This window comes from Salmo trutta, chromosome 40 (assembly GCF_901001165.1).
Source record: "Salmo trutta chromosome 40, fSalTru1.1, whole genome shotgun sequence".
Taxonomy (NCBI): Eukaryota; Metazoa; Chordata; class Actinopteri; order Salmoniformes; family Salmonidae; genus Salmo; species Salmo trutta.
The window spans coordinates 24,390,239-24,462,327 of NC_042996.1; the positions used below are offsets into that span (position 1 = coordinate 24,390,239).

At 42.3% G+C, this 72,089-nt stretch overlaps 3 protein-coding genes across 3 annotated transcripts; 2 read left to right on the top strand and 1 right to left on the bottom strand.

Annotated features, from left to right (window-relative positions):
* Positions 1-3,263: 3,263 nt before the first annotated feature.
* On the top strand, positions 3,264-9,917 carry zbed4 (zinc finger, BED-type containing 4). The gene is made up of 2 exons (XM_029742310.1): positions 3,264-3,606; positions 5,161-9,917. Exon 2 carries the CDS (start codon positions 5,352-5,354, stop codon positions 9,174-9,176), a length of 3,825 nt encoding a protein of 1,274 aa, XP_029598170.1. The 5' UTR covers positions 3,264-3,606; positions 5,161-5,351; the 3' UTR covers positions 9,177-9,917.
* Positions 9,918-10,157: 240 nt separating this feature from the next.
* On the bottom strand, positions 10,158-14,840 carry alg12 (ALG12 alpha-1,6-mannosyltransferase). Its single transcript, XM_029742311.1, has 9 exons — positions 14,658-14,840; positions 14,047-14,179; positions 13,671-13,844; positions 12,537-12,731; positions 12,215-12,318; positions 11,751-11,974; positions 11,360-11,529; positions 11,018-11,093; positions 10,158-10,926 (listed from the first exon to the last, which is right to left on the bottom strand). Exons 1-9 carry the CDS (start codon positions 14,814-14,816, stop codon positions 10,686-10,688), a joined length of 1,476 nt encoding a protein of 491 aa, XP_029598171.1. The 5' UTR covers positions 14,817-14,840; the 3' UTR covers positions 10,158-10,685.
* Positions 14,841-15,004: 164 nt separating this feature from the next.
* creld2 (CRELD disulfide isomerase 2) lies at positions 15,005-21,236 on the top strand. Its single transcript, XM_029742312.1, has 11 exons — positions 15,005-15,357; positions 15,781-15,863; positions 16,073-16,183; positions 16,403-16,494; positions 16,583-16,759; positions 16,919-17,017; positions 17,131-17,214; positions 17,388-17,483; positions 20,133-20,273; positions 20,543-20,614; positions 20,807-21,236. The coding sequence occupies exons 1-11, from the start codon at positions 15,226-15,228 to the stop codon at positions 20,863-20,865; spliced, it is 1,146 nt and encodes a 381-aa protein (XP_029598172.1). The 5' UTR covers positions 15,005-15,225; the 3' UTR covers positions 20,866-21,236.
* Positions 21,237-72,089: the final 50,853 nt, after the last annotated feature.

The window sequence follows — 72,089 nt, forward strand, 5'->3', positions numbered from 1 at the left end:
TGGTCTCTGTCAAGCTGGATGACGCAAGTGCTGCAAAAATAAAAACTATCCCTCTGTCCAATGACACTGTCGCCAGACGTATAAATGACATTGCTAACGATATTAAAGAACAGCTGGTAGATAAACTCAAAGACAAACGTTTTGCCTTACAGTTCGATGAAGCAACTGACAGCAACAAAGACTGTTTGTTTATCGCTTATGTACGTTTTGACATGACTGCTTCCTGACTGAGAATTGGCTAAAGTGGGAGAACTGCATTGGTGTTTGCAGTGATGGTGCACAGACCATGGCAGGGATGAGAAAAGGACTTTGGGCACTCATCAAGAAGGCCTCACCTAATGCTGAGTGGACACACTGTGTTATACACAGAGAAGCACTGGCATCAAGGCACCTTTCCTCTGAATTAAGTGAGGTTATGACTGACATTGTAGGTGTTGTAGTCAATTGTATAAAGACCAGACCACTAAAAACAAGAGTCTTCTCTGCTATCTGTGAGGAGATGGGAGCTGAACATCAAGCTGTGCTGTTTCACAGTGAAGCAAGGTGGCTGTCACGAGGAAAAGTCTTGTCCCGAGTTTTTGAGCTCAGAGAGCAGATAAGAATGTTATTGGAGCAGGAGCACAAGTATGACATCACAGAAAAATTTAGTGATGAGAACTTCCTGGCAAAACTGGCCTACCTGAGTGACATATTTGGAAAGCTAAATTAACTAAATCTACAGCTTCAAGGGAAAGATAAACACCTCCCTCAGGTCACAGACAAGATCAGCTCTTTCACTCGAAAGCTTGCAATGTGGGGCAGGCGACTTGATGAAGGAAATACTGATTCATTCCAGAACCTGCATGAATTTGTTGACACTACTGACTATGATGCCACCTCAGTGATTCCATATATTAAGGAGCATATTTCATCACTGATGGGATTCTTTAAAAAGTACTTCCCTGAAAACAGTTCCCAATATGACTGGGTGAGAGATCCTTTCAATGCACCAGCTCCAACTGGTTTCAGCTCTGCAGAGGAGGACCAGTTCATTGATATGACGTCTGACTCCACATTGAGACTGAGGTTCACATCACAGACACTGAGTGAATTCTGAATTCTGAGTGTAGAGAGGCAGTATCCACTCTTAGGGCAGAGGGCCATGGGCATTCTTCTTCCTTTTGCAACATCTTATCTTTGTGAGACTGGCTTCTCTGCTGTTGCTGCACTGAAGACCAAGTACAGGTCCCAGCTAAACATTGAGCAGGAGCTGAGAGTTGCAGTATGATGCTTCAAACCCCGCTTGGAAAAGCTGTGCTCTGCAAAACGTGCTCATTGTAGCCATTAATCCTGACTTCCTCATTTTGATTAAAAAAAAATCAGCACAAATTGTTTTATTCATTTTTGTTTTATAGGTCAAAATGTTTCATATATTGTGCTCCTGAGTTAATGTTGCTGATCAATTTGAATTTATTATTATTTATTGATTATATTTAATTTTATTTTTCAGTATCAAATGGTCAAAAAATGTTTACAGTTTAAATAAGGGTTTAATTTTGTTTTAAATTTCAGGCAAATTGATGCACTTGAAGTCTTTTCTGTTACAAACTAAAAAAAACAATGTTAATAAAGTTATTCTTTGTTGTAAGTTGATCTATATTTCTTTCTTTTTTATTTTTATTTAATGTTAATAAGCATACAATGTTATGCAGAGGTGTACTTATAACAATTTTATAGACAAATGATACAATTTACAGTCGCGGCGGAGAGTTGGGGGGGCGCGAAATGTTTACTTCTTCCTAGGGGGGGCGTAACAGGAAATAATTGAGAAGCACTGGGTTAGATTAACGAGAGTCTTGTCTTTAAAAGGGTGTAAAATAGTCATATTGCTCATATTGCTCAAATGAACAGCAAACCTGGTTTAAAAAAAGATGAAGAAACACCTCACGGCCCACGCCTCTTCCCTATTTTACCTAGATATTTTGTGTGTACGTATTAATATGTAGGCTGCCGTTTTTAAATGTATGTAGTTCTGTCCTTGAGCTGTTTTTGTCTATTAATGTTCTGTAATATGTCATGTTTAATGTTTTGTGTGAACCCCAGGAAAAGTAGCTGCTGCCTTCGCAACAGCTAATGGGGATCATAATAAAAACAAAAATACCTCTGAGCCAGCTGTTGCCTCTCTTGCGTGAGCATGACAGATATTATGGAGGAACCATGAGCTCACGTGGGAAAGCATGCTCACGCGAGAGAGGGAAAGCCCACTTACACAGACAGGAACCTTTCAAAAATGTTCAATGGTAAACAAACGGCCACACTCTAAGAATGAGGGGTTCAACAAGGGTTCTTCTAAGATCCTCAAAGTTCTTCAAAGAACCTTCTTCAAAGAACCTTCTTGGCACTGAAAATTGTCCCCAAAAGGTTCTTCCAAGAACCCATTGGAGGTGCGGTTCATTGAGGAACCTCATTAGTTCTTGCAGGAACCTAACTGCCCAACTGAAACATTTGGATTTTAATTTTAAAGGACAGCAGGTGCAGGCACTGAAAAATGTAAAGGTCTCCTCAATTTAAGTTATGGTTTGTCCCTGGTATCTAAATTCCTATTGTTTTACGATGATACCCTCTATCTTTTCATATTTGTGCAAATCTTCCTAAAACAGAAAATGGACACAATTCAATGGATATCAATCAACAGAGGTAAGAATATGTAGGCTATAAGAATATGTTGAAGGCTAGCTGTACTGAGTGCAGATGACTGAACTGCTCACTTTTGTGTCTGTAGGTATACAGATGAGGAGGCATACAAAGGTATGTCTATTGGTATTGGAATGTTATGCAGATCACGTTTAGTAAACTATCCACCATCTTTTATCCCATCTGCCCCCTGTCCTGTGAAGCCTCAAAGCATGCATGAGGATTTACATACATGTAGACTAGTAATTTGTTCAAAGTTCGGTCTGTGTTAAAATTCAAATTCACATTTGAGTTTCATGCTGGCTGAGACAGTGTCTAAATTTAGACTCACTCCACACATAGTAACATTTAGATTTCACATTGTTCTCAGACTATTATACAGCAAGCCTTTCATAACAATTTGTTTTGCCTGTGCTTATAGAAGTCACATGTGTTCATATGCACAAGTGTCGAGTTTTGTGTGTAAATCATTTGCCCAACGTGATGGTTTCAGTGCCCCTGTGAGAGACCCTTCAGGTCAAGAAACCCCGTTGGTAAGGTTAAAATGTAAGAGCAGTGATAACAGGAGGAAAACAAACAACACCGTTGGTCAAATTGATTAGTGTCTGTGTATTGGCGATGCATATGCACACAATGTTAATAATGCACCATGATGTCTATGATGTCTATCAAGAAGTAATACGTTTTGATCTATTAAGAAGTGTTGCTTTATCGACGAATATTTCGCCTTTTATTGTCCCTGCCGCCATATTGGAAAACCCTTCAACCCAGTGACATCATAAAGCGTGTTCCTTCCGTCCGATGCTGTGTAGACCTGATTCAACTGAATGTGAACTGCTAGGAGACAAAGCAATGAAGTAATCCCCCCCCCGGATCAATCAAATGTGTCGTATTTAACTGTTTAGTAACTGAAACATAAACCACGATTTCAAGGTATGTATACTATCTTGATCTAATATGATTTCTAGGGGTCTCCTTTTCTCTCTCCAAATAACGTCGTGAGTAATGTTCTGGGCTGATTCCGTTGGTCCTTCTGTTCCATTACCAGGGCACGATCTGGTTCTGTCTCACCAGGCAGGTTATGCCCTGTGTGGTTTAGCTAGCTGGCACGACCAGGGTCCGTACTGTATCGGACACTGTCCCCAATTAATAAATAGGCTGCTTCATATATGTAGTTGAAAGGCTAGTCGGTTTGGGAAATTATGGTTTCAGATTTCTGTTTTAGAAACCCGTGTGTGTGGTATATGTTTGTTTTTGTGTAGCTAGGTTTAATGTGATACCTAGTTAGCCTCTGACACTGACATTGTTATTAACTTGGCTGGCTAGCTAGGTTAGGATTAGCATTACCTAAATGGGCTCTAAATTATGAGTTGAGTTTGAAATAGCTAATAGCAAATAAATGTCACCTTAATCCTGGATGTTGCTCGTTAGCTAACTACCCGGAAAAGTAGTAGCCAGCTAGCTAACGTTGGATCAGGAAATAAGGCTACTGTAGCTACCTAGCTTTCACGCTAACTAGCAAGTTAGCAGTTGGATAACGTTCAAGCTAGAAAATGAGTATGATACTGCGGTAGCTATTTTGTCTAGATTCCAAACATAAATATGGTCCGATCACCTGTGAGATCGGATTATGTTTGTGGTTGCTACAATCTTGGCGAAACATTTGTGGTTTGCGGGTGGCTGCATGCATGAATAACGATTAATTCTCCATTTGTCTCTTGTTCTGGGTTAGTTAATCTTAATGAACACTCAATGTGCCTGTAATAAGCAGTTTTATTTGTAGACTAATTAAAGGCATTGTTGCTAATAAAATAAGGTTTACTTACTGGCAACCATGAAACCGATTATTAATTTGATAGCCTAAATCACAATACATTGTTATTGGTTATTTTTCAATCATACATTGGGAAATTATACTGATGATATCACATTAAATTATCATCATACCTACTTTGAATATTAATAAAATGTCACAAATTAATGTCAGACTATACATTTTGTCATAGATGGGGCTTAAAGGACCCCAAAGTTAAATTAATTGTTGGAAGCAATGCACACCAACATTGAAACCCATTTAAATTCAAATGTTTTGGGTGGGGTACCACCTACATAATGGTAGGCTAGTATCACTCTACACTCCTCAAACCCAACTCTGGACCTCAAAGCCCATTCCACTGCATTTTTGATTTTCCTCTCTAATCAGGGACTGATTTAGACTTGGGACACCAGGTGGGTGCAATTAATTATCAGGTAGAACAGAACCAGCAGGCTTCGGACCTCGTAGGGTAAGAGTTGAATACCCCTGCTCTACACTGTCGTACTGCTAAGCATGGCTAATATATAATATAACCTAACACATCTGTTTTAAGGGTAATGTGAGGTCCGTTGGGTTTGCTGCCTGACATGTAAACAGTTTCTAGTCTGTCAATTTGGTTTTATCTGCTATTTGCTGAAATATCAATGTTTATTGAATTTCTCTCATTCCAGATCCTACTAGAAAAGGTGGAAACTTCGACACATTCGTAAATGGAGAAAATGGACTACAAGCTTGCTCCTTCTGATCTGGACAAACAGACTGAAACGTTGATGTGAGAAATGCTCTCACACCCATGACTCATTAACTTTTGTCAAGCTGCATCAGATAATTTGATTTTCTCGCAGAACTTTGGTGAGCTAACATGGATGGAGAGGAAGACTTCTCTCTTAAGAGTGAAGAAGATGTAGTAGACTCAGAAACTAATGGCACAGAAAACAAGAAAAGAGAGGCAAAAGGAACATGTCTTAAAATTGAGGGGCAAGATGGCTACGTGTTTAAATCATACAGCATTACCCCCCATGACACTGCAGATGCAAAAACCTCCTGTCCATCTAAAACACTGGCTAAAGACTCTTCCCCCGTGGCTTCAATTCACGAGGAGGAACCAGACAATTTATGTATTTCTCAGGTTGTTGGACAATTTAAAATGAATGGGTCTGTCAATGAAACAGGTGAGGCATGTGACAAAGAGAACAATCTTAGGCCTACTTCTCCAGCCATTTCAAACAAAAGCCTAAATCTAAACACTGAGGTCAAGATAGAAAATGACACATCTGAACATATTGAGGAAGAGGATCCAAACAGTATGGAGGAGGGGACCCAAGAGGATGAAAGGTTATCATATGATAGTTCTGTAGGCCCCTTTGTTACAAGAGACAATACAGATGATTACAGTAGTATGCTTAGTGGGTACACAAGCACTCTTTATGATGTTGCGATGGATGCTGTCACTCAAAGCCTATTGTCATCCATGAGAAGTCCCGCTAATGCTAATCCCAGGAAGAAATCCCCTGCCTGGAACCATTTCTGCATATCTCCACGCGATAGTACCAAAGCAATCTGTATGTACTGTATGAAAGAGTTCAGTCGAGGTAAGAACGAGAAGGACCTCAGTACAAGTTGTTTAATGAGGCACGTACGAAGGGCTCACCCCACTGTGCTTTTACAAGATGGTGACCTCTCCTCAAACACTCTAACTGCTTCTGCTGCCTCATTGGTAATATCCCCCTCAAATTCCTCAAATAACGGAAGCCTGGCAGCTAGCATTACTACTCCCGCCGCACGAAAGAACTCCTCACCGTCCACCTCTTCAGCAGAGGGCTCTGACATATCATCATCCAAAGAAGTGTTACCAAAACTCGAACCAAAATTAGAAAAGGGTGCAAAAAACGACACTGGCACAGTCTCATCCTCACATTCCAACAACAACCATGAAGAAGCGGTGGATGGAGGTGGGTCTGAGCGCCTCGCTGCAACTCCTAAAAACTCAAGTTCTCGTAGAAGATCAGCTGTGTGGAAGCATTTCTACCTGTCACCTGCTGACAGTTCCAAAGCAGTATGCATACACTGCATGAATGAATTTAGCAGGGGTAAAAATGGAAAGGATTTGGGCACTAGCTGTCTGATTCGCCATATGTGGAGAGCCCACAGAGAAATTGTCATTGAAGAAAATGGACAGGGCTCCAACATCCCACCACCATATACAAACCCACCAACGCTATTGTCTCGCGCTCAGCTTCATCAGGACTCAGTAGTGGATGTTAAAAAAGAATCACTCTTCGCTCCATCCTCCCCAGAAACAATATCTGACGAAGTGCCCCATAACGAAGATGAAAGCATGGATGTGAAGGAGGAGTCTGACACAAACCAATTGGAACAGGATTCCTCCCTCAATCTCTGCTTTGGATTTCAAGATGAGGATGTTCCTTTACCTTCCTCACCATGCGATCTGTCCCTAGAGGGCTCAGGCCTGAAAGAGGATCCGGTGAGTTCAATCTTCCAACAAAACAAAAAAATCATGAAACGGGTGAAATCCGAAGTGTGGCACCATTTCATCGTCTCTCCAGGGGATCAGCTTAAAGCCCTCTGTCGATACTGCCCCTGTGTCATCAGCCGGGGGAAACGGGGCGACTTCGGAACCAGCTGTTTGATGAGGCATCTAATGAGAAGGCACCCTGATGTCCTCAAAAACCAAAAAAGTACAAACGATAAGGACTCCTCACCTCATCCCTACGCTATTCTCTCTGCCGCTGAGGCTGTTCCAGCCAAACTGACTAACAGCCCTGCCAAAGAGAAAAAGCCACATAACTCTGTGTTCAGTAAAAAGACATCAAAGTTGTGGAATCATTTTTCTATTTCCCCTTCCGATCCCACTAAGGTGGTTTGTTTGCACTGTAGCCGCACAATAAGTCGGGGGAAAAAGACGACAAACCTCGGAACTAGTTGTTTATTCAGGCACATGCAGAGATTTCATGGACATGTTCTTGAAAGTAACAGTACTATCTCAGGTGATGTGCCGTCTGCTGAAATTCACGTTAAACATGAACTCATGGACACATCTGTGTATGACGAAAACTGTGAAAGATTTGATGACTACCATCCGGTTGCCAAAAGAATCACCAAACTCGTTGCCGAAATGCTTGCACTGGATCTTCAGCCATCAGCCCTAGTAGAGAACACTGGTTTGAACCGATTACTGGAGTACCTTCAACCTCAATATTCTCTACCCTCCTCTTCATATTTCACCAGCATTGCCATACCAGACATGTATGAGAGGGTGAAGGAGGTTGTTGTCACACACCTGAAAGAGGCTGAGAGTGGTATCGTCCATTTCACAACAAGCATCTGGGTCACTAGCCAGACTCGGGAATTTCTGACTCTTACTGCCCACTGGGTTTCATACGAATCATGTGTTAGACCTCAGGGCGAGGACTTTCACTGCTCTGCTCTCCTCAGTGTGTCACAGATAGACTGTGACCATGACATGCTCAATATACAGAAGCAGCTCGAATACTTCTGGGACACCTGGATCAGCTCCTTAGGGCTGAAGAAAGGATTCACTGTAACCGACAACAATGCCATTGCAAACGTCCTGGAGGACAACGACCATGTCATCGTGCAGTGCTTTGGACACACCATAGACCTAATTGTGAGTGAAGCCATAAAGAGTCAGAGGATGGTTCAGAACCTTCTAAGCATCGCTCGGAAGATCTGTGAGCGCGTGTATCGCTCAGACAAAGCAAAGGAGAAGTTGGCAGAACTGCAGAAGGTTTACCAGTTACCTGAAAATTGCCTCATCCAGGACGTTCCCTCAAAATGGAGGACATCCTTCTTCATGCTTGAACGTCTGGTGGAACAAAAGAAAGCGGTCGACGAGATGTCGATAGAGTGCAACTTCAGGGAAATGATCAGTTGCGACCAATGGGAAGTGATGCTGTCGGTGTGCAATGCGTTGAAGCCCTTCGAAGTGGCCTGCAGGGAGATGAGCAATCGCACTGCCACTCTGGGTCAAGTCATACCACTGATACACATCCTCAACCGGAAGATAGACATGCTCTTCGACGAGACGATGGGCATCGACAACATGCTCAAGTCTCTGAAGGAAGCGATGGTGAGTAAGATGTCATCAACCCTACGCAACCCCAGGTACACGTGGGCGACTATGTTGGACCCGCGGTACAAGGCTTCCTTGTTCACGGAGGAAGAGGCGGAACAATGCAAACAAGACCTCATCAGTGAACTTCAGGTGTCCCTTTCTACCTCAATTGAGACACAGCCTTCACTATCCAACGGATGTGGTGGGGAGGTCCCAACGTCATCAAATAGCTCTCCCTCAAACAACAAGGACAACCTCTGGGCACTCATGGATGACATCAGACACAAGATAAAACAGGAGGACAAGCCAAAATCATCAGAGCTGGCAGTGCTGGAATACTTGGAGGAGGACATACTTGATCAAAGCTGTGATCCACTGGACTATTGGAACCTGAAGAAGTTACTGTGGCCTGACCTTGCCAAAGTCGCTGTCCGCTACGTGGGCTGCCCTCCCAGCATTGTCCCAGCAGAGATTCTGTTCAGCACAGCCAGTGTGAACTGTGCTCTGAATCAGCCCATGCCATTACTAGAAAACATGGAGGGGCTTCTCTTTCTAAAGGTCAACCTACCGTTAATTTATTATCAGCACTGATTAAAACCATTGCTTATGAGGAGCTCCTTATCAAGGTCCAATTCATAGAACTGTGAAATGACCCTTTTAGATTCAGGGGTAACTAAAGGAGAATAGATATGAGGTTCATTTTCAAAACATGAATGCATTTGGAATTGTTAATTGCATTTTTGTGTACTACTGTTGAAACACTTTAGAACTTGCATCAGTCAGCAACGTGTCAGGGAGGGAGGGGTGTATTTAGCAGTAGGGGTTGTGAATATTTGTTCTTGTCTTTTTTTCAATGTCAAAGTTGTCTTCTCTCTCCTTGTGCCTTATCTAAAACTAATTCAGGTCAAAATGCTGTAAATACTTGTGCAAATCAAGTCTCTCAATTTAAATGGCTTAATTTTAGAAACAATGCTGGGTTTTTTTTCTAAATGAACACATGGCCCAAAAATAAATGCTGTGACTGAAAGATGTTAAGTTTTGTTATTTAATTATTTCATTGTGAATTTGTGGCTCATGGTACTGTTGATTTAGAGATTGCTTTAACTTGCTGAAATATTTAATATTATGCAAGATATTGCTGTTTCAGAAGCAATTTGTTGGAAAATGTCTTTAGCACAATTTTAAGCTTATTTAAGGGATTAAATTATGGGTTGTCAAGTAATGTACATATGTATAAATAATGATTTCTGAACTTAATTTGATAAACGTGGAAGCTTCCAGACTGGAGCCATGCAATTTGTTGTCATTTGTAAATAAAGATTTCTTATGTAATCCTTTGTTCCTGGTTTGTTTTGTATACAAAAATTGGACCTGTTCGGTAGTGGACATTGTAGCAAAAAAAAAATCTTACTAGAAAAGTTCAGGCACCACCTGCCAGTTTCACTTAGTATTCTCCCTACAAAACATCACACTGTCATGGAACAGTCACCAGGGAATGTTTAAATGTAACCTCTTGAAACATCTAATAGTGCCTCAAGTACTTCCTTGTAAGTCAACACACAGGACAATGTATTTCACGTTTCCTCAGTTTTATTCCAAAGCTCACGACGAGCAGTTTTGTTCATATAGGAAACTATAAACACATTAAAATGGATCAATAGCATAATGAGTTCTTTGAACTTATTTCAGAAAAAGAAATGCACTGTTTTGAAGGATGGCAGTTATTGAACTGGGGTTATCTGACCATGTTTGAAGGAAGTGTTCGACAGTAAACCAGTTACCTGGTTTGGTGGAGTATAATTGGAGGATAAGTATTGTCATGGATCATTTTCAGTTGAAGTAATGAAAGGCCTATATACACTTTCTTTGCATGTGAATGGAGATCTAAGTTAGCATAGCCAGACACGTTGTAGTCTTTTACATATTACAAATAAAGCAGGTGATCTATCAGTTTACCCTACCAATACCTGGCTCCAACCAACTTATAGCCCAAAAGAGTGATTGACTGTTCTGTTTTCAATACACTGCAATTTAGTTTTGGTTATTTACAATTTGGTCATGAGAAAATACTAAATCCTGAAAAACGACATCACTGTCAGTTCAACTGGGATACTCAGGGTTGGGTACTCTTTCTAGCAACACCAGTTTGTCTCCCAGGTTTATACTGAAGAAAGGAAACTGAAAGGCATTCAACAACATGTTGCTGTAACCTTGGATGAAGGCCAAAGGCATGTGGGAGTCTTTGAGTAGTGCTATCTGAGTGGCATTGGCCTCCATCAGAACATGGGAGTAGGTCTTCATATCAGGGTGTCCAGGGCCAACGTCTTCTCTCTTGTCATACCTGACAATAGAACACAAAGCTGAATCCTTAGAATGCCTTTAGAAGTTTGGAAACAGTTATATTCCAGAGTAGAATACCTAGTCAAACTAACCTCCAGTTTCTGTTCAGTTCTAAGAAACGTGACACTCCAGTTTGGGCAGCAAATACATCAATATGAACAGAGACATCTGAGGAGAAGCAATTGATTACATACAGCCTTTAATCAGTGTTTCTGCAACCATGATACTTCCCTTACTGTCTGATATACATTTTTTTATAACCTCTTACCAAGGGATATAGTGAAAAGATAAATAGGTGGATAAACACTGATAGCAGCGAGTAAATTAACGCTCGCTACTATACATAATACATGTTTCCGCAAAAGGTGGTGAAATGCTTGCTAAAAGAAAGGTGTGTAAACATTGTTTACCCTCCACTACATCACTGCTCTTACCTGATGTAGATGGTACTAGTTTATGTAGTACCTGCATCCCCCTGCCTCCAGGGTAGTTGTGATGGGACACGTACAGTGATATGCTGGAATATGCAGCATTTGTCACCAACTGGCCAACCACGATTAAGGAGCCAAGTTTATACATCCAAGATTTGTGGTAGTTGTTCAGACTGTAGGACCGAGAATTGAAAAGGTTCAACATTATTAAATAATGTGGTTTCTCTGTCCACACTTAAAGCCCACCGCATGTCCCCCGAAAGACAATTGAACTGTGACTCCAACATCCTGAAGGCCAAAAATGTCAACAAGCACTAATCATGTTTTTTTTCAACATTATACTAAACCTCCCTGAACAGACAACACTCATGCCAATAACAGCCTCTCTCCTTACATGAAGGAGCAGCCCCGTGCAGCCACTATATTCAGCACAGGGAAGGTGTAGAGGATAAAGCGTAGCTCCTTATGGGGCAGGAAAGAGTAGAGCAGGATAAATCCTACAGTAGGCAGCAGCAGGGTGCGCGTCCGTCTGTCCAGCAGGCCTAGGGGGACGAACAGCACTGTGCAGCCCAGGGCACGGGGTAGAGCAGAGTAGAAGTACCACAGAAAGGGGGAGGTTTACTGGAGAAGAAAGTCAAGGAAAGATAGCAAGTTGTTGTTTTCAGATCAAAAGTGGGCTCTCCGTGATGAGTGGAAAATGACCCCATTACTTTTATAATATTATCACAAACGTTGATACTAACTCAGAATTGATCAAGGAGAAGCAGGTGTCAAGCTGCGTTGCATGATTTAATTAGTTGACTGTGTGGGCATTGTTGTTATGGGTTAATAACAAGCATTTAGTGAAGTGAAGGATATTCCCCAGTTGGAGCTCTTGTTCAGGATGGTGTTGTACAAGAGTACCTGGCCCTCGGGCCAAAGCAGCTTATTCCAGAAGAATGAGTCAATGCAGACAGTCAAAGCTGAAAGAGAGAAGATAAAATTAGACGTTTATCTAAAGAGCACATATTTATAACACTTCTAATCCTGAAAAACTACAGGGTATGTATGCATTTGTTCCAGGCAAGCTACAGCACACCTGACTACTATAGCCTAGTCAGCTATGTTAGTGCTGGAGCAAAAGCCTGCACACCATGTAGTTATCTAGGACCATAATTAGTGTTGCTGATAACAGATTTACCTAGTGACAGAGCACCTGCAGGAATGGCATAGTAGAACAGTTGAAGGATCCCCAGCCTCCTGCTCAGTAGTGACATGAGCAGCATAAGACCCAGGTAGAGACACAGTTCTGATCTAAACACGATGATGACGAGAGCAGAGAGACAGATGAAGGACCCATACCTCTGCCCCATCCATGCAGTGAACGCCAACAGGACTAGGAAGAAAACAGAACAGACCATTTAACTGCATTTGATTATCAGAGAAACTGCTGGAAGAAAGGACTTAAAATAGACTATATACACAAAATTACGTGGACACCCCTTTAAATTTGTGGATTCAGCCATACCCGTTGCTGACAGGTGTATAAATTGAGCACACAGCCATGCAATTTCCATAGACAAATATTGGCAGTAGAATCATCTTACTGAAGAGCTCACTGACTTTCAACGTGGTACCATCATGTAGTGTATTTTAAAAGGTGCTACACCTAGAATTGTTCACCAACAGTATGTGTAAGCTAGGTTAATTGCAACAGCACTAGGCTCCAGTCAAAACAAATCTCACCGCATTCCATTTTGATGTAACATGAGACTTGTAATTGAGCCTTACTTTCAGTTTTGGTTCACCAGCTTTAAAACAGCTGTACAAATTATATTTTTTGTTATCGAAAATATATTTCACATTGATTTAGATGGTACAATGACTCCCTACAATATGCCGTGCTTGTTTTCTCACTGAAATTGAGAGAACAGTGTAGAATTATAGCAACCAGGAAATGGCAGAGCGATTTTTACATTGGCCACTTGATCCAATACATAACCACAAAGTCAAAACAGCTTTCCCATTTTGACAACAGGTGCCACTCGGCGGGAGAAATCAATAGGCGAATATCACAGCCAATCACAACACTGCGGGTAAGTAATACTGTGAAACATTACCATACCCCTATTACTGCTGATATATTATGGACATTATCTGAAATTACAATGCAAAAAAATCCTTTCTGTAGCACCTAACACATTGGTGGACATTTTTATTATAGATTTTATCCTACATGAGGCTTGTCTCCAATAGTATTTACATCAAGATTTTCATCCAAGAAATGTTTATACTATAGTCATGTCATATATATATATATATATGTGTCTCTTACCTATTGGCAGTGCAAATACATTGGGGAGGGGTCTCGTGCTGTAGAACATGAGATGGAACTGTGAGGCGCAGGTGAGACAGAACAGTCCCGCAACTGTCGACCCGAACTGCCTCCGAACCTCCCTCTGCATGCGCCATAGAGCTAATGTCACACACACTCCCAGGCAACCTCGCGCTGGACAGCAAAAAGGTACACATCAATACATTTGAGTAAGTGGACTGATTTATGACAGACCTGTCAAGCTGTACTTGATTTAGTTTGTCTGGCACTATGGAAACAATTGAGTAGTCCCAAAAGTGAAAAATCTATTGGACCCAGGTCTTCTCTATTGCACTGCTATTGTTTATGGATATCATATAATAGCAGCAAGACTTACCCATCAGTTGTGTGTAGAATTTGGAAGCCTCCAGTAGTGACAGCAGGTAGCACAATGGGGAGCATGCCGTTGATATGAACACAGCACCAAGGAAAGTCCGTGGCACCACACCAGGGAATTCATGGTGGTCATACTGGTGAGACAGTTGGAAGACAATGTCAACATCAGCAATGGAGTTCTGTCATTTAATTTTTTTTTTTTTTTAACCAGGCAAGTCAGTTAAGAACAAGTTCTTATTTACAATGATGGCCTAAACCGGCCAAACCCGGACGACGCTGTGCCAATTGCGCGCTGCTCTATGAGACTCACAATCACAGCCGGATGTGATGCAAGTCTGGATTCGAACTAGGTACTGCAGTGACGTCTTTTGTACTGAGATGCAGTGTTTTACACCACCGCGCCACTCGGGAGCCTAAACTATTTGTCATTGTTTAGGTGGGCACAAAATGACTCACGTGCAGGTAATGTTGTAGAAAGCGTTATCAAGAGATGAAAAATATAGTGTAACTGTCAACAAGCATTTGCACCATGCATATGTAAAGATGATTAGCTAACTTTTAGCTAGCTACCGTTAAAGCTAGTTGGCTGTTGTATGCGTAACTCTGTCTTACCTTTTCAAAATCAAGTCTGTGATAAAGAATATCATGCACTGCTTGTAAGTTGAAACTCTCTTCAACTTTTGTAAAAGGACAAATAAACAAATGTAATAGAGCCACCGAAATGAGTAAAAACAACAGTGATTTCCCAGACGCAGACCTCTTCTCTGCCATGACGTGAAAGTATATAGGAAGTTGACGCCTGCGCAAAAATATGGAAACGTTAATTTATTTTTCCACGTGGGTAGAATGAAGACGGGTGTACCGCGCGTGGCAGAATATCATTGGTACTTACAGTGATTGATGGGCAAAATGGCAAATCACGACAAGCCACAATCGTACCAAGAGCCTGTCCCGAAAAAAGTAGCTATTTTTTTTCTACCTGCATGTACATATTATTTTCGAATGTTTTGCATAGATAACGCTAGCTGACTTCCAATAAATTGTTTTATATGTGGCTAGACTCTGTGCTGCATGTTTTCAGGGATAGGAAGTTTGCTGGCAAGTAGCTAAGGTATAACGTTAGCTATGATGTGAAACTTCGAGTCATTCAACTGCTATCCAACTACTGTAGCTATCCAGAATGCTATCGCTCAGTCAATTATTGTGGCTATTTTGTAGCCTAGCTTGTATTTTACTATCACAATGCACCTATGCAAAAGACTTAAAAAGCTCATGTAATACCTGCAAACAGATAGCTGATAACTTCATTAAGGTAAGTTTGAAATGTTCTTCTGTGCATCATTTGCCTTGGCTAGCTGGGCAGTACTATCAATTGGTCTGATTCAAACCACAATCAATTGATGTGCTTTTATTTACCAGTGGGCAACCAATGATGGTGTATTGTGCTTGAAATGCATTAATGTAACTAAGTCCTCCTCTTCTGACCTTGATGTAGGCTATGTAATATGACTGAGCATCATAACACCGGTATACTAGTGAGTCAACTAACGTTAGTCAATTAACGTTAGACCAGTTTATAATGTGGGAGTCAGACCAAATAACTAGCTAACATATGTGTTCTCTTTACACCCAGATTATCAGACAGTGCTGTAGTACATTTTCACCATTGATCAAATGACTGCCATAATCTGTGTCTGGTTAGCTAGTCTTCATCCTCACACTACTGTACCAACAGGGATTGGACCGAACAAAAAAGCAGAACTTTGGTGGAGGAAACACCGCTTGGGAGGAGAGGGCACTTTCCAAATATGAGACGAGGTAAGATTCCTGTACACCACTCATCACACAAACGATTCCCCCTAATGCTGGACTGTTGCTGTGTTTATCACATCTGTTTGCTCTGATCAGTGATTGCTAAACCTATTTGTCATGCTGACCAAGACCACGTATTCTCTGTTGACCCAGTGGCACAATAGAAGCTGATTTCGCTGTCTCCTCTTCCCTTTCCCTCCACCCCCTCTCCTCAGTGAGATCCGCCTAGTTGAGATTCTGGAGAATCTGTGTGACAGCAGCAGCTTTGACTGTAACCACATGGTAGAGGAGCATGAGGACCACTTTGAGACCTGGTGGTTCAAGAGGTGAGTACTTGACCTGAGTGCTCAGCTAGAACAAGAGGGCAGCACATGTCCCATTAGCGCAAAAACCCTAACTTACTTAGGCCTTTTACTTCTCCTGGAGCATAGGCCATTGAGATTTCATGACCCCATATCACTATATTTGTCCTTGTGGAATATCTGAACTTCCAGGCTACAAGTCTATTGTGTATTGTGATTTGACATCTCGCTCTTCCAATCCAGGCAAAATAAGCATCCTGATCTGTATAAGTGGTTCTGCATTGATACCATCAATGTGTGCTGTTTGAAGGGAACATTTGGCCCTGATTGCAATGGTAAAGATATACTCCTCCAAAACCACATTTATTTGACTAATACCAACCAGCCATGGGTGAATGAGAATCATCTGTTTCCTTCTTACAGCCTGTGTGGGGGGTTCTGAGAGGCCTTGCCATGGCAACGGTGTGTGTGACGGTGATGGAACACGAGGGGGTAATGGCAGGTGCAACTGTGACCATGGTTACAACGGGGAGTTCTGTCTGGATTGCATCGACGGATACTTCAATGAAATTAGGAACGACACGTTTTCACTATGCACAGGTACTTGGTTTATTATGTTTGCATGTTATTTTTTAACAATGATTTACACATCCATTCCTTTCAGATCTAAGCATTGTGCCTAGGGGACAGGCTAGGGGTGTATTTGAAGCAGGGCATGCATCTCAGACCACCTTTCCCACTCAATCCCCTACACTACAGAGTGCCACTCCTCCTGCAAGACCTGCACTGGTCTAACCAATGAGGACTGTGAGAAGTGCAAGACTGGCTGGGTGGAAGATGACGAGGGGGCCTGTCTTGGTGAGAGAGACATTTTTATACTTTTCCGTGGCATAATAAGTACTTTCCCTGTCATGAATTTGACATCATGATCAAATTCACTTTTCCTGTTGCTTCTCATTGTGTGACACTAGATGTGAACGAGTGCTTGAACGACCCTCCTCTCTGCAAAGAGGATCAGTACTGTCTGAACACAGATGGCTCGTTCTCCTGTAATGGTACTGTAAAGCTGGTTTACTACTTAGTGAGAGGACCATATTTACTATGTTGTTGGATGCATAAATCTATTGTATTAGGGTCTGAAAATATAAACATGTATACTGACTAAGCTATTTGTAATAAACTTTAAACAAGTATTAACATTTGACCTCTGTGTTCTCCTCTCTGGCAGGCTGTGACAAGGTGTGTTCAGGCTGTACTGGGGCAGGGCCTGATAAGTGCCAGAGCTGTGCTCCTGGATACCAGGACACAGAGGGCACCTGCACAGGTAGGGAGTCATGGGTAACTGCATACGTGGAGTGTGTCTGAAAGTGGGCTTTGAAAAACAAGTGGGAGGATCAACACGAGTTGTATCGAAAAGTAACCGCTTGCTTGCTGCTTCCTTGTAGCATTTTAGCTAAGCCTAACCCCTTTCCTAACCTAAACCTCATTCTCCTAACGTACCACGTTACTTTTCCTAACATACCTAACCGGCTTTGCTAAAATGCTACAAGGAAGCAGCCACGCAAAAGTCTTGAGTGGCAACCAATCTGCCCACTTTTTTTCCAACAACGCCCACTTTCAGTCACTTTCCACATATGCAGTTACCCACACTTGGAGCTAGGACATCTCACCTTACACTGTGGCCCTGGTAGAATACTAAGGAAGTATCTTCCTTTCCTCTCTCCCTCCCTTCATCACTTCTTTGTCAATTGATATATTATTTTATCCTTCTTTCCCTCCCTGATGTTGCCACCGTCAGTTGTCCAGCCTGTGTACCCTGTTGGCCAGTAACAGAGAGGCAATAGTCTTGGACATAGAGTAACTCGTCCACAATGGAAGTACCTTAAAGGCAGGGCGATACATTGCATTACCACTCGCAATGCTATCCCTACATTTCTCTACATGCTAAATCTAGATCCATGTTTTAGCAGTCAGATACTTTGCTTAAGTATACTTTTTATGCTCTAAAGATGCACTATGCAGAAATCGCTCCGCCATTGCCTGGTTGCTGAAATTCTATTTGTTTGCCTAATTTCAGTTTGTGACATGACAAGCAAGTATAGTGTCGAATCATTGTACCATCTAAACTGCTGTGAAATTTATTTTCCATAACCAAAAATATTGTATTTTCAGCTGTTTGAAGCTGGTGTACAAAACCAAAAGTAAAATACTTAAAAACAGGAAGCATAGAAATGACAAATATGGAACAGATCTACCGCTTCATAGACTTGCTTCCAATGAGAATGACAGATCTGTAACTCACATTTCTATGTGAATTTGGTCGGGTCACCCCAAAAAGTAACATATTGCATCTTTTAATGAAATGGGAATGACATGGATGTTGTTGAATGCTTATTGACATGCTCTTAACTCCTTGGCGGTCTGACGTTTAAGATGAGGGAGGACGATTATTTGTTTTATGAGCATGGCCTTATTTCTATTACAGCATATTGGATGACTGTCATTCATATTTTATTCACCTAACAGCGATCAGTTTAGGCTACTGCATAATACTCAAATTTAGCAAACGAGAGTTTCTTTTGGACAAATTTAGGTATATTTATCCCCATTCCGTTCGCTTCCGTTTTAAATGTTTTTCAACAGAATTGCCGGAATGAATACTTTCATAGCACTTAGCACATAGCACTTTCATAGCAGCCACATACGAACAGCATGATAATTTTGCGCTTTGTATAATTTCTTCTCGCATCTAAGTACTCTCCTCCTCACTTTTTCACTTCCCTTGTGGATTTCAGTGCAAAACACATCAGCTGTCTGTGACCAGGCGGAAGAAAAACTTTCCAAGCAACACCTTCATATCATAACCGCTACACACAGCCTACATTGTTGTCACCATATTAGCGAATGTCATTGCCAACACATTAGTAAATCTGCTACAATTATGCAGTTCAGCAGTTGAACCAGCAGGTCCTGGTGGCATTAAATTAATACAACTAAAAGCTTACCTTGACTTGGAAGAGTTCCAGTGTTGGATAGCCATAGCTAGCTAATTAACATAGCAGCCCTCTCTGTTTCAGTGTAGGCTAAACTAGCTAGCTGCTTTCGCCAGCAAAGTGAAAATGAAAGAAATACAACTATATATAGCTAGCTCTCTTGTTTCTCCTTCATTTTTCAAGAAATTAATTTGTTCTTAACTGTTCAGCTATTGTCTTTCTATCTTCGAGTCAACTACTCACCACTTTTTATGCACTGCAGTGCTAGCTAGCTGTAGCGTATGCTTTCAGTACTAGATTCATTCTCTGATCCTTTGATTGGATGGACATGTCAGTTCATGCTGCAAGAGCTCCGATAGGTTGGAGGACGTCCTGCAGAAGTTGCCATAATTACTGTGCAAGTCTTTGGAATGGGTTGAGAACCATGAGCATTCTAAGTTTTGTATTGAAGCCCGTGTACTCAGAGAACGGAAACTAGCTGACCTCCGGCTACACCATCGTGCTACCCTACAGAGTGCTGTTGGGGCTACTGTAGACCTTAATTTCAAAGAGTGCGTTTTCATCAATTATTTGGTGACGTGAATATATTTTGTATAGTTTTTATGTAAAAAGGATAACTTGTTTTAAGGTTTCACTTTTTTATGAAATTCACTGAGGATGGTGCCGTTTGTTACTATACAAATACTTTGCCAACTGCTGATGTAAAAGAGCTTTATAAAACGTCTCTGTCTGAACCTTATCTCCAAAACAAACTTTTCAGGAAATTGAAAAAAAATGACCGTATTTTCCCATTACCGAACATACAATTATAAAACTTCAGAAGCTATTTTGAATACATTCTTGGTTATAGAGTCATGAAATTAGTACACTGAGGGAAGTTAATGCTTTCAATAAATGTAAACATTTTTAATAATTGGCAGAAATTGAGTAATCAGACAGTGCTGAAATCCAATTTGATGGTTGATCTGTTCTCTGTTTAGATGTGAACGAGTGTGAGCAGCCTGACGCTGTGTGTACTGCGGAGAACCAGGAGTGTGTGAACAACAAAGGAAGCTACATCTGTATCTGTGCCAGCAGTTACGAGAAACAGGAGGGAGTCTGTGTCAAAATACCCGAGCCAGGTAATCAATAATAAGTTTTGACTAGTTGATTTATGATTTTAAAATGCATTTTATACATGACAACACACTTTAATTGAGTGTAGTCAGTTATCTTGTGTTATTAAATTATTGTTTTATGTAACTGCATTCTGCATAATAAGTCATGTTGACCACAACCATGAATTAAATTAAATCCGAATTAAATCCAAATCAAATCACTCTGACTTGGCAGGTTAAGTACACTGTAGTTACTACTACAGTAACAGTAAACTCTCTATGAAATACTGCAGGTGCAGTTGTATCAGATGACTCTTGGTTCTCTTGGTTGACACTGTATTTGACATCAGTGCATGATCAAGCAAGTATGTGTTTGAAGATTTTCTCAAATTCTATGTCCACAATGAGGTCATTCATTTTGCAGCATACACTATACATAAAGACAAAATAAACACCATAAGGAAAGGATATTGTTTTACATGAGTTGAGGGGTGTGGGACTTCCAGCGCTGGTCAGTTATTTTCAAGTGCTTGGGGTTTTGTCTTTGTTACCTTCAGAGGAGAATGAGGAGGCGGCTGAAACGGTGAAACATCCAGAAGAGCACGTGGACCTTTGACTTTAGGAAATGAACCAATCGGAGCAAACCAGGAAGAGCATTTGGAGTAAAAAATGTATTAGGTGGGTGTGACCTGTGAGACTACATCCCTACAGCTCACAGCATTAAAATATCTTGAGGCCACTACTTTTAAATAACTACATGGCAGTTATTGAACACTTGACATGCATACTGCACTCTTTAGACTTTTATACCTGTGGATTATAGATGGACAGCCAACAGAATGGCTGAGAAAATAAAGATTCAACCCCCAAGTACTCTGGTTCTTGATTTTGCTGTGGTTAACCCAACAAGTGTTGTCTGTTATTGTCTGGTTTGTATATTCATGCAGGATTTTAACGTAATTCAAATAAAGTTTTTGAGAACAGAAATGATGGATCTTTCTGGATTAGCAGTGCCTAAAACATCCTCTTGGGGGCAGTCAATGCAATTCAAATACTGTTGTTGTAGTTTTCAAAATTGAACACAAAGTGGCACCCTAACCACATAGAATAAATCTCAAATCAGCTGTTAGTTGGATGAATCGGCAGAATGAAACGTACTGGTTTTGTTTGAGATGAAATGGATGAAATGTGGTATTATTTTAGGGTTAGGCAATTGAAAAGATTGACGACCATGTCTTGTGGATGAACTAGTGAAATGTGTATGTTTTATTATGAACCTGATCCTAAATCATCAAATCAACTGTTATCTGCTCCTGATCAAAGGCCACATATCCCACTAACCTGCTTCTCACCCGCCTAAGGAATGACGTAAGCTGTTATGACTGTCTTTGCAGCCTTAGAGCTGGATGAGGAGCCAGTTGAAACCTGTCCTGGCTGGTGCTTTCCACAAAAAAAAGCCCCCCCCCCATACACACACTGCTTATTGCCCACATTTCCTCGCTGTCTGGTACTTTTCCAGTGTTTCATCTGTTCAAAACCACAATGTGTGGTATAAATGTAATTCAGGATTGTATAGATAAGTAGTGTATAGATGATGCCCTTTATATTGCTCGGAAATACAAGGAATTCTCCACTTGCAACACTCCACCGACTCAACAGTGCATGGCAGTCAGTGAGGAAAGTATGCATTCGTGTCACAACAGGTTGCTGTGGAGAATTAGTGATGCCATGAGTAGTCCTTCAACTTTGCTCTTCCAGCATTTCTCTGTCTCTCGCTCTCAAGCTCAGAAACAACAATACTGTGAAGATTGACATGGAAGTCTTTGCAGCAGACTTTCCCAGAACAAGACACTTCAAAAGGAACTAGTACACTGCATTCAGATGTTCTTATTAGCCTGCAATCTAACCCTTTTGTGGAGTAAATCCCTGCCTGAACTGTCAAATGGCCTCAGAAGTCCACGTGTGTGTGTGTGTGTTGGTTGAAGGGTTGCTAGGCTGTCTTCCACCTCTGTTGTGGTTGTGTGCTGCCAGTAAAGGCCAGCTGTGGTCCACATGGTCTGGTGATACTCAGGGTGACCACAAGGACAGGGAGTACAGACTGACTTCCCAAGGTATAATGAAATTGTGAGAATGAGATGAAGATGCTGAAAATCTTTATATTTTCATTCAGAAATGCATTCATGAGTTCAAGTAAGACAGGTGTCATCCATTGATACCGTTACATGCATCTGGTGTCATCACCCCTTATTAAATTGTCTGAGACTGTAGGCCGACCAGCTGGTTGGGCATGATGATGACTCTTTGGTTGTGGAGTTTTGGATGGGGCTGACCTTAATGAATGTCATGCTATAATCTGAACTAACTTCTCTGAGGGCAGTGTGTCCATTGATGTAGTGTCAATGATGGGACACGGAAGTGCAATGCAGGATAATCGTTCCCCCCTTTTCTCTCTTTTTGGCATCAAAGCTTGTGCCCTGCCCTTCCCTCTCCTCTCACCCCTCCTCCAGCTGTGGTTTGGGGTTCGGATCGCTGCAGAGAAGTAAAGCAGTTGCACCATGTGCTTTCGCTCAGGCTACTGCCTGTGATGTGGCTCGCTTCTTTCCTCTGTACTCTTCTGATGTGGTCAGGTCTGCTTTTTCTACACACAGCTGGAAACCGCCATCCATCAAGAAAGCCTGGACAAATTTAAAGCCCTGCAGACACAGTTGGATAATGGATACAGTCACAAGCCTTGGATGTGTCTAAGTCAGTGTCCCAAATTGCACCCTATGCCCTATATAGTGCACTACTGCCCTATTGGCCCTGGTCAAAAGTAATGCACTACATAGGAAATAGGGTGCCTTTGGGACGGACCCTGAGTCTTAGTAGAGGAGAAACCAGCTGGGGCCTGTTTTGTGGCCTGAGGCAGAGTAGAGGAGCTGCTTGCTGGGAAATTGTATTGTGTGATGTGAATTAATGTCCTTACCTTTGTAACATGGCTGACCCCTAGTGTTAAGATACAAGGAGCTCTGTGTTATGATTTTAATGCTGCTGATATACACCCACGAGCAGCTGAGCACAGTCTGCAGTGGACTACCAACCCTTCTGCCTTTCCATCATGACCCCATTATGAGTCACTCGCCCTCCCTTCTAGCTAAATTAAGGTGATAACTATGATGAATATCCATAATATCCATAATCTTTTCACTTATTCACAGCTGCTTACTTTGGTCATTAGTAGTGCACTATATGATGTATTACTCTGATGAAAAGCATTGCGCTATGCAGGGAATAGAAAGTGATTTGAGACTTGTGCTCTGCTCCTATGAGTGAGTCTGAATGTAACCAGTGCTGTCTGCTGCAGCCTGATGCAGATGTGAGCCCAGACCTGAGTCAGAGGCAGACAGCAGCATTTTTCTCAGGAGACTGGAGGGAGTGGCGTTGGCACACACACTTCTGCTGCGCAACGCTACTGAGAGACTCTGCGGACAGACTGGTCAGATGGTTTGATGTTGCCCCTCTCTCTGATCTCAGAGTGTGTGTGTGTGCGTGTGTGTGTGTGTGTGTACACACACCCTTACATGTTTGCGTGTGTGTCACCTCTGATCTCTAACACACACACACGCACATCAGGAATTAAAGGACTTTGACTTTGATCTCTCAGGAAGGCTTTGTCTGGTTTCCACCTCTAGACGAGAGCTGCACGCCAGCCTCAGTTCAGTGCGGTCAGTCAACATCGACTGCATTGGTTGGTCGAAGTGTTGGCGTGGTGTCTGGGCCATGTTTATGATGATGGGAGATGTAAACAAACATGGAGGACCAGGAACAAGGAAGCTGTGTGAGATGAGGTGATGTGTCCAGTCCATGAGGCACTAGGATAGAATAGGAAGATGTTTGATGAGCTTCTTTGTGGCCTTCAGTATCTTTCAGACATTTGTACAAAATGTTTTAAGTATATTCTCGAGACTGGCCATCAGTCTGTTTTAGGCATTTGGGTAAAATGTCACCTCTACTTTATTGAATGGTGTGTCGGATGCACAGTCCTTCAATATAAAAGCAATCATAATGTTTAGTCAGCATAACATTGAGCCATCAAATCATAACATTGAATCATCAGCATTATCATGTTATGATCTAAATTATGCCATGACAACATTCTTTAATCATACCGTGTTAGGCCTTTTTATTTTATAAATGTTTTATTACATCACTTTGTAATATTGAGACTGTAAAAGAAGGGAAATTAGTCTTGACTTTTGTGTAAAGCCTGTTTGTAATAACCCCAACCACCACATCACAGAAAGCCACTGCCACAACAGTTTCAAAGCAGATACCAGTTCTTATGCTACTTATTAAAACAGGCTTTATAGTGATCAAGATCTTGTTAATGTGTCCCAAATGGCATCCTATTCCCTATATAGTGCATTACTTGGGGCTCTGGTCAAAAGTGGGTGCACTACTTAGGGAATAGGGTGGCATTTGGGACTTAGCCTTTTGCTTCTGCGTTATCCCTTCTCTTTCATTTCCTGACCAATATCAATATCATCTGGTTCGGTTTTATCTCCACGGTGACCCTGAGTGAGATTGAGAATAAGAGGGCTTAGCGGAGTAATTCACACACAATCGTCATTCTGACCACCTTGATGTACTACTGGATGTTACGTAACTTCAGCACATACCGTTTGACTGTTTACATTTTTTAAAGAAGATGAAATGAGATTTGAATGAGATTTCAAATGACTGTGTTTACTCACTGTCATGTAATCCTGTGAAAATAGTATGTAGGTTTGTATTGTGTTGCTGTTAGTTACATAGTACAGTGGATAGCCACTCCACCATGTCATGTGTACCTTACCTCTCCCTTCAGAAGAATACTTCAAGAGTTTAAGGTACTTTTCATACTGCTATGTGAATGTACAGTACATCTATTACTTGTCAGACAGTTATGTCACCATGCATGTTTGTGTATTGTCATTGAAAATGAATCAGCAGCTGTAATGAAAGTGATGTACGAAATAATCACATTTTATGAGCATGTACTGTACACGTGTTTATGCGCATGTGTGTATTAGAGTGGGTTGGGGGGCAGAGAGAGAGAAAGACAGTGATGACTCTGCAGTCCCATTCCTGCCGGGTAGAGAGGGAGGCAGGGAGCAGTGCTGGGTCAGCTAGCTGCCTTCTAACAGGTCAGCGATTTGGGGCATATATCAGCAGCTCTTTTGGGCACACTTGTTTACACATGTCATCCTATTGTTAATCTGAGTATCATCCTTATACTCTCTCTCTCTCCAAGGCTATTTGATCCTAACCTTGTTCCCAGGCTAATTACTCTCGACAGCGAGATACAGTATCCGGCTGGTGGACGGGATTAATTTGACACTGGCATTGATCCTGTTCAAGTGCCTATTCTCCACTAGGTGGCGAAGTTGTTTACACAAACATACTGTAACCCAGTGAGTTAAACGTCAGTGTCACTAATATAATCTGGGCACGTTAACAATTTAAAACCAGCCGTAGACCGCAGTGGTCTTAAAGCGGCAATCTGCAGTCATTACATATTTTGTATTTATTTATAAATGAATGATATGTACCAGTGGAGGCTGCTGAGGGGAGGACCACTCATAATAATGGCTGGAATGAAGTTAATGGAATGGTATCAAACGCGTGTTTGATACCATTCCATTCACTCCCTTCCAGCCATTATTATGAGTGGTCCTCCCCTCAGTAGCCTCCACTGTTTTTTTTTTATGTTGGGATTTTTGCCTCAGGACCAAACACTTTGGTTTGTGGCCCAGCTTATAGCCATTAATCTAGCTGCTCTTACGTAAGCAACAAGGGAGCTAAACTGACCAGTGTCTAGGATCAAATAGGAGATGTGTGTCACCAACACCCTTTCATTTTCTCCCTGCTGAGCTCCCATTCAGACACCTGTATCAGTCCATATTTTTGCCCCCAGGGCTAACATTCTTTCCTCCTCCCCACATCTCTCCTCCTGTCCTCCTCTCCCCTCCACCGCTCTCCTCTTACCCTCTCCTCTCCTCCCTGTTCCCTCCTAATTTCCCTCTCTCCCCTCCCTCCAGTCCGGTCAACAAGTGCTTTTCCTTTCCACATGCCTACTTCATTCCCTCTTCTCCTTTGTGTGGTTACATGTTATTGCCTAAACTCTAAACCCTTCTCAATGGTCCGTTTGACAACTTGGAAAAAGGCTCAGCGATTGGTCGACGGTGAATGAAATAGCTAAGATGTTGACCATATTGGGGAGGCAGCGTGAGTGTTTTCACAACACCCTCATAGCCTTTTCCTGCACTCTGACCTCAGCATGCATCATGGTGGTCATAATACTTTTACTACCTCTAATCATCTGTAGAGAAATGCCTGAATGGAATGTCTGTGTGGCCAATAAGCAGTCAGCTTGATCATAGATATGTATATCATTGTTTATGGCATTTGTGCTTGTTTGCTTGGCCAAGATTTGATTTGTTTCTGGCTCTGCATTGATTCAACAATGAGTGTGTCATTGCAGCCGGTGCTGGTGGAACACTATGGCTCTCTGTCTGTGTGTTACTGAATGTGGAACTGAATGGTGCTTTCTTTTACTTCCCACTCTCTCCATCCGGCTTTTGCCCACACGCACACACTTGCATCCAAGCCAAAAGGAACCAACACACACACAAGTATACACACACACAAGTATACACACACACACACACACACACACAGAAGCCAACACACTGGAGCCCAGATGGATGCATTCGGAATCAGAATGGACATTATGTAACAAAGCAGCACTAACATTTCAGGCCAATTTTCAAACAGAGTAAAACTTGGTGGCAAAGCATGGATGAGAACACTTTCTTATGCAAAATGCATGGCGACAGAAATGTATCTTTCAAAATTCATTTTGTGAGAGAGGAAGTTAGTCAAAGACCTGGCTTTCTGCCCCTTTCCCACCTACCCCTGCCTGCCCTTTCTGCCTACCCTCTCTGCCTCCCCTTTAGATATATGCACTCACTACTGTAAGTCGCTCTGGATAAGAGCGTCTGCTAAATGACTAAAATGTAAATGTAAAAAAAATGTAGATCACACTGCTCGCAGAATGTGACCATATACATAGTTAGTGGGTGGAGATGGTAGAGAGGGAGAAAGAGAGAGGGAGAGAAAATAGAGTGTTCTTGTGCATGTGTGTGTGCCTATATGTGTCATTCCTCCCTGCACCTGTGTGTGTGCTGCGTTCACGCCGGCCACTTGTTATGAAATCAAACTTTATTTGCCACATGTGCCGAATACAACAAGTGTAGACTTTACCGTGAAATGCTTACTTACAAGCCCTTAACCAACAGTGCAGTTCAAGAAGAACAAAATATTTACCAAGTAGGCTAAAATAAAAAGTAATAATAAAAAGTAACACAATAAGAAGAACAATAACAAGGCTATATACAGGGGGCACTGGTACCGAGTCAGTGTGCAGGGGTACAGGCTGGTTTAGGTAGTCTGTACGTGTAAGTGGGGGTGAAGTTGCATAGGCAACAACAATGAAATGCAACCCAGGTCCACTGAAAGAGTTCCTAACTAGAACCAGATATAGTGGCTCCCACCACACACAGCTATGCCCCCAGCTCTCCCTGGTATGCGTCCCAAATTGCACCCTGTTCCCTGTTGTGCAGTGCTTTTGACAAAAGCCCTGTGCAAAAGTAGTGCATTATATAGGGAATACGGGACCATTTGGGATATTACCCTGCTATCCCCAGTGCCTAACAACAGGCTCTCTGTAGTGCCCGGCGTCACCTTAATCTGTTGCACCAGGCCCCAGTTTCCACACTCAGAGCCCCAGACCTGTTCCCTGGGCTGTTCCCTTGGCCTGCCTGGCCTGAACACACAGAGCCAAGTGATAGAGCCTGTGTGAGAGCTGAGGTTAAACCTCCAAAACCTAAAATACTACATTTTCTCTTTCACTCGGTCACGGATACTCTCACACACATACAGTACACAAATATAAATAAAGAGATATATGCCTAGTGGAGATATGGAGTAGACCTGATGACCTTGACCAGAGAGCAGCTCTCCCACAAAAACACACACACACCTGATTGCAGCCAGGGGGCAGTGGCGACCCGCTCTGCCCCACCTGTTTTGAGCCCCACCTGTTTAGCAAAAAAAAAATATATATATTGCATGTTATTTTGGCATTAATATGTGTTTTATTTAACGAGGCAAGTCAGTTAAGAACAAATTCTTATTTTCAATAACAGCCTAGGAACAGTGGGTTAACTGCCTTGTTCAGGGGCAGAACAACAGATTAGTACCATGTCAGCTCGGCAGAACAGTACCATGTCAGCTCGGGGATTCGAACTTGCAACCTTTCAGGCGCAGAACGACAACGAACTTGCAACCATGTCAGGGGCAGAACGACAGATTAGTACCATGTCAGCTCAGAGATTTGAACTTGCAACCTTTCAGTTACTGGTCCAACGCTCTAACCGCTAGGCTACGCTGCCACCCCATATCAGTTTGCAAACAATGTAAAAAATATTAAATAATGAAGTCGGATACAAACATGGTGTCTTTTTTGCTTTCATGAGTAAGGCAGCTCCAAAATGCAGGTGTTTCAGCATAGTAGAGTGCTTTCTGTGGTGGTGGGGCAGCCAGCAGAAAATATGTAGCATAGGGGTTGGTAATGTTCTCTAGTTGTGCCGTGATTGGCTCAGTGTTCTGTCACTCATGGGGACACTACGTCACCGCAAACTCTACGGCGAGAGCTCGAAAATTAAAGTCCCTTGGGTGCTGCTATAGAGTTACATTAGAAGTGTCCATCCAAGAAGGCTCAAGGTCATTGGCCACAGATAAAATGAAATCAAATTACATTATGTCTACTGTAGCTTTGACTGGACTGATCATGTCAACATCATACTTTCAAAATCTTAGCTAGCAAGCTAGACAAGTAGTCATCTTCATGAATCGTGTTGACAATCTACTGGCAAGTCATTTTCAATCTTTATCATATAAAGATAAATTATAGATTAAACGTATCGGTGCTCATTGGCCATTGGATATAAACATTACACAACAAGTCGGAAATCACAAATTCAACAATGAGGGGTTTGGAAGGAATCTGTGGCTAACTGCAAGTGTTGCAAAGCAATCACTAGCCTGCTATTTAGTGGAGTGGATCCATGTCTGGTTTTAATGGTCTCTTTTCCAATCTTAAAAGGATAAACGTTCAACACCATGGGCCAAAAAAGTTTGAATACATTGGCCATGCTGTCAATCCAGCATTCAAAAGAACTGGAAACTCAGAACTGGGAAATCGCAGACTTCAGTGAGTTCAAGACAACTGGGACCACGGGAAAAAATTAGCTCTGACTGGGAAAATGCATTCTGAACTGTCATCCAACTCGGAATTCCAATTCGGGAACTTTCTAGAGCTCCAACCTGAAGATCACTGACCTGATGATTCAACCTTGTTTTTTTTCTCCAAGTTCCCAGTTGTCTTGAAAGCACCATAAATCCAGAGAATACCAGACTTTAATGCCAAAGTTTGATGACAAAATTTGCCCACAAGAAGGACTGTCTGTTTTCAATATAGCAGGAAACACACTCAGTGGTTGGTGGGTGAACCAAAGGTGAACGGCATGGTTTTCAGTGAAACAGAAAGACTGTAGTATACCTATTGAAGGTAGGTTAGTATGGTATGGTACTGTATGGTATGAAAGAGAAGGCTTACCCGCTCATGTCCCTGTGTTGTGGTATTGTAGAGTATGATAATGCAGCTGCCGTGTTGCAGGAAATGTAGCCCTGGCACAGTATAATGGCAGAGCTGCTGATGATGTTGCTGATGCTCATAGGTTCTTTCACAGTTCACAGAACATGCTCTGACCAATGACAAAGGCCTACTGGTGTTGACCAATGACAAAGACCCTCTGCAGGTCCTGGCCTGAGTCCAACTGATAAAACAAACAATTGAACAAAAAACACCATTCACAACTGTGAATGTAAATGTCCATTCTTAGCATTCCTGCCAAAGTGGAGTCAGGGCAGGGCCAGCTCTGTGTGTGACACCCTGCGTGACAGTAGATGACCTGAATGACCTCTTTACACCAGGCCTCTTTATATTGTCCTTATAAAACTGGACTGTATCTCTATTGACAACCAGCTCTCACCAAATATCAGATCTTATTATCAGGGACTGGAGATTTTCCTGACCAGAAAAAGCTCTGGGTTATTAGGTACTATAATCCTATATATCATTCTGTCATGGGCCTTACAGTACATTTGCTCTTTGACTGCAGACAGCACGTGAGGTAAAACAAGGTTACACAGAGGGAATAATCCTTTGGTGCCCTGATTGACAAAGAGTCTATGATAGACCATGAACTTCCTCACCACAGGGAAACAAGTGGTCGAGAGTCCGATCTCCGTCCTCCACTCACCACACTCTACATCTGGTCAGCTGGCAGGTATAACAACAACAATAAAACAGTCACACAAAAATATAGAGGCGCAACATCTGAGGGGTATACCACAAAGCAGAATCAATGAGTTAGCCAGCTAACTTATCTAAGTATTCAGAAATATTTGTTTTATTTTTTAGAAAGGATATCTTGAAATGAGCGTTGTAATTGACTCAACAACCAAAAACACATTGAAGTATGGCTTTCTTAATGTTTCTGAAAATCTGTAGATATTTTTGGTTGTTTATCAAAGTTAGCTGGCTAACTCACTGATTATGCTTAGTATGGATCTTAACTTGATCACTCTTTTTTTGCTGAGAATTTACCTGCTGCATAGGAAATTAAAATGCGCCTGGTGAGTCCCTGAAAATGAGCAGTTTTCTTTCTATCCATGAGTGGGTAGTCGAGTCATTGGGATCATGGCTTGTTCTCATCAAAATAATTTTCACTCTTGCTCGCTGAAATGCTAGGCCTAGGTCCTATTACGCAAAAATTCAAATGCACAAAAATGTATCTGAAATGCAGCCATACACATGACCAACTGTCGTTTTATATAGCCACTAGGTTACAGCAGAAAAGTGTCAAGTGTATCCTAAGGTAAAAATTCTGTTTAAATCGTGGCCTGGGGTGGTCTAGTGGTTAGGGTCAGTGGCCTACCAGGTTGGCATGGGTTGAATACCAGTCTATGTCCTTCTGGTACTAATAATTAAAAACCCCAGTTGACTTGATTTATTTACACATTTAAAATATGGACAGTCCAGGGATATTTTACCCCTGATCTTGATAAGAAATGACTGTACCAGACACATTTGGATAACATAAATAGGAAACAAATAAAATAATAACAATAGGCTACACCAGGGATCATGAACTAGATTAAGCCACAGGCCGATTTCTTTCTTGAGCGGATGGTCGGGTGGCTGGAACATAATTACAAATAATTTGTAGACTGCAAATTGACCGAAAGAAGCCGAAACATATATAATATATATATTAATATTAACTAAACTATAATCATTTCAAACCTTGCTTACATTTGTATATGATCACGTGTCTCTCTATTATGCATGGGAATACTTGGGAACAGATTTCCAAATTTAAAATCACTTGGAACTGATTTCCTGCTGTTTCTGACCCCCCTTTTGGGGGGTCAGAACATCGGGGACAAATAAAACCACCCATGGGCCAAATTCAGCCCGCGGGCCACCAGTTGGGGAACCCTGGGCTACACCAACATTAGTTAACATTTATACGAAGTGTTGGGTACATTTTTACAGTAGATTTATCATGGTAGATGAGGAAATATTGTACAGAGTGCTTGTCAAATATAAATCACCCTTAGTCTGTTCAAAAAGCACTAAGTTGTTCCAATTACAATACCAAGCAGAGGGCAAATATATATTGAAAGACTTTGGTTGTAAGCAGGACTAACACTATAAGAGGTTAAGGTAAACGTTGGTTTTATCCTTGATATGGAAACCTGGACCGCAGGCTCTGTAGGGAGGGTGTGACACCATTGCGGCGCCTCCGGAGGCCAAATAAAGCTCTGTACCGCATCGCTGTGCGCCTCACAAATTTTGTGACAATGTGGAGGGCTCCATAAAGCTCCATATATGATTGGTTGAGGGTAGGTGGGGGCAGTAAATCCTGTATAAACACAAACTCACTTCCTTGACAACTTCTTTCACAACAGTTCTGCTCCTCGAAGAGCATGACGTTTGAATGCCCTGACTTTTGCAGAAGCCGCATCACAGTAAATGCTGTATTGCCAATGCAGATTCCAGAATGACCATAAATCGGCTTTAACACCGACATCATATTTTAGGGAGCGGTAATGAGGTGACCAATAATGGTTGCAATTGAGATCAGCTGTGTGGGTGAATTTAGCTCTACTGATGGTTTAACGAGACATCAGCTGGTGATAATCTAGTGCCATTGATGGTTGCTCTAGGCCCCTTGTTATTTGATTATATTCCAATAGGCTACCTGTTAACCTATCCATTGTGACATAATAAAAGGTGTAGAAATCGATAATAGGCTAGTGTTTGTGTTTCCCTGGCTGAGTTGATGAGCTGATTTGGGATAAGGTTTTACCGCTAACCTACAAAGCATTACATGGGCTTGCTCCTACCTATCTTTCCGATTTGGTCCTGCTGTACATACCTACACGTATGCTACGGTCACACGACGCAGGCCTCCGAATTGTCCCTAGAATTTCTAAGCAAACAGCTGGAGGCAGGGCTTTCTCCTATAGAGCTCCATTTTTATGGAATGGTCTGCCTACCCATGTGAGAGACGCAGACTCGGTCTCAACCTTTAAGTCTTTACTGAAGACTCATCTCTTCAGTAGGTCCTATGATTGAGTGTAGTCTAGCCCAGGAGTGTGAAGGTGAACGGAAAGGCTCTGGAGCAACGAACCGCCCTTGCTGTCTCTGCCTGGCCGGTTCCCCTCTCTCCACTGGGATTCTCTGCCTCTAACCCTATTACAGGGGCTGAGTCACTGGCTTACTGGTGTTCTTCCATGCCGTCCCTAGGAGGGGTGCGTCACTTGAGTGGGTTGAGTCACTGACGTGGTCTTCCTGTCTGGGTTGGCGCCCCCCTTGGGTTGTGCTGTGGCGGAGATCTTTGTGGGCTATACTCGGCCTTGTCTCAGGATGGTAAGTTGGTGGTTGAAGATTTCCCTCTAGTGGTGTGGGGGCTGTGCTTTGGCAAAGTGGGTGGGGTTATATCCTACCTGTTTGGCCCTGTCCGGTGGTATCATTGGATGGGGCCACAGTGTCTCCTGACCCCTCCTGTCTCAGCCTCCAGTATTTATGGTGCAGTAGTTTATGTGTTGGGGGGCTAGGGTCAGTCTGTTATATCTGGAGTATTTCTCCTGAATTATCCGGTGTCCTGTGTGAATTTAAGTATGCTCTCTCTAATTCTCTCTTTCTCTCTTTCTTTCTTTTTCTCTCTCAGAGGACCTGAGCCCTGGGAACATGTCTCAGGACTACCTGACATGATGACTCCTTGCTGCCCACCCCAGTCCACCTGGCCGTGCTGCTGCTCCACTTTCAACTGTTCTGCCTGCGGCTATGGAACGCTGACCTGTTCACCGGACGTGCTACCTGTCCCAGACCTGCTGTTTTCAACTCTCTAGAGACAGCAGGAGCGGTAGAGATACTCTCAATGATCGGCTATGAAAAGCCAACTGACATTTACTCTTGAGGTGCTGACTTGTTGCACCCTCAACAACTACTATGAGTATTATGATTTGACCATGCTGGTCATTTATGAACATTTGAACATCTTGGCCATGTTCTGTTATAATCTCCACCCGGCACAGCCAGAAGAGGACTGGCCACCCCTCATAGCCTGGTTCCTCTCTAGGTTTCTTCCTAGGTTTTGGCCTTTCTAGGGAGTTTTTCCTAGTCACCGTGCTTCTACACCTGCATTACTTGCTGTTTGGGGTTTTGGGGTGTGTTTCTGTACAGCACTTTGAGATATCAGCTGATGTAAGAAGGGCTATATAAATATATTTGATTTGATTTGATTTAACAGGTGCAGGCCTACTGTAGAACAATAAACTTTACTCCAGAGTGGATGCTTGCCCATGTTTTATAGTTAGGCTATGTATAATTTGTCAATATATACTGAACAAAAATATAAACGCAATTAACAGTTTTACTGAGTTACAGTTCATATATGGAAATAAGTCAATTGAAATAAATAAATTAGGCCCTAATGTATGGATTAGGTGTACGGCCATGGGTTGGCCTGGGAGGACATAGGCCCACCCACTTGGGAACCAGGCTTACCCAGTGGGGAGCCAGACCCAGCCAATCAGAATGAGTTTTTACCCACAAAAGGGCTTTATTACAGACAGAAATAATCCTCAATCTCATCAGCTGTCTGGGTGGCTGGTCTCATACGATCCCACAGGTGAAGAAGCCAGATGTGGAGGTCCTGGGCTGGCGTGGTTACACGTGGTCTGCGGTTGTGAGGCCGGTTGGACATACTGCCAAATTATTTATATTTTTAATTTTACCTTTATTTAACTAGGCAAGTCAGTTAAGAACAAATTCTTATTTACAATGACGGCCTACTCCAGCCACACCCGGACGACGCTGGGCCAATTGTGCGAGAAATTAAGATTCTATTCTCTGGCAACAGTTCTGGTGGATATTCCTGCAGTCAGTATGTCAATTGCACACTCCCTCCAAACTTGAGGCATTTGTGACAAAACTGCACATTTAAGAGTGGCCTTTTATTGTCCCCATCACAAGGTGCACCTGTGTAATGATCATGCTGGTTAATTAGATGGATAATATTAGCAAAGGAGAAATGCTCACTAACAGGGATGTAAATAAATTTGTGCACCAAATATTTGAGAAATAAGCTTTTTGTGCATATGTAAATGTCTAGGATTATTTATTTCAGCTCATGAAACCAACACTTTATATCTTGCACTTATATATTTGTTCAGTATAGTTATAGTCTTTGGTATGGATTGAAAGCCTGTATTGTGTGGCTTTAATATTTAATTTTGTAAAGCTGTCAAAATGTTTATGCGTTTAACCCTATCCAAATACAATTTTGTTTAGCTCACTTTTTTCTTTGATGTGTAAATGATCAAACTATTCTTTTTACTTCTTGAAAACAGAGACTTCCGGTTAAGATGCTTTGTGTGAGTTCAACCCGCCTTTCTTTCTATGTATTTCTGTGTCTTTGACAGTGACTTATGTGGCAGCGATGGCTAGCAGCGATGGCTGGCAGCTGGCCTGATGTTGAAGCAGCTTGTGTTGTGATAGGAGAGAGACAGAGATGTGATACAGGCTATGGCCTCTGTGACTCAGCCTCGTCACAGAGACAAGAGTTTGATGGGAGTGTGAGGGCTCTGACATGCTAACGCATCAGTAGAGGTGGACGTGATGCACTACCACCCTCTCAGTCATACACTTTGAGAGCGTATGCACGTACACTCTTGGAAAAAGAGCCAAATAGTCATTTTTTGGTTCCAGATCAGCCCTTTTTGTTCTAAGAGTGTACAATCACACCCACCGGTGACAGAGATTGTCAACACTTTACAGTATATAACGTCAATGTCTCCTCTTCAAGGTCTTTGACATTGTCTCTTTCTCAGGGGCAAAATGGAACCAGAAATCGGCCCTGGCATTTCAAACACATCGGCCCATTTTAGTCTTTCTAAAGTTACACCAATGAATTTGTCTTCAGCAGCATTGGCCTTTCAACCATTTGATAATACATGCCATTGTAATACTTTCTTTCAGCATAGCATCCATCCATAAATACAGTAGCTACTGTAAACTATCAGTTCCCACCTGAGGATATCAACTTTTCAGCCATCTTTTTCCTATGTTTGATGGGTGCAAAATCCACTTGTCACTTAAATCTCGCTGATTGATTTATTTAATTTTACTCTGGCGACTCTTTCTTGCTTGTACCATTTGTTTTTCCCTGTTGACGTAATGACCACGGAAATGTTTGTAAAGACCTGACAAACTGTCACGCTCTGACCTAGGAGAGCTGTGTTTTCTCTGTTTAGCTAGGCCAGGGTGTGATAGGTGGGTGGGCATTCTATATTTTGTTTTCTATGTTTTGGCCGGGTATGGTTTCCAATCAGAGGCAGGTGTCTATCGTTGTCTCTGATTGGAAGCCATACTTAGGCAGCCTGTTTTTCCTTTGGTTTTTGTGGGTAGTTGTTTTCCATTTAGTCGTAAGTACCTGATGGAACTGTCATTTTGTTGTTTATTTGTAAGTGTTCATTTGTTCATTAAAATTCAAGATGAACATATTCTACGCTGCACCTTGGTCGACTCATTTTGACGCCTGTGACACAAACACACTCCAGTAATGGCTGAAAAGGCTCAATGGAATACGTTGGCTTTCTGTTGCATCTAAAAGAACGATAACGCTTGGACAGGATTAAACGCACCGTCTCAACACTTATATCACAAGAAAGAGAAGAAATATAACTTTATTTTGATGGGTGTTGATTTTTTGTTCATGTAATAGTGGCTGGTAGGCCCCTTACTTGCCCTGGATGGTTCAAGCTGTCTGGCTGGTGTTGGTGAGCAAAGAGAGGCAGGGAGCAGAAGATGCAGTGCAAGGTTTTTATTTTAAGGCTCTTGAAGGAGGTGCAGGTATGTAAAATAGATACAAATCCTCCAACAACATACTGGACCAGGCTCAAATTAAATAATAAACTTATAAAAAATCTAGTCAAATGACTATGAAGACCAGTCTGACTAGCCCCTAGTGCTCAAAACAACTCTAACAAACCCCTCCAGAGACAGGCTGCCATCTTAATCCCCCATAAAGCTCTACACCTGAGCATTTATAATGTGGCAGAGACCAGTTGACAGGAAACACTTGTAATTGAAGGCCGTTTGTCAAACTGAGCCATTAAGCACTTAGCAAAGTAAACAACTCTACAATAACAGTTTAGATACTATAACCTGTACGATACCGAAATATATAGAATACTTTTAAAGAGCTGGACTAAAGCAGAAACTCTTTCCCCCCAATTAGTAATGTAGTGTCCCTTCTTAATGAGCAGATCATGCTCACCGGTGTGCTTGGTGGCCACGCCCCTCCACATGGCCACGCCCCTCCACACAGACAGATCTCAAACAAACATGTGTAAGTATTGCTTTAGACAAGCAACATAACTAATAAACTGTATCGGATTTTCTTCTCATGTCTTCTGTCATTTATATCCAATCTTTATTTAAAATATATCAAACACAGCTAACACACTCAACCAAAATGAATATTTGGTGAGGTGATCAAGCAATTACAGTATATCACCGTGTATACTGTAAAATAGGACAAGTGAGGAAGCACAGTTAGCTCGCTCACAGTGCATTTGAAAAAAGTAATGATTTAATACAGTTAACATTTGTACAAATTAGATGCGCTGAAATTATAGCAACATACGAAAAGGACAACTTGGATTATAGTGATATTAAGTCTGATCTCGCAAACGATGTAAAGTATGTGTAGATACGTGTAATCTAGAGCCAAGCGTTTAGATTTTAAATCACATGGGTATCCTTCTCTTGACACACTTGTTGAATTATGCAAGAGAATGTGACAACAACAGTAATGAATAATTAATGAGGCAGTAGTCTAGATAGCACAGGTGAGCGCAGGTAGGCCTAGACAGAGCAAGTTTTTGGTGGTTGCTGCCTTTCCTCCCCTTTTTATATATCTATTAATGTCTGCAAATTCTCAGTGTATGTATGCAAATGAGGCCATATAATTTTCTTTATTTTATCACAAAGTATTTAAATACCTGATACACTTTGAAAATGTATATATGTGTGTATTATTATATATATATATATATACACTGCTCAAAAAAATAAAGGGAACACTTAAACAACACAATGTAACTCCAAGTCAATCACACTTCTGTGAAATCAAACTGTCCACTTAGGAAGCAACACTGATTGACAATAAATTTAACATGCTGTTGTGCAAATGGAATAGACAACAGGTGGAAATTATAGGCAATTAGCAAGACACCCCCAATAAAGGAGTGGTTCGGCAGGTGGTGACCACAGACCACTTCTCAGTTCTTATGCTTCCTGGCTGATGTTTTGGTCACTTTTGAATGCTGGCGGTGCTTTCACTCTAGTGGTAGCATGAGACGGAGTCTACAACCCACACAAGTGGCTCAGGTAGTGCAGCTCATCCAGGATGGCACATCATTGCAAGCTGTGGCAAGAAGGTTTGCTGTGTCTGTCAGCGTAGTGTCCAGAGCATGGAGGCGCTACCAGGAGACAGGCCAGTACATCAGGAGATGTGGAGGAGGCCGTAGGAGGGCAACAACCCGGCAGCAGGACCACTACCTCCACCTTTGTGCTAGGAGGAGCAGGAGGAGCACTGCCAGAGCCCTGCAAAATGACCTCCAGCAGGCCACAAATGTGCATGTGTCTGCTCAAACGGTCAGAAACAGACTCCATGAGGGTGGTATGCGGGCCCGACGTCCACAGGTGGGGGTTGTGCTTACAGCCCAACACCGTGCAGGACGTTTGGCATTTGCCAGAGAACACCAAGATTGGCAAATTCGCCACTGGCACCCTGTGCTCTTCACAGATAAAGCAGGTTCACACTGAGCACATGTGACAGACGTGACAGAGTCTGGAGACGCCGTGGAGAATTGTTCTGCTGCCTGCAACATCCTCCAGAATAGCAGGTTAGGTGGTGGGTCAGTCATGCAGTGGGGTGGCATTTCTTTGGAGGGCCGCACAGCCCTCCATGTGCTCGCCAGAGGTAGCCTGACTGCCATTAGGTACCGATATGAGATCCTCAGACCCTTTGTGAGACCATATGCTGGTGCGGTTAGCCCTGGGTTCCTCCTAATGCAAACAATGCTAGACCTCATGTGGCTGGAGTGTGTCAGCAGTTCATGCAAGAGGAAGGCATTGATGCTATGGACTGGCCCGCCCGTTCCCCAGACCTGAATCCAATTGAGCACATCTGGGACATCATGTCTCGCTCTATCCACCAACGCCACGTTGCACCACAGACTGTCCAGGAGTTGGCAGATGCTTTAGTCCAGGTCTGGGAGGAGATCCCTCAGGAGACCATCTGCCACCTCATCAGGAGCATGCCCAGGCGTTGCAGGGAGGTCATACAGGCACGTGGACGCCACACACACTACTGAGCCTCATTTTGACTTGTTTTAAGGACATTACATCAAAGTTGGATCAGCCTGTAGTGTGATTTTCCACTTTAATTTTGAGTGTGACTCCAAATCCAGACCTCCATGGGTTGATAAATTAGATTTCCATTGATTATTTTTGTGTGATTTTGTTGTCAGCACATTCAACTATGTAAATAAAAAGTATTTAATAAGATTATTTCATTCATTCAGATCTAGGATGTGTTATTTTAGTGTTCCCTTTATTTTTTTGAGCAGTATATATATATATATATATATATATATGCAACATATTTTCCACCAACATGTTTTTATGCCAATGTGCCACACAACCAATAAACAAAACATACCGATTTTGGGCATTTCAATTTCATGGTTTGCATTTTCAACACCACAATAAATAGACTGTCAATCTTGACAGAAAGAAAACACATCCCTCCCTACTTTAGGCTTACCCAGTATCAATGGCTTGGCTTGACAATCTCTGAATGTCATTCAACTTTTTGGTGTTTTGTATCAAATTGCTGCTGCACAGTTTGAAATTTTTTGATCGATAGTTTTTATTTGTCAGCCAAAAAAAATACATACTGTATATACACAAATAATTTTAAAAGTCACCATGATTGCATAATAAAGTCAGGTATGTATTTCCATTGTAGTACCTACATTTGCTGCAGCCTATGCCACAGTAATATAAGGACTAAATGCATATCTAATTTATATCTCCATCTGGCTTTTGGGGTTACCTTCTTTTGTTAATAGTTTTTTTCTTCAGCTGTGGAGTTTTAAAACAGCATATCACTTAAATATTGTTGTTTAAATTAGTAAGTACGTGAGAACTCTTTCTCCATCAATTCCATTGAAATTGCATCCAATCTAGATAATCTTGTTCAAAATGAATACAGACAATTGGAAAAGTAGTCCGACCCCGTTACTTTTTCCACGTTACATTATAGCCTTATTCTAAAATTGATTAAATTGTTTCCCCCCCCTTATCAATACCCCATCATGACAAAGCAAAAACTGTTTTTGAGAAATTTTTGCAAATGTCATATTTACAGTATTCAGACCCTTTACTCAGTACATTGTAGAAGCAGTGATTACAGCCTCAAGTCTCCTTGGGTGTGACGCTACAAGTTTGGCACATCTTCTGTGCAGATCCTCTAAAGCTCTGTCAGGTTGGATGGGGAGCATTGCTGTGCAGATATTATCAGGTCTCTCCAGAGATGTTCAATCGGATTCAAGTCCAGGCTCTGGCTGGGCCACTCAATGACATTCAGAGACTTGTCTCAAAGCCACTCCTGCAATGTCTTGGCTGTGTGCTTAGGATCATTGTCCTGTTGGAGAGGAAACCTTTGCCCCAGTCTGAGGTCCTGAGCGCTCTGGAGCAGGTTTTCATCAAGGATCTCTCTGTACATCTTTCGCTCGATCCTGACTAGTCTCCCGGTCCCTGCCGCTGACATCCCCACAGCATGATGCTGCCATCATCTTGCTTCACCGTAGGGATGGTGCAAGGTTTCCTCCAGATGTGACACTTGGCATTCAGGCCAAAGTGTTCAATCTTGGTTTCATCAGACCAGAGAATCTTCCTTCTCATGGTCAGAAAGTCCTTTAGGTTTCTTTCGGCAAACTCTAAGCGGGCTGTCATGTGCCTTTTACTGAGGCTTGGCTTCCGTCTGGCCACTCTACCATAAAGGCCCGATTGGTGTAGTGCTGCAGAAATGGTTGTCCTTCCGGAAGGTTCTCCCATCTCCACAGAGGAACTCTGGAGCTCTGTCAGAGGGACCATCGGGTTCTTGGTCCCCTCCCTGACCAATGGCCCTTCTCCCCCGATTGCTCAGTTTGGCTGCGCAGCCAGCTCTAGGAAGAGTCTTGGGGGTTACAAACTTCTTCCCTTTAGGAATTATGGAAGCCACTGTGTTCTTGGGGACCTTCAATGCTACAGACATTTATTGGAACCCTTCCCCAGATTTGTGCCTCGACACAATCCTGTCTCAGAGTTCTACGGACAATTCCTTCTACCTCACAGCTTGGTTTTTGCTCTGACATGCTCTGTCAACTGTGGAACCTTATATAAACAAGTGTGTCCCTTTCCAAATCATGTACAATCAATTTAATTTACCACAGGTGGACTCCAATGAAGTTGTAGAAACATCTCAAGGATGATCAATGGAAACAGGATGCACCTGAGCTCAATTTCGAGTGTCATAGCAAAGGCTCTGAATACTTACAGTTGAAGTCGGAAGTTTACATACACTTAGGTTGGAGTCATTAAAACTCGTTTTTCAACCACTTCCACAAATTTCTTGTTAACAAACTATAGTTTTGGCTAGTCGGTTAGGACATGTACTTTGTGCATGACACAAGTAATTTTTTCAACAATTGTTTAAAGACAGATTATTTCACTTATAATTCACTGTATCACAAATCCAGTGGGTCAGAAGTTTACATACACTAAGTTGACTATGCCTTTAAGAAGCTTGGGAAATTCCAGAAAATGATGTCATGGCTTTAGAAGCTCTGATAGGCTAATTGACATTATTTGAGTCAATTGGAGGTATACCTGTGGATGTATTTCAAGGCCTACCTTCAAACTCAGTGCCTCTTTGCTTGATATCATGGGAAAATCAAAAGAAATCAGCCAAGACCTCAGAGAAAAAAAATGCAGACCCATCAGAGTTGTTTCTATCTAATTGACTTGTTGCAGATAAAAGTCTGTGAATGAATATGTAGTGTACATAAAAATACCTTTTGAGGTTAATTCCCATGTACTGAATAAAAAATAAAAGTTAAAAGGGTTTCCATCACATTTTCAACTCTAGGCCTACTGATTGTTTGTCATAAAAAATGTTGTGTAGGTATAGCAATATGCCCACTCTGGTACTGGCACGTGCGCTATAGCCAAAAGCTTGCAGATACAGTGCAGGTATAGCCTACTACATGATGAGATTATTGTGGACGAAAGTATGATATTATCTTTATCTGTCAAATGGCAGCCAAGCATCAATCATCATGTCACCAGAATAAGACCCTACATATTTATTGAAAGGAGCATCAACATGATCACTGTGCACTTTCACCATTCTGTGAAGCTCATCATCATTTATTTCATCTTTAGCCTAATAAACTTTATGCTTTCCCATGATATGGTGCCATTTTTTTTATCAGACATGTAGGCTACTTTACTGCATAGAAAGGTTGGATTGAAACCTGGTTAATGTCAAGCCATTCTGAGGATGCTGGAATGATATATTGGATGAACGTGCGTATACCTACAGGAGAACTTTGAAGTAGCCTAATCAGATGAAAACATTGTGACTGTTTTATTTATGCCACATATAAAAGGTAATACATTTTAAAAGTTGAATGATAAATATTTTGGCTTTATTGAAGTGTTAAGTTCTAGGTGCATGAGGAATAGCGATGGGACTGGAGAGGAGGCAGAGCACGTGTTTCCTGAATAACTGGGCCTGCCAGGAGATAGCATAATGTGGGCACATTATAATAGGACGACTTGGAAGAATGATGATCTGAAACAGACAGCGCTTTCAGTATCAGAAGTAAAAATAAAGCCAGACTGCTACCTGATAGTGTGCCTTTCTAGCCCTTGTAAACTTTAGAGAGTAGACCCACAACGGATCCAAATCGAATGAAACAACGTCACAGGGCTTTCTTATTCACTTCAATTTTGTACTCACTTGAAAACAATAATGCAATTAAGGAGACACATTTTTTTTACCTGTATTTAAGTAGGCAAGTCAGTTAAGAACAGATTCTTATTTTCAATGACAGCCTAGGAACAGTGGGTTAACTGCCTTGTTCAGGGGCAGAACAACAGATTTTTACCTTGTCAGCTCGGGGGTTCAATCTTGCAACCTTTCAGTTACTATTCCAATGCTCTAACCACCTGTGGTGTTGTAGGCTATTATAGTCTAGGTAGGATACTTGTATTGTCCCTAAGTTTCTGGGCTGTGCATTTCATCTCTTCACTGTTCTTTCATTTGCAATGATGCACCTGGCCTGTCCACTGCCAATCAGCTATTCCTATTTGTTCTTGTCAATTCCTATTGAAAATGTATGCAGCTTTGAATGCTTTTATATGTGGTATGATTGCTAGTTAGCCTATTGCAGAGCTGGACAAATGATCCACCTGCCGCTATTGTCACTATGAATGGTCAATAGCGGGCAGGATAGACCCTTAGCCTGGTAGACTATACTGACCTGTGGTATAGTAAGAGTTAGCACATGGAAAGCATAGTGCTTAACGTTTTTACCAAAACACCTTGATATATACAAGCAGATGAGGAAATTTGGCCAGGATGGAAGAAATGATATACTAAAACCTACAAACAGCGAATGTTAACCAGGAACAAAAAAAATGCATTACCCTCCCATGCCTAATAAAACACCACACAACCCTATCCACAAAGAAATTGACAGCCCTCCCCTATTTTAGACCATCCCTCCCCCCAGTAAATTGCAATCTGTCCAATAATCATTTTTTATTATTTTAATTGTTTAATGATTTAATTGTAGGATGATTGTAGGTCTACTTGAAGCCCAATTCCTGCCTGCCATTAGACTACAATGATTTGTTCAGCAATTACGAAAACAATTGTCATCATATCCTATTTTTAGGTAACCTTGATATTTTCCATAGCAAACAAGGGATCGAGCGACTTTGACTTTGGATTTATTCAGTTTTGCTCACAGTTTACACAAACTGAAGAAATGCAGAATTTACATAATCACACATTGCATACAAAATAGCATGAGAAAACTGAATAGATAACGCATGGCAAACATAGCCTAATAGAAATCACTTAGACCTACAAACATACTAGGCTACAGAACATTTCTATCGCTATTGGAAACCGGGTCAGGAACCATAGACTGTTCGGTGTATGAACGATTCAGCCCCATGGAGTCACATTGAGGCGGTGGGGCGGATTTCGCAGTGTGTGTGTGTGTGTTTGTGTCACATCCTGACCACCACCCTGATTTCTAGCTCTGAGCCACACTGGTCTTTTTTCAGATGACACACGCTGTGTGACAACGACAAGTGCCACAATCCTTTCTATTATTGTCACCGGGCAGAGGCATGTATGAACGAATGACACAGTGACACGCACTCAGAGATGACGCAGGCACTCCCCCGTCTAAGAAAACACAGCCTTTTCCACATCTTGAATAATTAAGCACTTGGTTAGCAGTAAACTTCAGCGAGCGTTCACATGCACACATGAAGAGAGCAGATACATTTGGGTTTATTTATAGTGTCATATGAAAAACACTCAGGGAGTTCATGACTCATGAAAACGTAAGAAGAAGAATGAGTGGAAAACACACTAACAAATTGCTGTAAATTCACAGCAAAACGTTTACTGTTAGCTACTCTAATTATATATTACACTACCGTACTGTAAAGAGCAATGCATTATGGCGGCTAAATGGCATTCAGCTACACTGCTGTAAAATGAAAACCATTTTACAATAAAGTACTGTATTACCAGTTGTGCTGTATATTTACAGCAGCATACTGTGAATTAGGGTTGTGGGGGGAAAGCATCTGTCTCATTAACATATTTTGAGGCGTGCCTTGTAAGAGGCTATATTTCTTACACCCATTAGTGTCACGAGAATTTTCAATCCCAATGATGATAACTTAACAATCATTTAAGCTTTGACCAATTCCTCGAGGTTTGTAAGACCCTGGGTTTAATAATAATTAGGCAAAGTCTCAGATTCTGAAAAGGTTAATTCTTTATTCAGAGAGTACTCTGAAGTCAAAAATGCAAACACAGTCATTTTATAACTCCCACCCCCACCTACATACACCCACACACACACACTTTATCACTTTTCTACCAGCCTGGCAGTTTCTAGCCGTTCCTCTCCTCCCTAGACTCCTCCCCAGGGTCAGGCAAGGAAAATGGGCACAACAGGATAGTAACAAATGGCTAGAAGCGTAGACAGCGTAGAGCAGAGATTACGATCTGGCATCATGGAAGTGGCAGGGCTGAGTATTTGTAGAGGTCTTGATTATGGAACAGGTTGCAGCTGGTGGGGATCTGCTCTGACTCCAGCACACCTGTCTCCGCCGACACAGAGAGAGAGGGGGAGAATGAGAGAGTACTGGGGGAGTGGTGGCAGGTCAAGGAGACACAGGATGAGCAGTATAGGGCATTGCGGGAGCAGATGTGACAGTAACACCCCCCCCTCCCCCCACCCAACGGGCGCCACTTGGCACCAGACCAGGCCTATCTGGGTAGGAGGTATAGCAATCCCGTAAGAGGGAGGGGTCCAGAATGTGAAGGCAGGGCACCCAGCAGCACTCCTCAGGCCTGTATCCCTCCCAGTCCACCAGTTACTGCCAGCCAAGACGACGCACGTCCAGAAGCCGCCGGACGGTATAGGCAGGATGGTCATCAATGAGCCAAGGGGGTGGAGGAGCTGCTGCAGGAAGAGACAGGGCACTGGAGCAGACAGGTTTAACCTCTCTAGGGTATGTGGGACAAAATTGTCCCACCTACTCAACAGCCAGTGGAATCCCGTGGCGCATTATTCAAATACCTTAGAAATGCTATTACTTCAATTTCTCAAACATATGACTATTTTACACCATTTTAAAGAAAATACTCTCGTTAACCTGTTATGGATAGGGGGCAGTATTTTCACGGCCGGATAAAAAACGTACCCGATTTAATCTGATTATTACTCCTGCCCAGAAACTAGAATATGCATATAATTATTAGCTTTGGATAGAAAACACTCCAAAGTTTCTAAAACTGTTTGAATGGTGTCTGTGAGTATAACAGAACTCATTTGGCAGGCCAAAACATGAGAAGATTCTGTTCAGGAAGTACCCTGTCTGACCATTTCTTGCCCTTCTTGATTATCTCTATCCATTACAGAGGATCTCTGCTGTTACGTGACACTTCCTACGGCTCCCATGGGCTCTCAGAAGGCGGCAAAAAGCTGAATGACGTAAATCCAAGCCCTGGCTGAAACACACGAGCGCTTTTGCTAAGTGGTCTATCAGCGGACAAAGGGACTCATGCTTGTGCACGAGACGACACCATGTTTTTATTCTATCGTCTCTGAACGGATTCAACGACTCCCGGTCGGAAAATTATTGCTTTTTTACGAGAAGAAATTTCAAAAAGGCTTTACAACGAAAGCAAAACATTAGATTGTCAGCAGAGTACCCAGCCAGAAATAATCAGACACCCATTTTTCAAGCTAGCATATAATGTCACATAAACCCAAACCACAGCTAAATGCAGCACTAACCTTTGATGATCTTCATCAGATGACACCCCTAGGACATTATGTTATACAATACATGCATGTTTTGTTCAATCAAGCTCATATTTATATCAAAACCAGCTTTTTACATTAGCATGTGACGTTCAGAACTAGCATTCCCACCGAACACTTCCGGTGAATTTACTAAATTACTCACGATAAAAGTTCACAAAAAACAACAATTATTTTAAGAATTATAGATACAGAACTCCTTTATGCAATCGCTATGTCCGATTTTAAAATAGCTTTTCGGTGAAAGCACATTTTGCAATATTCTGAGTAGATAGCCCAGCCATCATGGCTAGCTATTTTGAACCCCACCAAGTTTGGCCCTCACCAAACTCCGATTTACTATTAGAAAAATGTGATTACCTTTGCTGTTCTTCGTCAGAATGCACTCCCAGGACTTCTACTTCAATAACAAATGTTGGTTTGGTTCAAAATAATCCATAGTTATGTTCAAATATCCTCTGTTTTGTTCGTGCGTTCAAGACACTATCCGAAGGGTGACGAAGGGTGACGCACCCGACGCGTTTCGTGACAAAACAAATTCTAAATATTCCATTACCGTACTTCGAAGCATGTCAACCGCTGTTTAAAATCAATTTTTATGCGATTTTTCTCGTAAAAAAGCGATAATATTCCGACCGGGAAACCCTGTTTACGTTCAAAGAAATAAAAACATGGTGTCGCCTCGTGCACGCGCCTCAGTCTCATTGTCCTCTGATCGACCACTATCCAAATGCGCTAATGTTTTTCAGCCAGGGGCTCCAAAGACATCATTCACCGGTTTGCCGCCTTCTGGGAGCCTATGGGAGCCGTAGGAAGTGTCACGTTACAGCAGAGATCCTCAGTTTTCAATAAAGAGAGTGTAGAAGCCCAAGAAATGGTCAGAGACGGCACTTCCTGTAAGGAATCTTCTCAGGTTTTTGCCTGTCATATGAGTTCTGTTATACTCACAGACACCATTCAAACAGTTTTAGAAACTTTAGGGTGTTTTCTATCCAAAGCCAATAATTATATGCATATTCTAGTTTCTGGGAAGTAGTAATAACCAGATTAAATTGGGTACGTTTTTTATCCGGCAGTGCAAATACTGCCCCCTATCCCCAACAGGTTTTAACTTCTTTGGGATAGGGGGCAGTATTTTCACGTCCGGATGAAAAGCATGCCCAAAGTAAACTGCCTGTTTCTCAGGCCCAGAATCTAGGATATTCATATAATTGGTAGATCTGGATAGAAAACACTCTGAAGTTACTGAAACTGTTTGAATAATGTCTGTGAGTATAACAGAACTTATTTGACAGGCAAAACCCCGAGGACAAACCAACCAGGATTATTTTTTTTGTGGTCACTCTCTTTTCAATGATATTTCATTGGGAATCTAGAATTCTAAGGCAGTTGCTTGCAGTTCCTATCGCTTCCACTGGATGTCAACAGTCTTTAGAAATTGGTTGATGTTTTTCCTTTGTGTAATGAAGAAGTAGGGCTGTCCAGAATGAGGGTCGAGTGAAGTGTACTGTTTGATAGAGGCGCGTGACCTGAAAGCACGCTCCATGCAACTTATTACGTAACTTGTTGTGCACATCTTTACTTCTGTACTTATTTAGGTTTGCCATAAAAAAGGGGTTGAATACTTATTGACTCAAAACATTTAAGCTTTTCATTTTTATTACTTTGTAAAAAATTCTAATAACAAGATTCCACTGACATGGGGTATTGGGTAATTTTAAATTCAGGCTGTAACAACAAAATGTGGAAAAGTCAAGGGGCGTGAATACTTTCTGAAGGCACTGTATTTGGTAGTAGTTCAATATAATCAAATTTATATAGTGAACAGATCAGAGTGGCAGCAAGTCTCAAACCTTTAGTGATTGCTAGCCATGTCCTTCGATTTGTTTGGCCTTGTAGTCACTGCCAGTTTAGAAGCCTTTGTTGAGGCCTTGACAAGTGCAAGTTATTTAAAACACAAAATATTCATAAATATGCTGTAATATACAAATACCTAACAGCCAACCTGTTTGCACTAATCCCATGTAATTACAGTAAAATAGTGTGAAACACCAACATGATTACAGTAGTATTTACTTTCTTACAGTAGGCACATTTTACATTATTGTACTGCGACATTGTTCTGCATTTTCCAGTAACTTACAGGAATCTGATGGCAAATTACTTTGATTATTACAATAATGTAGTTTGCACAAGTCAGAGATACATCTAAAAGATATCTTGTTTCTAAAATAGCCTATTTTGAAGACCAATGTATACTTAACTAAAACAACATTCCCAGTAACGGTTACAGAAACGTTTTACTTGCTATGACTGTGATATATTTTTTTGATTAACCTTAGATGAATGCACTGACTGTAAGTTTCTCTGGACACAAGCATCTGCTAAATGACCGAAATGTGATTTTATTGTTACCGAAAATGTTGTAGTTAAGCGGGCTACTTGCAAGTCTAATTTTGTATCAGAAAATCCAAAATGCATGCGTTCTAATTCAAGTGTTCCAAAATAGGCCTCTATTAATTTTTGATCATGCCAGTAAAATACAAAATAGGTATGGAAGGTATTGAAATACCTATATCAAATACATGTAACAGAAATACTGCCAATTATTGGCACTAGCTACCTGCACTATAAATCTGTTACTAACCACTGTGCTTCCAGTAATGTACTGGAAATTCTAGTAATACAGCATGTTACTGTAGTCAGGTGTTCCAGTAATATGCTGTAAATTTGTGTTACAGTAATGGTTCTGTAAATCTGCAAGTCATTTATTGTAAAAATTACAGGAAATGTTTTATAGTGCAGTCCACAGACACACACACGCATGCACGCACACATGCGCGCATGCACACACATACACACAACGTACCAGCACAGCACTGTTCATTTTAACAATGACAAAAGTTACAGCAACAACGCTGCTACTACAAGCTATTTACCATCACACTCTCTCTTTATACCCTAAGTTAGCATCATCAACAACAACAAACTGTTTCTGCAACCAATAACACGAGAACACTACCAGTGAAAAATTCCATAGTGCTTTGTCAACCTTATGCATATGAAACCAATAATATTAACTCTTAACAATCTACGGGATCGGTTTCCCTATACGGGGACGGTTGCTGCTAACGTGCGCTAATGTGACTAGAATGGCTTTGTAAGAAACAGCAAACTTTCCAGGATTTAGACATGTCTTTTATGGCCAGAAAGCTTACATTCTTGTTAATCTAACAGCACTGTCCAATTTACAGTAGCTATTACAGTGAAAAAATACCATTGCAAAAATACCATCCATCGTTTGAGGAGAGTGCACAACAACAAAAAACTTTTATCACAGCAACTGGCTTGAAACATTCAACTCTGAAGGTAAATAATATACTTAGATTCAGTAATCTTGCTCTGATTTGTCCTCCTGAGGGTCCCAGATATAAAATGTAGCAGTTTTGTTTGATAAAATCTATTTTTATATTCAAATGTGGGAACTGGGTTCTACAGTTTAAACCCCTGCTGTCTTCGATCCTTAAGAGGTTTTTAAAACTGCTAGTGCTAAATGCCATAGAAGTATGTCAATGCGGGAAAGATAATGATCTAAAAGCCAAGAGCATGATACTATGGGGGATGCTACAAATTGGACTACAAGTATACAATGAAGAGGATCTCCCTATATCTTCCCTATATCTCTTCTCTACTCTACAGCGTGATTTTAGCTCTGGCCACTCTGTGAAACACAACGCCTGTTGGGTAATCCTATGAGCTGTTTGCCCGCTTTCAACTCAAGATAAAATTGCCGACCTGCCCATTTATAATCCTTCTTCCAAGTTACCTTGTGTTGTGAACAAGAAGGAAGAAATGCAATCTATGCTGACATGTCATATCGGCAACCAACAGCCATGCATGTATTATTCAAGGAACTCATGTGGGAAAACAACATCCATAAATTGAAGGAATAGCATGTTTTCAGACGTTTCATCCAAGGCCAAGTGAATCGGAAGGGGTTGGAGGAAAATGTAACAGTCTTCGACTGTGTCAGATGTGTGTGTGTGTGTGTGTGTCAAGGCCCTTGATAGAACATGTGCTGGGCATAAGTTTGAAAAACAAAGATGTGTCTCTGGATCACATACTCTCTCTCTGGGCAAATCTCAATTAGCACCCAATAATAATACTGCACTATTATTGACTTGAGCCGTATTAGGCTACTATGGTAACAGCTAGGCCATGCACTACTGCCACTCCATCAACAGACCTCTCCAGCGGGTCAGAAAGGAAGGGATCTTTATGACATCATCTAAACGCTCCATGATTATTCTGGAACCACGACAGCTAAAAATTGGGATAAGTGCCATTCCGCTTCCAGGTTCCGTTCCATTCCACGGATGGATGGATTGGATGATGGCGGCGAAGATGTCATTGCATAGTTAAACCTCACTAGAACAAACACCTGGACAATAAACCTGGTCACCATGGCGACGAGGGACAATAAAGCCAGGTGTTTACAGGATGTTGGTCCTGTGTGGGACGTCACCTCAACATCACTCTGTGGTCTTCTAGTGCGCATACGCACACACCCCCCCACACACAAAGATCTCTAAATAACCTGGTTTCCATCCACAACAGCAGGATGTCATCACTAAGGCAAACCAAACCGCACTGGACAGGTATACCTGTGAGGTCATCATTGTGAGCCATATGTTGACAGGTTAAGCTGAAATCCAGCCAGGTCAATTCTGTTATCAGCCCTTTCTTCACACTTTCTCTTTTTCTCTCTCACTTTTCACTTTTTCTCCCCAGATCTTCCTTCCTCTCTTCTACACAGGCCTTGGAGCAGATTGTACCAGGGACCGTGTTTTGTGTAAATCCCGGTTGAGTAACAGTACAGAGGCCGGGGGGACATTCACAAGCCCATGCCAGGAAAGTCTCTGTTGAAAACAGGGAAGTCTAGTGACAAGTTCCCGTAAGAGAAAGAGCCCCCCCCCAGCCCACACACACACACACCCATGCAATGAGGACACTTCACTTCCAGTGTTGTTAAAAACAGGATACTGACCGACACTTTCGTGCTTTTGAAAGTGCTTTAAAGCAACCTTTAGATTAGATTTAACTTCTCAGACATGAAAAGTCTGTAGATACCCACTATAGATATTACTTTGTGTCATCACAACCATTAAAGAGACTGTTGCCGGGTAGAAACCTCAAAGAAATGTTAAAAAATGTTTTGTATTTTTTGTGTTTTTCTAATTCAGTATGTGGTAGCCTGATGCTGAAAATACAGCTCTCACACTAGGGTGAAAACCAATAATCATGAAAAACAATTTAAGATAATTCTTCCCTCTAAGATGCAGTGATGGATTCAGAGGAGGAAGGTGAAGAATAGAAGAAAATTATAAAGCTGGACTAGTGGCGTTCTATGAAAAAAACAGCTGCTGATCACAAAACATTGCTGGTTGGGTAGAACAAAAACGAAAATAGGACACTCTGTCTCCCTCTTTCTTTTTCTCTCTCTGTCTCTCCCTTTCACTCTCTCTCTCTTTCTGCCAGAGACCTCCTGTTTCCACTTGCCTGTTCTGTTTTGTTCATAATGACTAGACTTCATCTGACCTACTTTTGCACATAACCAACATCTGAGTTCCTAGCTCCAACTACTGCATTCTCCCTTTTTTATATAAAACTGCACTCTTTCTAAAATCAAGGTTAGGAGTACTACATTGTGTTTTGGAAAATCCTTAGAGGATCCGTTCTCTTCTGTAGCAGGACATAGCATTTGTCTGGGGCCAGGAGGTTTTATTTTCTGATCATGTGATCTGACCAGGACAAACTCTAGTCGACACACATTGCTTGTTAGTTACAGTACCTGATAACAACCCATAATATTCACATCAATCAAGGTGATTCAAATGGACATTTATTGCAGTAACATTCTGTATGTTTGACAATAATAACAATTAGGCCATATAATAAATATTGCTACTGGACAGAACACTATGTTAATTGACTCAAATAAAAATCTAAACTGTTTACATTAAGCAGAAGTCGTCTACTATCCACACTACTGATACTTGTATAATAGTCTTTGCGTTGTCCTGGGTGTGGAGTGGCCGCTGGCTACCTCAAAACAATACTGAACAATACCTGCTTCTTATTGAGGATAGGGAGGTATGGTTCTGTCCTAGTTGAAACCTGAGAGATGTGTAGGCAAGGAGAGCAGTGACAACCTGGAACGTCGCTGTTAGCCAGGTGACACACACGCACGCATACACACACACACACACACGCACGAACACACACACACGCACGTGTGCACACACAGGGACAGGACAGGTAAACAAGAGGGGTGGAGGAGGAGGAGGAGGAAGTGGATAGAACTCACAGTTAAACAGAGGGGAGGAAGAGGAAGATTCACATTTGTAGACGTGTACTCTCTCAATAACAACAACAATAACAACAGCCGTCATGGGAGTTTACTGTTGTTCAGGGTTGGGGATTACAAAAAAATGGTAACTGTAGTCTGTTACGTTACCAGCAACAATATTGTAATCAGATTACAGATGCTTTTTAAAAACTAGATGATTACTTCGAGAATTACTTTTAAATTGAGAAAGGATGTTTGAAAAAACATTTTTTGGGAGTCTTCTCTGTTTTCTCAGTGACATTCATATCAGCATTCCAAAAAGTTTAAGTTTGTTCCACTTGAGCGAGTCTGACCACAAGTCAGAGACCACTATGATGACACAGCAGATGTGTTTGATGGATCGTGGGAAAAGAGCAGCAATAGGCTTTTGTAGGCTAAGGTCCAAGCTATGTCTTCCAATGGTGCGGCTGCTGTCGACATCCAAAGATTATCCAACTTGAATAAAAGCTTGGAGGAAAGGATGACAGCACTGGTGTAGTCTACAGCGATACGGATATCACTTATTATTGATATCTACATAGCGCATTGATGTGAATCACACTGCTGCTCTCTCGTTTAGCTATTTGCGCCTTACGGCTGGTGGATGGTTGTTCACAAATCTAAATGTGTATTTTTTTAACCCAAAAATGGTTGAATTCATCAAGTTTAAGCCGTGTTTCAACCATTGTTTTTGAAACCAGTGGACAGCCAGTGAAAAATGTGCTCTTGCAACAGCTGCATAGTGCGGATCCCAGCCTATGGAATAAAAGTAGGGCTTTTATTGCTCAATCTAATTCATGAAGATACATTTTATTATCCATAGGCCTAATGGACACATGCTCAAACTTGCACACTTTTGATAGACTTAACGGGGCAATCTGTAGTTGCTTCATCCATTTTTGGATTTATAAATATGTATACATATATATATATATATATATATATATATATATATATATATATATATGTCCCTTGATTCTTGAAGAAAATAACTTATAAATGCCTCATGAGCTTTAGTTCAACTGTTACACTCTGTGAAAACTCAAAATATAAGCTTGCTTTACTCCAATGTTTGTTAACACTGTAAATGTAAACAAACACTATATATAGCCTCATAACATGGTTAAAACAATAATTTTGATATCATGGATGGTCAGTCCTTGCATCCATAGCTCTGTCTATTAACCTGAGAGTGGTTACATTTCTCCAGGCCCATCCCTCAGCTTTTTACCAAAACAGTGGCGGGGCGACCGTTTTGTTATTGTTTCCTCTGTGGATTTGACCTTTAAGCAGCTGCATATTATCAAGATATCAAAGTGTCACCAACAAAAAGGTAAACAATAGGCCTATAGCAAATGAGGCATATGGCATTCATTTTTCACATGTAAATAGTACTTTTCAGTAGTGCTCAAAGCATGACATTCCATGAGCGCAGCATTTATTTTTCAACTCGAGTCAATGAGCCCAATCAGTCCTCCATGACAACAGAGTAGAGCTGGCTAATAAGCCCTTAGTTTTGGGGTCATGCTCAAGTAAAACAATTTGGCTAATCTATACTTCCATATATCCAAGTCCTATTCTTGAAGATCAAGGGGTATAACATTTATTGGAATGACTGGAATTCTGATAGACTTTGGTTTTTAATGTAAATATATAATTTAATTGTATTATTACATGTAAACTCAGCAAAAAAAGAAACGTCCTCTCACTGTCAACTGCGTTTACTTCAGCAAACTTAACATGTGTAAATATTTGTATGAACACAACAAGATTCAACAACTGAGATATAAACTGAACAAGTTCCACAGACATGACTAACAGAAATGGAAACATGTATCCCTGAACAAAGGGGGATCAAAATCAAAGTAACAGTCAGTATCTGGTGTGGCCACCAACTGCATTAAGTACTGCAGTGCATCTCCTCCATCTCCTGTGGCCTATTTATTGTCTTAACTTACCTCATTTGCACTCACTGTATATAGACTTTTTGTTTTCTTTTGTTGTACTATATTATTGACTGTATGTTTTGTTTATTCCATGTGTAACTCTGTGTTGTTGTATGTGTCGAATTGCTACGCTTTATCTTGGCCAGGTCGCAGTTGCAAATAAGAACTTGTTCTCAACTAGCCTACCTGATTAAATAAAGGTGAAATAAAAATAAAAAATGGACTAAACCATGATTTGCCAGTCCATGCTGTGAGATGTTACCCCACTCTTCCACCAAGGCACCTGCAAGTTCTCGGACATTTCTGGGGGGAATGGCCCTAGCCCTCACCCTCCGATCCAATAGGTTCCAGACATGCTCAATGGGATTGAGATCCGGGCTCTTCGCTGGCCATGGCAGAACACTGACATTCCTGTCTTGCAGGAAATCACGCACAGAACGTGCAGTATGGCTGGTGGCATTGTCATGCTGGAGGATCATGTCAGGATGAGCCTGCAGGAAGGGTACCACATGAGGAAGGAGGATGTCTTCCCTGTAACACACAGCATTGAGATTGCCTACAATGACAACAAGCTCAGTCCGATGATGCTGTGACACACCACCCCAGACCATGACAGACCCTCCACCTCCAAATCGATCCCGCTCCAGAGTACAGGCCTTGGTGTAATGCTTATTCCTTCGACAATAAACGCAAATCCGACCATCACCCCTGGTGAGACAAAACCGCGACTCGTCAGTGAAGAGCACTTTTTGCCAGTCCTGTCTGGTCCAGCGGTGGTGGGTTTGTGCCCATAGGTGACGTTGTTGCCGATGATGTCTGGTGAGGACCTGCCTTACAACAGGTCTACAAGCCCTCAGTCCAGCCTCTCTCAGCCTATTGCGGACAGTCTGAGCACTGATGGAGGGATTGTGCGTTCCTGGTGTAACTCGGGCAGTTGTTGTTGCCATCCTGTACCTGTCCGGCAGGTGTGATGTTTAGATAAACCGATCCTGTGAAGGTGATGTTACACGTGGTCTGCCACTGCGAGGACGATCAGCTGTCCATCCTGTCTCCCTGTAGCTCTGTCTTAGGCGTCTCACTGTAAAGACCTTGCAATTTAGGTATGCCTCCTTGCAGCATACCTAAGGCACGATCATGTTTTTCAGAGTCAGTAGAAAGGCGTCTTTAGTGTCCTAAGTTTTCATAACTGTGACCTTAATTGCATACCGTCTGTAAGCTGTTAGTGTCTTAACGACCGTTCCACAGGTGTACGTACGTTCATTAATTGTTTATGGTTCATTGAACAAGCATGGGAAACAGTGTTTAAACCCTTTACAATGAAGATCTGTGAATTTATTTTGATTTTTACGAATTATCTTTAAAAGACAGGGTCCTGAAAAAGGGACTTTTCTTTTTTTTGCTGCGTTTAGTAGAAAGCGATGGGTTAGAAGAAGCCTACATAACCAACCCATAAAGTAAAATTTTACATCAATATATGGCCAGCTATGTAAACCTTAACATTGACTTATCCTGCAATAGATGCCGTTCAATTGGTAACATACATTTTCGTCTTCTTCTAATGCCTCTTAAGGGAAACGTAATCTGAAAGTAACTGAATGTAATCAGATTACATTACTGAGTTTGGGTTATCCAAAAGTTCCATTACTGATTACAATTTTGGACAGGTAACTTGTAACTGTAATGGATTACAATTCGAAAGTAACCTACCCAGCCCTGCTGTTGTTTACAAAATAACATGCTGTAGTAAATGGACACCCAGGAACAGTTCACTAGCTAGTTTATATGACCTGTATTGTTAAAATGTGACAATAGGAACAGAACACTCAAATAGCATGACATTCTTACATAAGAGTTGCTTGAGGCCATCGATGCTTTGGTGCCGTCAATGAAAAGTTGCATCTGGCACCTCCAGTACTAAGAAAAAAGGAAACAAAAGGCCTTTTATCCTTTTTCCAGGAAACATTTCTTAGGGAATTATTGACAATATTTATCTTTCTGTGTTCCCTTTGCCTAAAAAACCTCTCCAACTACCTTAGAAACAGATAGAACACTATTGATGTCTCTACTCATATATCTCTATTGTATCTTAATATATCTGTGGCATATTTCAGTTGGATATATATTTAATGTTGACACATTGACTTTTGAACGGCAGAGAATAGAGTGGTACATGAATACATACTGAAGGTGGTGGACTATATTGTAGCAAATTCAGGGGGGCAGCCCCAACTGACACTCAAACCGGGGTCCAATAAATGTCAAGCTAACACCTTAACTGGTATGCCAAGCGGTCCTAACCTCTTGACAAGGTTACTTGGTGTTGCCATAAGGTTTTTTGCAATATCTTATCCATTGGACAACACTTTATGTTGCCATACTGACTTAGTGACTTTGACTTATAAATGGTGTGGTCCTAGGGCTCAGGTCCTCCGAGAGAGAGAGAGAAAGAAAGAACGAAAGAAAGAAAGAGAGAAAGAAAGAGAGAAAGAGAGTGAGAATTAGAGAGAGCATACTTAAATTCACACAGGACACCGGATAAGACAGGAGAAATACTCCAGATTTAACAGACTGACCCTAGCCCCCCGACACATAAACTACTGCAGCATAAATACAGGAGGCTGAGACAGGAGGGGTCGGGAGACACTGTGGCCCCATCCAACAATACACCCGGACAGGGCCAAACAGGCAGGATATAACCCCACCCACTTTGCCAAAGCACAGCCCCCACACCACTAGAGGGAAATCTTCAACCACCAACTTACCATCCTGAGACAAGGCCGAGTATAGCCCACAAAGATCTTTGCCACGGCACAACCCAAGGGGGGGGGGGGGCGCCAACCCAGACAGAAAGATCACATCAGTGACTCAACCCACTCAAGTGACGCACCCCTCCTAGGGACGGCATGGAAGAGCACCAGTAAGCCAGTGACTCAGCCCCTGTAATAGGGTTAGAGGCAGAGAATCCCAGTGGAGAGAGGGGAACCGGCCAGGCAGAGACAGCAAGGGCGGTTCCTTGCTCCAGTGCCTTTCCGTTCACCTTCACACTCCTGGGCCAGACTACACTCAATCATAGGACCTACTGAAGAGATGAGTCTTTAATAAAGACGTAAAGGTTGAGACCGAGTCTACGTCTCTCACATGGGTAGGCAGACCATTCCATAAAAATTGAGCTCTATAGGAGAAAGCCCTGCCTCCAGCTGTTTGCTTAGAAATTCTAGGGACAGTTAGGAGGCCTGCGTCTTGTGAGCGTAGCATACGTGTAGGTATGTACGGCAGAACCAAATCGGGAAGATAGGTAGGAGCAAGCCCATGTAATGCTTTGTAGGTTAGCAGTAAAACCTTGAAATCAGCTCTTGCCTTAACAGGAAGCCAGTGTAGAGAGGCTAGCACTGGAGTAATATGATCACATTTTGGGGTTCTAGTCAAGATTCTAGCAGCCGTGTTTAGCACTAACTGAAGTTTATTTAGTGCATTATCTGGGTAGCTGGAAAGTAGAGCATTGCAGTAGTCTAACCTAGAAGTGACAAAAGCATGGATTAATTTTTCTGCATAATGTTTGGACAGAAAGTTTCAGATTTTTGCAGGTCCTTCACAGTTTTATTTGTGTCACGATTCCCACCGACGGTGGCGCCCCCTCCTGCTCGGGTGGCGCTCGGCGGTCGTCGTCACCGGCCTATTAGCTGCCACCGATTCCCTTTGCTTTTCCCTTTTTTTATGTTAGACACCTGTGGTCAATTAGCCATTAGAGGGGCTATTTAGGTTAGCTGACCCGCTCCTTTTCGAGCGGGATTAATTGTTGTTTCCGACTGTCTTGTTCATGTTCGGCTTGGCATTGTCACACCTTATTTATTCCCCTGTGTTTGGGAACTTTGGTTTTGTTTCTCAAAGTGTTATTAAAAAACAACACTCCCTGTGCTCGTTGCTTCCTGCGCCTCATTCCTAAACCACGACTACCAACGCCGTTACAATTTGAGGCGACTGTACAACCATCAAGATTAATTGTCAGATTCAACAGAAGATCTCTTTGTTTCTTGGGACCTAGAACATGCATCTCTGTTTTGTCCGAGTTTAAAAGTAGAACATTTGCAGCCATCCAGTTCCTTATGTCTGAAACACAGGCTTCCAGTGAGGGCAATTTTGGGGCTTCACCATGTTTCATCAGAATTTACAACCGTGTGTAATCCACATAGCAGTGAAAGTTAACATTATGTTTCCGAATGACATCACCAAGAGGTAAAATATAGTGAAAACAATAGTGGTCCTAAAACGGAACCTTGAGGAACACCGAAATTTACAGTTGATTTGTTAGAGGACAAACCACCCACAGAGACAAACTGATATCTTTCAGACAGATAAGATCTAAACCAGGCCAGAACTTGTCCGTGTAGACCAATTTGGGTTTCCAATCTCTCCAAAAGAATGTGGTGATCGATGATATCAATTGCAGCACTAAAGTCTAGGAGATCGAGGACAGATGCAGAGCCTCGGTCTGATGCCATTTAAAGATAATTTCCCACCTTCACAAGTGCAGTCTCAGTGCTATGATGGGGTATAAAACCAGACTGAAGCATTTTGTATACATTGTTTGTCTTCAGGAAGGCAGTGAGTTGCTGCACAACATCTTGTTCAAACATTTTTGAAAGTAATGGAAGATTCGATATGGGCCGATATTTTTTAATGTTTTCTGGGTCAATGTTTGGCTTTTTCAAGAGAGGCTTTATTACTGCCACTTTTAGGAATTTTTATACACATCCAGTGGATAGAGAGCAGTTTATAATGTTCAACATAGGAGGGTCAAGCACAGGAAGCAGCTCTTTCAGTAGTTTAGTTGGAATAGGGTCCAGTATGCAGCTTGAAGGTTTAGAGGCCATGATTATTTCATCATTGTGTCAAGAGATATATAAAACACTTGAGTGTCTCGCTTGATCCTAGGTCCTGGCAGAGTTGTGCAGACTCAGGACAACTGAGCTTTGGAGGAATACGCAGATTTAAAGAGGAGTCCGTAATTTTCTTTCCTCAATTAAGTTGGAAAAATAGGATGATCGAGCAGCAATGAGGGCTCTTCGATACTGCACGGTACTGTTTTTCCAAGCTAGTCGGAAGACTTCCAGTTTGGTGTGGCGCCACAACAGTGTGCCTCAGGGAACGGACTCCCTCAGGTCTGCTGTGTTCAGTCCCCTACATTGGGGTCACTGTATTCTCAACTTGGTATTTTACTAAAGGGACATGAATGATGACAGGGTAATGACATGTTACTGAGGAGATGGCTCGGAAGGAGCTCAGGTGGACAGAGAGAGTAGTATGCTTGAGGAGGAATGCTTTTAGTCCAAAATACACATCAAAAATACACCCCCCCAAATAAATCTTGATATGACGCAAACGAAAAAGACATTGTGTAAAGAAAATGGGATGGAAATGAGGTTTGAAGAGAGTTTGAAGAGAACTCACAGAGCATATCTTCTTGAGAAAGAGGTGATGCTGAATCCATCTGAAAAGAAAGACACATTCACTGACTAAGTGCTGAGAAAAAAGACAGTTTTAAATATTTCCACTGCACAGAGTTTCTCTCACGGAGACGAAGCACTCCCTGAAGCAGAGAGACCAGCAGTGGAGCCCAGATGCAGCCACCTGGAAATGCAGGCCACTGCTAACTGCGTCTCACACACACACACACACACACACACACACACACACACACACACACACACACACACACACACACACACACACACACACACACACACACACACACATACACACACACACACACACACACACACACACACACACACACACACACACACACACACACACACACACACACACACACACACACACACCTCTGTTGCCAGGGGTCATGTCCTCTTTACTATGATAAAACATCAGTAAAATAACTCCGTACACCATCCACCAACCCATCTTCATGCAGCCGGATGGTGGTGATGATGGTGAGTCTGTGGTTTAGTTGAAGTGCTTTGAGGGGGGACAACATTAATGGACCTGTTCTCCACAAACAGATAGTTTTCCTTTCGCCTCAAACAGCTCTCCAGCTCCACTGCATTCCTGTTGCAGTCCTAGCTGCTCACAGTATGAAGTAGTTGTGTTGGTTACCACAGGAAGTTGGTGTCACCTTAATTGGGGAGCTCGGGCTCGCGGTAATGGCTGGAGCGGAATAGGTGGAATGGTATCAAGTACGTCAAACACATGCTTTCCATGTGTTGGATGCCATTCCATTAGCTCTGTTTCAGCCATTATTATGAGCCGTTCTCCCCTCAGCAGCCTTACATACCTGTGGTTTTACTTCCCCTGTAATCAGGACTATAGCCCTGCACCCAGGGAGAAGGTTGGGTTTGAGATGTTAAAGAGGAATCTGTTGGTGAGGTCTCTGCTGTGGTCTCAGCTTGTAATCAGGCTCTATTTCTTATAAAGTTTAAACCACCATCGCACTAACATACACTGGCATGGGTGTCAGAGACATTAATGGAAAGTAGACCTTTCTGTCAGACTTTGAACTACAGAGAACCATACTTTGAACTGTATAACTCCCATGGGAGATTGGAGGTCAAATAAAAAAGTACCATATCTTCCAATATTGGAAACAAGCTTTTCAACAAGAAGTATTACTTACAATATGATACATGTGCTCAAAAATGAAAAGTGACCTGATATAACCTAAGCATTCCTTTATATCTGTGCAATGTCATAAGAAATAAATAAATAATCTGATTAGCCAAACATGGGTTAATTTTACCACCAGTTGAGTTTGACCTAGCACCTGGGTCTTTTTAAATGTAATCCATAGGTTATTTCCAGGAGGTGTGGCCAATTGGGGGCTTTCATACAGTTATTTTTGCCCACACGTGAGAGTAAATGCCATTCATGTCCATCATGTTAAGTTTGCACACTGCAAATTTGTGTTTTCCTTAAATATTTTTCCCTGGTCGAGTCACTCAGCATTAAGAAGCTAGATTAGGGGTGAGGCCATACAACAGACTAGCGTCCTGTCTAGGAGGTGTAATTGTACATATTTTATTTATTTTCATTTCACCTTTATTTAACTAGGTAAGTCAAGCTGCCTCACGCTATAGAATCAGGAGATGGGCTCCTGCCCCTATGGGCCGTTCTGGCTCAGACAAGGCTTACTTGTCCAAGGCTTACTTACCTTCTCACTGTAAAACAGTAGCAGCAGCAGTGACTATAGTAGATGTTACAGTGATTGTGGGTCTGAATTTGACCCTGATGCTGCATCTGGCCCTGCACTAAGGCATGTGCTTGAGTGCTGACTGATTCCTCTCTCTATTCAAAGGTTCAAAAACAATCATCAGTTGTTGAGCAAACATTGGCATCTCAGTTTAGCCTACCATCAGCTGGCAAAAGGGTTGATGCCATTTTGTCCGGTAGTACAATGTGGACGATCCAATGGCTTACCAACCATTTCAAATCTGGCATCTGTATTTTATGCTCATACCACCAATGAATTCACAGCTGGCTTGATATTGGCTTATACGAATGACCAACATCAGACATTTTTATTTAAAGGCTTAAAAAACGTTAATATAAATAGCCTATACAGTCTTCTAAAATCATGATGGAAGCACAGGAACAGTCTTGAAAACATTTTTATTATAACTGGAAGAAAGGAAAACTAATCTCTGCCACATTCATATGAAACCAAAGTCATGTAAAATACATAAACAAAGTTGTACAAACCATGAATTTTAGTAGAACATTGAAATTGAGATCAACAGCTGCATAATACTGATTTGTTAAAGATTAAAATATACTGAACAAAAATATAAATGCAACATGTAAAATGTTTGTCCCATGTTTCATGAGCTGAAATAAAAGATCCCAGAAATCGTAGATAGACACAGAAAGCTTATTTCTGTAAAATGTTGTGCACACATTTGTTAACATCCCTGTTAGTGAGCATTTCATCTTTGCCAAGATAATCCATCCACCTGACATGTGTGGCATATCAAGAAGCTGATTAAACAGCATGATCATTACACAGGTGCACCTTATGCTGGGGATAAAATGTGCAGTTTTTTTACACAACACAATGCCACCGATGTCTCAAGTTTTGAGGGAGCGTGCAATTGGCATGCTGACTGCAGGAATGTCCACCAGAGCTGTTGCCAGAGGATTGAATGTTCATTGCTCTACCATAAGCCACCTCCAACGTCATTTTAGAGAATTTGGCAGTACTTCTAACCAGCCTCACAACCGCAGACCTCATGTAACCATGCCAGCCCAGGACCTCCACATCTGGCTTCTTCACCTGCGGGATTGTCTGAGACAGTTGATGAAACTGAGGACTATTTCTGTCTGTAATAAATCCCTTTTGTGGGTAGAAACTCATTCTGATTGGCTGGGCCTGGCTTTCCAGTGGGTGGACCTGGCTCTCAAATACATTACATTTACATTTTTAGTCATTTAGCAGACGCTCTTATCCAGAGCGACTTACAGTAGTGAATGCATACATTTCATTTTCATACATTTTTTTTTTTTCGTACTTGGCCCCCGTGGGAATCGAACCCACAACCCTGGTGTTGCAAACACCATGCTCTACGGGGAAGCAGCATTGTAGAAACGTAGAGCAGCATTGTAGAAACTAAATACATTACAAAGGAACGTCTTGATTAGTGATATGTTAGCTAGCTACATAGTTGCTTTTGTATCATGATAAGGTGTAGTACTGAAACTATCGAGGTTACCTAGCCAGCTACACGTTCAAACAAAGTCAACAACGCAGCCACTGCTAGCTAGCCTACTTCACCAGCCAGCAGTACTGTATAATTTTCGTCATTTTAGTCAATAAGATTTTTGCAACGTAAGCTTAACTTTCTGAACATTCGAGACGTGGAGTCCACTTGTCATTCCAATCTCCTTTGCATTAGCGTAGCCTCTTCTGTAGCCTGTCAACTATGTGTCTGTCTATCCCTGTTCTCTCCCCTCTGCACAGGCCATACAAACGCTTCACACCGCGTGGCCGCTGCCACTCTAACCTGGTGGTCCCAGCACGCACGACCCACGTGGAGTTCCAGGTCTCCGGCAGCCTCTGGAACTGCCGGTCTGCGGTCAACAAGGCAGAGTTCATCTCAGCCTATGCTACCCTCCAGTCCCTCGACTTCTTGGCGCTGACGGAAACATGGACTACCACAGATAACACTGCTACTCCTACTGCTCTCTCCTCGTCTGCCCACGTGTTCTCGCATACCCCGAGAGCATCTGGCCAGCGGGGTGGTGGCACTGGAATCCTCATCTCTCCCAAGTGGACATTCTCTCTTTCTCCCCTGACCCATCTGTCTATCTCCTCATTTGAATTCCATGCTGTCACAGTTACCAGCCCTTTCAAGCTTAACATCCTTATCATTTTTCGCCCTCCAGGTTCCCTTGGAGAGTTCATCAATGAGCTTGACGCCTTGATAAGTTCCTTTCCTGAGGATGGCTCACCTCTCACAGTTCTGGGTGACTTTAACCTCCCCACGTCTACCTTTGACTCATTCCTCTCTGCCTCCTTCTTTCCACTCCTCTCCTCTTTTGACCTCACCCTCTCACCTTCCCCCCCTACTCACAAGGCAGGCAATACGCTTGACCTCATCTTTACTAGATGCTGTTCTTCCACTAATCTCATTGCAACTCCCCTCCAAGTCTCCGACCACTACCTTGTATCCTTTTCCCTCTCGCTCTCATCCAACACTTCTCACTCTGCCCCTACTCGGATGGTATTGCGCCGTCCCAACCTTCGCTCTCTCTCTCCCGCTACTCTCTCCTCTTCCATCCTATCATCTCTTCCCTCTGCTCAAACCTTCTCCAACCTATCTCCTGATTCTGCCTCCTCAACCCTCCTCTCCTCCCTTTCTGCATCCTTTGATTCTCTATGTCCCCTATCCTCCAGGCCGGCTCGGTCCTCCCCTCCTGCTCCGTGGCTCGACGACTCACTGCGAGCTCACAGAACAGGGCTCCGGGCAGCCGAGTGGAAATGGAGGAAAACTCGCCTCCCTGCGGACCTGGCATCCTTTCACTCCCTCCTCTCTACATTTTCCTCTTCTGTCTCTGCTGCTAAAACCACTTTCTACCACTCTAAATTCCAAGCATCTGCCTCTAACCCGAGGAAGCTCTTTGCCACCTTCTCCTCCCTCCTGAATCCTCCTCCCCCCCCTCCTCCCTCTCTGCGGATGACTTCGTCAACCATTTTGAAAAGAAGGTCGACGACATCCGATCCTCGTTTGCTAAGTCAAACGACACCGCTGGTCCTGCTCACACTGCCCTACCCTGTGCTTTGACCTCTTTCTCCCCTCTCTCTCCAGATGAAATCGCGCGTCTTGTGACGGCCGGCCGCCCAACAACCTGCCCGCTTGACCCTATCCCCTCCTCTCTTCTCCAGACCATTTCCGGAGACCTTCTCCCTTACCTCACCTCGCTCATCAACTCATCCTTGACCGCTGGCTACGTCCCTTCCGTCTTCAAGAGAGCGAGAGTTGCACCCCTTCTGAAAAAACCTACACTCGATCCCTCCGATGTCAACAACTACAGACCAGTATCCCTTCTTTCTTTTCTCTCCAAAACTCTTGAACGTGCCGTCCTTGACCAGCTCTCCTGATATCTCTCTCAGAATGACCTTCTTGATCCAAATCAGTCAGGTTTAAAGACTGGTCATTCAACTGAGACTGCTCTTCTCTGTGTCACGGAGGCTCTCCGCACTGCTAAAGCTAACTCTCTCTCCTCTGCTCTCATCCTTCTAGACCTATCTGCTGCCTTTGATACTGTGAACCATCAGATCCTCCTCTCCACCCTCTCCGAGTTGGGCATCTCCGGCGCGGCCCACGCTTGGATTGCGTCCTACCTGACTGGTCGCTCCTACCAGGTGGCGTGGCAAGAATCTGTCTCCGCACCACGTGCTCTCACCACTGGTGTCCCCCAGGGCTCTGTTCTAGGCCCTCTCCTATTCTCGCTATACACCAAGTCACTTGGCTCTTTCATATCCTCACATGGTCTCTCCTATCATTGCTATGCAGACGACACACAAGTAATCTTCTCCTTTCCCCCTTCTGATAACCAGGTGGCGAATCGCATCTCTGCATGTCTGGCAGACATATCAGTGTGGATGACGGATCACCACCTCAAGCTGAACCTCGGCAAGACGGAGCTGCTCTTCCTCCCGGGGAAGGACTGCCTGTTCCATGATCTCGCCATCACGGTTGACAACTCCCTTGTGTCCTCCTCCCAGAGTGCTAAGAACCTTGGCGTGACCCTGGCCAACACCCTGTCGTTCTCCACTAACATCAAGGCGGTGACCCGATCCTGTAGGTTCATGCTCTACAACATTCGCAGAGTACGACCCTGCCTCACACAGGAAGCGGCGCAGGTCCTAATCCAGGCACTTGTCATCTCACGTCTGGATTACTGCAACTCGCTGTTGGCTGGGCTCCCTGCCTGTGCCATTAAACCCCTACAACTCATCCAGAATGCCGCAGCCCGTCTGGTGTTCAACCTTCCCAAGTTCTCTCACGTCACCCCGCTCCTCCGCTCTCTCCACTGGCTTCCAGTTGAAGCTCGCATCCTCTATAAGACCATGGTGCTTGCCTACGGAGCTGTGAGGGGAACGGCACCTCCGTACCTTCAGGCTCTGATCAGGCCCTACACCCAAACAAGGGCACTGCGTTCATCCACCTCTGGCCTGCTCGCCTCCCTACCTCTGAGGAAGCACAGTTCCCGCTCAGCCCAGTCAAAACTGTTCGCTGCTCTGGCACCCCAATGGTGGAACAAGCTCCCTCACGACGCCAGGACAGCGGAGTCAATCACCACCTTCCGGAGACACCTGAAACCCCACCTCTTTAAGGAATACCTAGGATAGGATAAAGTAATCCTTCTAACCCCCCCCCCCCCCTTAAAATATTTAGATGCACTATTGTAAAGTGGTTGTTCCACTGGATATCATAAGGTGAATGCACCAATTTGTAAGTCGCTCTGGATAAGAGCGTCTGCTAAATGACTTAAATGTAATGTAAATGGCCCTATGCTCTCCCAAACCCACCCATGGATGCGCCCCTGCCCAATCATGTGAAATCCATAGACTAGGGCCTAATTTATTTATTTAAATTGACTTATTTGTTGCATTTTATTTTTTTTCAATATAAATGAAATCTGCAAATGATAATGCGAAAAAGAAAATTGTGTGATTGTCCCATGAGTCTCAAATAATTGTAGTCCCACCAACCTGTACCAGCACCTGTTAAATTAGAGACAAAAACTTTGAATATACTTTTTGGGGGGTTCTATGGTAATTGATTTACAGCGGGGGTGGCCAACCTTCCTCCTGACAGCCATTGGGTTGTTCAGGCTTTTGTTCTAGCCCTGCTCTAACAGACCTGATCCTTCTAATCAACTGATCATCAGGAACTGGTTGGAGTTGGCCATCCCTACAGTATGGTGATTAGAGCCTTATAACAACCCCACCTCACACCCCCTATTTTATAATTAAAATGAATCTCTGACTATGAAAACCCATCTGACAGAATCTTGAAGTGTTGCTCCCTCCATATAGCCATCATGGTTATTATCTGACCGTGTTGGTCATCAATGAAAGTTTGAACGTCTTGAACGTCTTGAAAAATGATCTGGCCTTAATGGCCATATGTATTTTTAAATCTCTACCCCGGTCCAGCCAGAAGAGGACTGGTCACCCCTCGTAGCCAGGTTCCTCTCAAGGTTTTTCCTAGGCTTCTGCCTTCTAGGGTGTTTTTCCTAGCAACTGTGCTTCTGACTCTGCATTGCTTGTTCTTTGGGGTTTTAGGCTGGGTAACTCTGTAAAGCACTTTGTGACAACTGCTTGTCATGCCCTGACCATAGAGAGCCCTTGGTTCTCTATGGTGTTGTAGGTCAGGGCGTGACTAGGGGGTGTTCTAGTCCATTTATTTCTATGTTTGGGATTGAGTATGGTTCCCAATTAGAGGCAGCTGATTATCTTTGTCTCTAATTGGGGATCATACTTAAGGTGTCCCTGTTCCCACCTGCTTTTGTGGGATATTGTTTGTGCTTGTTGCACCACGTAAGTCACGTGTCGTTGCTTGTTTATTGTTTTGTTGAGAAGTTTTCACTTAATAAAAGTATGTGGAACTCAAATCACGCTGCGCCTTGGTCCGTCCATTATCACGACCGTGACACTGCTAATGTAAAAAGGCTAATTTTTTTTGAAAAAAAAATATTTGAAGGCATGAGTGTTAACCTGGGTTGAATAGGATGATGGCTCGGAGGCAGCCCAGCTCTGTCTTATCCATCTGCATGTCATTCATCTTAGACACCAGCACGGTCAGAACCCTGGAGACCATAACACAAGTGACAGTGAGGCAATGTAACAGGAAAAAACAGAGCCCAATTTTACTGCTGTATAGCCATAATCAGCTTAATGTCTAATTATTTTAGTGTGCATGTAAATGTGCTGACTATGGTCAAAAATCCCAATTTTTTTTCAAGAAGTAGGACCCTTTGTGTATGTGAGGGCTGACCTCTGACCTGTCAAAGATGGAGCCCACTCAAACGCTGTGGGCACTGCTTTAGAGTAATATGAGAATGAGGCAATAAGTAGCTCTTTCCAGCCTGACAGAGAGAGTGAGAGTTTAGCCTGGATTGAATAGTTTATTGTGACTACATTAATTACCCGATTATCAAGTGTTGTGTATATGGGGTTATTATATGTGTGCATGTGTATGTATGCAAGTGGTATGTGTTTGTGAGCATCCATGAATATGTATGCTATGGCATGTGAGATGCGCTGTACCTGGTCTTGGTAGGATGGTCGTCCAGTGGCAGCTCGGAGAAATGGGAGATCCTCTTGGCCCACTTCACCAGGGTTGTCTGCTGCCTGCAGAGATGGAGAGTATTCCTGTTAAATGTATTTGAAATATGTATTTCAATATCTTCTGAGTATTTTGTCATTTTAATTTTATTGGGCTGAAGTACAATCCAATGTATTTTGTAACAAGATACTTTCGAGAGCTGTAATTGTATTGGTCATTTAACAGATGCTCTTTTCGAGAGGGACTTAAAGTCAGTGCATTCAACTGAGATAGATAAACAACAACATATCACAATCAATGTAAATATTGATATCACTTGTTAAATCCACTTCAGTCAGTGTAGATGAAGGGGAGGAGACAGGTTAAAGAAGGATTTTTAAGCCTTGAGATAATTGAGAAATGGATTCTGAGGTTGAATGGGCAAGACAAAAGATTCAAGTGCCTTTGAATGGAGTATAGTAGTAAGTGGCAGGTGCACCAGTTTGTGTCAAGAACTGCAACGCTGCTGGGTTTTAACACTCAACAGTTTCCCATGTGTATCAAGAATGATCCACCACCCAAAGGACATCCAGCCAATTCGAGACATTTGCAGGAAGCATTGCAGTCAACATGTGCCAGCATCCCTATGGAACACTTTCAACACCTTGTAGAGTCCATGCCTCGATGAATTGAGCCTGTTTTGAGGGCAAAAGTGGGGGATGCAACTCAAAATTAGGAAGATGTTCCTAATGTTTTATATACTCTGTGTTTGTTTTATTCTGTTCAATAATTACATTTTAATGATGATATCTTCACTTAGGGCTTCACTTGCTGAAGGTCACAGGACTGAAAATGGATTAATGCAACAATCATCTCTCTGTCACTAACAAATACAGTTATGGATGGTAACTCTACAATTCACTTGAAAGGCAAGGGACTCTGGGAAATATATAAATACAGCTTTGCACTGTGTTCATTTAACAGAAAGTGTGTACCCGAATAGACAATGGACCAGTGTTAAATTGAACACTCTCAGTGTTAATTTAACACTGGAGAATGTGCTGTGTACAAACATGCAAGAACATCCTGATTGATTTGTTTCCTGGTGTAGTATTTATCTGATGCTAAAAGTTCTCTCTGTTCACAGTCAATGGGTAATTACTTGATAGTAATCACTGGGTCATTGGTGAGTGCTTTAATTAGTAAAACACCGGTGCAACGTACAGTTTTGAAGAAAAAAATGTGTCTGCGCATTTTGTGAATCAATTCCCACATTTTGTTGATCAAGCTCCAGGAAAGATGTTCATCTTTGTCACCATGTATGGGTTTGTATCTTGTTGTCTTTCCCTCTCTCCCCATCTCTCTCTCTCTCTCTCTCTCTCTCTCTCTCTCTCTCTCTCTCTCTCCATTTCTCTGTCTGTCTGTCTGTGTCTCTCTCCCCCTCTCCATCTCTCTCTCCATATCCTGGCTGTGGAAGAGGAAGTGTTGCTTCTGTTCTGTCCTGCCTGTGTGCCACCCACCTCCCCATCTGTGCCCGTTGCAGCCCTGAGGGTCCATCTGGCACCCGCCTCCCTGTCGGTTCAGAGTTCTGCTATGTTGTCTAGACTGTCTGGCTTGGCTTTGACGAGGACTGAATGCTGCTAGAGGTGGACTTCTCTTGTTACTCTCTTCTTTCTATTCACCACTCACATACCAAGACAGTCAGGCACTATTGTCTAACACCTCCAAGCCATGATTCATCCTATCTTCACATAGTTAGTAGTCTAGTCTAGTGAGGAGAATGATCAACAGAATGAATGTCTGAGGACTTAGTCTTGGGGCTAGGGGGCAGTATTTTCATGGCCGGATGAAAAACGTACCCAATTTAAACAGGTTACTACTCTGGCCCAGAAAATAGAATATGCATATTATGCATATCTTGACACAAACTGGTGCACCTGCCACTTACTACTATACTCCATTCAAAGGCACTTGAATCTTTTGTCTTGCCCATTTGACCTCAGAATCCATTTCTCAATATGGCAAGCAAAAACCTGAGAAAAATTGTATCAGGAAGTGGGAGAAATTAGAAATGTAGTTTTTCTTTTGAATCCCTTGAAAAACTACAGTGACATAGGATTTACGTTGCATCTCCTAAGGCTTCCATTGGCTGTCAACAATCTTTAGGAACTGGTTTCATCCGTCACCTGTTACCGGGCAGAAAATTGTGGCTCAGTCAATCACTGGCCAGTCTGAGGACAGGTGAACGTGATGCGTGTGCACATGACTTCGCTGTTTGTTATTATTCTTCTGGGATGAATACCTATTGCCCGGTTGTAAAATTATTGCAATTTTACGTTAAAAATACCCTAAAGGATTGATCGTAAACATCATTTGAGATGTTTCTACAAACGGTAATGGAACTTTTGAACATTTTGTCTATGGATTTGCGACCACGCAACATGGCATTGTAAAGTGTTCTGGATGGGTCAACAAAACGGTGGTATTTGTACAGAGTGCATTCCGCCGAAGATCAGCAAAGGTAAGAAAATATTTCGAACATATTTTTAGAGATTTGTCAACGCCGTGGTTGTAGGCTAACTGTATAGCTTAGCATTGAAGGCTAAGTTCTGTACTCAGAATATTGACCAATGTGCTTTTTCCGTAAAGTTATTTTGAAATCTGACAAAGTGGTTGAATAAAGGAGTAGATTATCTCTAATTCTTGAAATAATTGTTATACATTTTGTCAACGTTTATGAGTTCTTCTGTAAATTAATGTGCCTATTCACCGCTGTTATGGGGAGAAAACATTTTCTGAACGTCACGCGCCAATGTAAAAATTGGGTTTTTGGATATAAATATGAACTTGATCGAACAAAGAATGCATGTATTGTCTAACATGATGTCCTAGGAGTGTCATCTGATGAAGATTGTCAAAGGTTAGTGCTTAATTTTAGCTATATATCTGGTTTAATGACGGCTATCCGTGCTTGGAAAACAGCTATTTTTTTTGCTAAGGTTCTATCCTAAAATAATCTAATGTTTTGCTTTCACCGTAAAGCCTTTTTGAAATTGGACAATGTGATTGGATTAACGAGTGAAGTATCTTTAAAATGCCGTATAATACTTGAATTTTAATTTTGAGATTATTTTTTTTTAAATTTCGCGCCGTGCTATCTCTCTGGTTGTTGTCCAACCAATCCCGTTAACGGGATTTTATCTCGAAGGGGTCCTCAAGAGGTTCTAACTTCCTCTCAGGTATACATGAAACAGAGCAGCCAATTCAGTCTTGAGTAGATCAACCCAGTAAGCTCTCTCTCATCTTT

Coding starts and splice junctions, on each gene's coding strand:
- zbed4 (XM_029742310.1), top strand. CDS start 5,352: ATGGATGGAGAGGAAGACTTCTCTCTTAAGAGTGAAGAAGATGTAGTA.
- alg12 (XM_029742311.1), bottom strand. CDS start 14,816: ATGGCAGAGAAGAGGTCTGCGTCTGGGAAATCACTGTTGTTTTTACTC. Junction 12,732..13,670: donor TGTATTTGCACTGCCAATAG/GTAAGAGACACA, acceptor TTTTCTTCCTAG/TCCTGTTGGCGTTCACTGCA. Junction 11,094..11,359: donor ACTAGTACCATCTACATCAG/GTAAGAGCAGTG, acceptor GCTTCTCCTCAG/ATGTCTCTGTTCATATTGAT.
- creld2 (XM_029742312.1), top strand. CDS start 15,226: ATGCTATCGCTCAGTCAATTATTGTGGCTATTTTGTAGCCTAGCTTGT. Junction 16,184..16,402: donor GAGACCTGGTGGTTCAAGAG/GTGAGTACTTGA, acceptor CTTCCAATCCAG/GCAAAATAAGCATCCTGATC. Junction 16,495..16,582: donor ATTTGGCCCTGATTGCAATG/GTAAAGATATAC, acceptor TCCTTCTTACAG/CCTGTGTGGGGGGTTCTGAG.